Source organism: Psammomys obesus, unplaced genomic scaffold, assembly GCF_907164565.1.
Source record: "Psammomys obesus unplaced genomic scaffold, mPsaObe1.curated_primary_1811, whole genome shotgun sequence".
Classification (NCBI taxonomy): Eukaryota; Metazoa; Chordata; class Mammalia; order Rodentia; family Muridae; genus Psammomys; species Psammomys obesus.
Genome location: NW_026596287.1, coordinates 280544 through 341491, shown reverse-complemented (window position 1 = coordinate 341491; position 60948 = coordinate 280544). Strand labels below are relative to the sequence as shown.

The window sequence follows — 60948 nt, the reverse complement described above, 5'->3', positions numbered from 1 at the left end:
ATCTGTTTGTTCTGGGTTAATCTGCACACAAACCATCTTAATGCCGCGTTTGTACTGAGCTTACACCCCACTGGCCTAAGGTACTGCAGAACTCACTTTTGATACCACCGGATATTAATCAGACTAAGCGCTGTTGGCTGCAAACAAGGGGGAGGCACAGATAGGAGTCTTTGGAACTTCACGCCAGCTTTTAGCTAAAGTCCCACTTAGATTCAGTTCCTGCCCCTGTTGGTGTCTGTAGTTACAGGGCGAGCTTTGTAATTCTACTGATTGACATGACGGCCGTGTGTGAAAACAGTCAAATAAAAGGGTCTGTTTTATGTAAACAAAATGTTTCAGCTTAGACGCAGCCAACACACCACTGAGTGGAGTCGTGGTCCTCCCACCGTCCTAGAGTGGAGCCGGAAGCTACTGGGCTGGAACGCCGACATTGAGAGACACGTGACTGACCCTGCGGCCGGGGCGAGAGGACGTGGGGCGATCGTGTTCCAGCGGAGTAAGAACCGCAACCCTTGCACCTCTGAGCACCGTGTCCGGCAGGTATACAGACGCGTTCTACACCTCGGGGCTGGGAGGACCCGAAGCGGGTGCGGGGCTGCTGCTCTTGGGCACGGGAGAGGGACAAAGCGGAGGACGTAGTTGTTGAGGCACTTTTATGGTGTTGCGCAAGCTAATCCTGGACCGCACTGTGTGGCTCAGGCTGAGCTCAAACTCCTGACTGGCCTCCTGCTTTAGCATCCCGATGCTGAGACTGCGGACGTGGGCCTGCGTTCTGTTGGTTTTAATTTGTTGTGGATTTTTTTGGGGGGGGTGGGGGGGAGGGGCTCGTTTCATGAAGCCCGTATTGGCCTCACTCTTTTGGCGGAGGATACCACGGATTTGAAGTCCAGTTTCTCCTTCTTCCACCTCCAAGCTCTGAGCTCGTAGGCTGGCGCTACCACACACGGCTTCTGTTGCATGTTTAATCAGTTTCCACTGTAAGTAAATAGGAAATCCGAAGACGATGGGTAGACGAAGGGGGCTTTAAGAGGCATTCGTGAGAGAACAGCGAATACAGAGCTAAAGCTGGAGCTTGTCTGTCTTATTTAGGGAATAACGTCACCACGGTGTTTCGCGTCGTGCGCAGTGAGTGAGATTGCCAGAATAAGTGTGTGGACAAGGTGGGCATTTGTGTGTGTGTGAGGAACTTGGTCTTAGGTTGAAATACATAATCTGACGTTTTAAAGCACTTGCAATTGGAAATTCATAATGGGAGTATTATGAAATGGGCAGAATGAAATCAAGAATAATTCAAAGTTGGATGTAATTAAAAACCTGCATCTGAACGTGGTGGCTACTTTCTATAAATCTAGCTCTTGGGAAACCGAGGCAGGAGGATTGCCGTTAGTGGCTACAGAATGAGACCCTTGGGAGAAAGAAAAACTGGCAGGATTTCTGGCGGAAAGTGAAGACTGATTGTGATAGTTGTGGCTAGGTGGAGCCCACAGCGTTCGCTTCTGGCTCCGATGCACACAAGCAAAAGGGAAGGGGAAAACAAATTAAAAATTTGGGGTCTGTGGATTAAAATAATAATAATAACAAAAGATCTGGTTTGTCCGGTCGTGGTGGCGCATGCCTTTAATCCCAGCATTCAGGAGGAAGGTAGAGGCAGGCAGATCTACAGAGTGAGTTTCAGGACAGCCAGGTCTACACAGAGAAACCCTGTCTCGAACTGTCGCCCACCCACCCCCCCCAAAAAAAAAAAACTGAAGATCAGCTTTGAGAACTACGTAAATTCCCAAAACCTTCAACTCTCCACGTCAATACATACATACATACATACATATCCTTCGTATGTAGGATAAGGGTATAAATTCTTAATAGGTCTCTGCAGAGACTGAATTAGCAAGCGAAGCACAGGTGGGGCAACTCTTTTGGCTTGTGCTGAGACCTGAGCTATGACTGATCACTAAGAAGAATTAAAACTGCTGAGGGGTTTTCCACGTAAGGAACCAAGAGCAAAGTATTACAGGTTTGGTTGTTAAAGCATAAGAAAAATTTAGACCATATTAGATGTGTTAAGCTTGTCCCTAATAGTGATGGTGAGTCTTGCCCAACAGGCACAACAGAGATGTGCCTCATTTCCTTCTTAGGATGATCACAAGTGCAGTGTGGGAAATAGGTTGGTGTCGGGAAGACCAGTTAGAGCAGTGGTTTTCAACCTCCCTAATGCTGGGACCTGTAATACAGTTTCTTATATTGTGGTGGCCCCCAACCATAAAATTATTTCATGGCTTCTTCGTAACTGTAATTCTGCTACTGTTATGAATTGTAGCGTAAATACAATTTTTTTGGAGATACAGTTTTGCCAAAGGGGTCGCCTCTGAAAGATTGAGAACCACTGAGTTCAAGTATTCTGAGTAGGAGACCGTGTCATCAAGAAAATTCAAGAAGAGTGTATTGGAGGGATATGAAGCTGTAGAAACAAAGGAACTCGGGGCTGTTAGAGAGATAGCCCAGCAGTAAGAGCACTAGCCAGTCTTCTAGAAGACCCCATTCAAATGCCAACACCCACATGGCAGCTCCAACACTGGTAACTCCAGTTTCAAGAGACCTACATCCTCTTGTGTCACTCTTCAGGCATGCCATGCACAGACAGAGACAGACATGCAGGCAGAATACCCACACACATTATCATTCATTCATTCATTCATTTATTTGGTTTTACAAGACACTTTATGTAGTCATAGCTGTCCTGGAACTCTGTAAACTAGGCTGGCCTTGAACTCACAGAGATCCGCCTGCCCCTGCCTCACCTGTGCTGGGATTAAAGGCGTGCATCACCACCACCTGGCCACATATTTTTAAAAAGAACTTGATTAATTATATACATACAATGTCATGGTAGCTAGAGCTCCTCCCAAAGATATTAAGCTACTGTGTACTGGGTTGGCATCATAGACCTGAGTCACCACTAATTCCTTATGCCTGTATCAGAGTTCTTACTGCCTTTAAAAAGAGTTCTGTTCTGTTTTGTTTTTTAAATTCTCTCTGTAAATGCAGGTATTTGCGCTGAGTACAGTTATCCTTGCATGCCTGAAAGGTGTTCAGATCTCCTGGGGCTGTGGTGACTAGTATTGTGAGCCCAGAGCAAGGGTTGTATTCTCTGAAAGAGCAGGCTGTCCTCTTAACCACAAGTCATCTTCTCGGCCCCTTTATTAGACTTGTGTAGAGAAATAGGACAAATGTTTGTATTGATTTTGGTCAGTAGATGTCAAAAAAGATTTATTAAAATAAAAGCATGAGAGTTGAAAGGATTGTTTGGGAGGAGGCTCATTGGGAGTGGAGGTGGTAACTGATCAGAATATGTGTGTGTGACACGTCATAATGGATGTGCACAGTTAATAAGTGCTAATTTTCAAAAGAATAGGAAAAAAGTCAAAGAGTTATTCTAAGGATTGCCTCGTGATTGTGGCACCTAAGATCTTCAGGGCGGAACTAGCAAGCTAAAAACAAAACCGCAAATAATTTCATTCTAGTACAAGCCAAAGACCTATGAACCACAAAAGCTTATTATTTAGTTCAAGTCTGAAGGCAAGAGACTTAGAACCCAGAGTAACTGAATTCTCAGTTCAGAGCCGAAGGCAGAAGGAAAACAGTGATGTCTGACTTGAAAGCTGCTAGAGAGGAAGTCTTATTCTCTTACTTGGGGGAGGGTGTGTCCTTTTGTTCTCAGACCTTCAGCTGATCTGGCTAGGCCTACTACATTATGAAGGATAATCTGTTTTTTCTCAGTCTATAGTCTATTAATTTAAATATTAAATCTCATCCAAAAATACAGAAACATCCAAAATAATGTTTGATGAAATATCTTCATACCCTGTGCCCAGAAGTGGCATTTAAACTAACCACCACAATACCAACCTAATATTTTCTGCCCAATAATCATCACTTTCTTGGACTTTTTAAAGCCTCTATTAATATGTCATGCCACTTACATGCTAGCTACTTGAGAGGTTGGAATGCAAGGGTTGTTTCAGCTCAGGCATACAATGCTTCATTGAATAACAAAGCAAGACCACATACAAGAAAACACTAGCAGTGGCTTTTAAATATATTAGGATGGCCTCATAAAGTTATACCATGCCTGGCTTTAAATGTTTTGTTCTTAATGGAGTACCAGATTTCACACTGTAGACTTACTTGTGTCTCCTTAATCTAGAACAGTAACATCCCAGCATCTGCTTTTTGCTTTGGGAAAATTGGATCCATGCCTGTTGTAGATGGACTGAGTTTTGGGTTTCTCAGAAAATTTCTTTAGTAAATTCATGATAAATAATATTTATTAAAAGTGTCCCACAAGTAATAGGTTACTGGGCATTGGTGTCTTACTATTGATGAAATGTATTGCTGCTACATTTGATCATTTGGTTACATTTGCAACTGCCAGACACATTTATCTTCTCTTTATTACTACACAGGCGGTGGTTAGCATGGGGAAGATTCTGTCCTTCCCTCTTGGCACCCAGTGGTTTTAGCATTCATTTGTGGTTCTCAACTGAATCATTTGAGAGTTTTAAAATGGTAATTTTTCAGATCTATTACTATTTCTAGATTGGGTGGCAACATTTTCTCACTTTGTTTATATATATTTAGGAACAGCTGTTTTGGAGAAAACAAATGAATAGAAGGAAACAACCCTAAGGAAAGGTCATTTGTGGCTGTTCTCACTATTAGCAGTGCTGTTTCTGTGACTTACGCTTTTAGGAGTGTCCCTCAGGCTACAGTCAAAAGAAAGTTCTCCAAGACAACGTGCCTGAAGCAAGATATGGCACTGGCCTTGGTGAGTGTGTATTCATGGGTTTTTTATTTTTATTTTATTTTTTTAAAGTTCTTTGAGAGTTTCAACAACATGTTCTGATCATTTTCTGTTCCCACGCATACCTCTTCCCAGATCCACCCTCACAATCGTGCATACTCTTTCGCTCCCCTGAATCTGAAGGAGGAGCTTCAGGTAATGAGAAAATCACTACTGTTCATGGAATCGGAGGTCTGACCATGGGGGCCCTAGCAGATGAAATTTAGTGACTTGTCACTCAGTCCAATGAGAGAGATGAGTGGTGGTGAAATATGATAGGAATCCATGTTGGGAAGAAACAGGAAGACTGTCCTGAGCCCTGTCTTCAGGGCCCTGGCAAGGACTTCAGGATTAAACAGGGGAAGGTACAAAAGCTGTGAGGAAGAGGAGCACATAACAGTTCTTTTCAGTCAGTCAGTCAGTCAGTCTGTCTTGGACAAACTAGCCAGTCATTATTTAATGCTGGTGCCTGTTGATCACATCATGGTTGATCTGTCTACAGAGTTCTTGGTGTCTTGAGAATAACTTAGTTATTCTTTTCTTGGTGACATTAGTCTTAAAAGGGGCTAGAAGTTGTGTGTGGTGGTGTAGGACTTTAATCCCAGCACTCAGTGGCAGGTAGATCTCTGTGAGGCCAGCCTGGTCTATATTCCAAATTCCAGGCCAGCTAGAACTATGTAGTGAGGAGTGGGGCTACTACCAAGGCTAGGCAAACTGTCAAGCTTTGATTGCCAGTTTTCAGAGAGACATTTCTCAAATGCGTAGGGTATATGTGCAGAGTTGAGTAGAAAGGAGACTCAAGTTTAAGGTAGCAAAGGAGTTATAGTTAGAGATCCAAGACTGCTTTAAGCCACTGTTAAAACTACTGTACTTGGGAACAGGGATTCAAAGTTCAAGGAAAAAGAAATGGCCTTGTGCAGGAGCCATTGTGCAAACAGTTCAGGCAGCTGCGCTATGAGGAAAGCACTGGACCTCGAGAGGTTTTACGCCGACTCAGGGAGCTCTGCAGACAGTGGCTGCGGCCTGAGACCCACAGCAAGGAGCAGATCCTGGAGCTGCTGGTGCTGGAGCAGTTCCTGACCATCCTGCCAGGAGATCTGCTGGTCCAGGTGCTCGAGCACCACCCAGAGACTGGGGAGGAGCTGGTGGGAATACTGGAAGATTTGCAGCTGCACCGTGGAGAAGCAGGACAGCAGAAGGTAAGGGTACAGGTGCCCATTTGCAGGAAAGTAAGAAGTGAGCCCCGAGGTCGCCAAGGTGGACATCAGCAGTGGGAGGGGCTCACTGCTGGTCAGTTTCAGCCTCACCTCACCCTTGCCATCCCCTGCTGTGAGGAGGCTCTCCAGTCTTCTGCCTCTTTTCTTAGCCTCTTTAAAGTTTCTCTTCGTTCTCTTTTCTAACACTGAAGTGGTTTTTTTGTAAACCAGTTCCCTAATTATCTGTTCTTATCTCTAGGACTCAGCCCAAAGAACCAGACAGACTGTGCTGGTTGGAGAGATAGCTTCTCACAGAGAAGCACAGGAGCAGCTGGTCCTGTCTGAGCATGAGGTCCAGATGCCCGAGGAGACGGGTAAGAACTAATTAGCATCCTTTTGCATTTGAGTTATGGCACCCTTGGCATTTTCTTGGTTTTGTTAGGTCTGTTGCCACATAATTTATATATACAGCCTACACTGTAGCCTCACTAGTCAGTGCGGTTTTTTGCATATACAGTAGGCTTAGTCAGTAGCACAGTCAAGATCTGAAAGATCAACCACTCTCAACAACTTAAATGAACAGCACACCAAGTGGATCTAGACCTACCTGCTGCTCCTACCTAAGGAAAGAATCTCAGACGTGAGTCCCTTATTCATTCTCTGTCTCCTTCAAATCACCATAAGTGGCAGTGATGGGGGTGGGAGAGTTCAGATCAGTCTCTTTGGCTCTCCTATGTTACTGCCCTATTTCTTACATTTAGTGTCTTTTTCTTTTCTTGAAACAGAGTCTTCCTATGTAGCCCTTGCTGATTTCAACCACAACTGTGTAGACAAGCTTCTTGATACTTCCATTAAGTTACTTACCTTCTGTTATTTAAATACAAATGTACTAATGTTTCCTCTGACTTAAAACCCTGAGTTAACTGGTTAATACTATTCTATTTTTTCACATGTGAAACACTGTGGCCACTTTGGGAGGAAAGAAGAAAGAGAACCCCCTCTCCCTCCCAAGTTTAATAACAAGTTGTCCTGTGCTTCCCAAGTGTAGGCCCTTCTATCATGCCCCATTTCATTCCTCCTTCTGGTTTTCCTGCTTCCCCAGCTCCCCTACTCACCCCCTTTATCCTTCCTCTGAATCTGGGTCACTTTCCCCATCTGTGCTCTCATGTTTTGTTATCTTACAGTTTCTGGCTTCTTTTTCTCTTTCCATAGTTAAAGGGTCAGGTTTTGTTTTTTGCCCTGATCTGTTTCAGCTCTTGACCTTGAGTAAGCAAATCTGCTAATGACTGGGTGTTCTTTCCAAAACTGACCTCTGTAGAAGAATTTTTAATTCCAAACATGGCTGTTCTGGCAAGAGGTCACATGCATAGATCTTGTAGGTCTGTGATCCAGCTGGAATACAAACACACCTTTAATCCAGGAGACAGAACTAAGCAGATCTGAGTTCAAGACCAGCCTGGTATAGAGCCAGTTTCAAGTAAAGAAAAGCTTAGATCCAGGCATGGTGGTACAGGTCTTTAATCCCAAACATTGAAGGTAAAGATAGTTTGTAGAAGGAGCTACCCATGTTTGAAAGTGATGTCTACCTGAGCGGCAGAAAATGCGGCAAATCAGAGAAAGGTTTCACAGAATAGGATATGGCCAATTCACAAAAGAAGAGAGATGAAAGGAGAGCTACTTAAGAGGCAATGAGAGGGGCTGGAGAGATGGCTCAGAGGTTAAGACACTCGCTGTTCTGCCAAAGGTCTTGAGTTCAATTCACAGCAACCACATGATGGCTCATAACCATCTAGAGTGAGATATGGTGTGCAGGCACAATGCTGTATTAAAAAAAAAAAAAAGAAAGAAAAGAGGCAATGAGAGAGAAGAAGCAGTTTTACTAGGACAGTAATAGAGGGACAGCTTGCAGAGAGAGAACATAGATGAAGACTGAATGAGCAAGAGAATGAGGAACCAGTAGATTAGAGCAGATTCTTGAGTTAGCTTGAGCCCAAGCAGAGCAATTCGAGGCCAGGGGGAGGGGAGGTAACAGATTGAATAAGTCAGCTGGGAGAGGAGTTTAAGTCAGAACAGCTGGGTTGAACCAGCCAGCCCGGAGCTCAGTAAGAACAAGAAAGAGTGAGCTTATTAAGCCATAAGTTTCAGAGGCTGAAAACTTTCCAGGCCTAGATTAGTTTATGTGAAGACTAAAAGCTTCCAGGGCTAGGCCGAGGTTAGCTGAAGGGGACAGTAACTAGACAACAGCTGAAACAGGCCAATAACAGTTACTTTTGCATGCCTCTGCTGTCTCCTTCCTTGTACAGTATTAGAAAAACTTGCAGCGTTTGGATAGGTTAAGGAAACTGCTGTTCCTCTCTTGGAGGGGGACACTTCATATTTCAACATGATGTTTTGTGAATGCATTATTCTCAAGGCTTTATGGTCCTGGTGCAGTTGATTTATCAATAAGGACAAACTATTTTCTGAGATTACATATTACTCAGTGATACAATCAGCACTATGACAACACATCTTCATTTTTCAAAGTACCATCACCCCTCTTTAATCTGATGGGCCTCAGGTGACCCAGTTTTATAGTGATTTTTGCTCCCTATGTGACAAATCAATCAAGAATATACAGTCATGCATAGTAGCTTCTGTGTGTGTGACATATATCACATAATAAAATTGAGGACATTTAAAATAAATCATCACAACCCCTATCCTTCCCCAAAGCCAACATGTTTAACGATTTCTTGGATGTCAAGCTGGATATGCTGGCACACGACTGTAATCTTGGGACTTGAGGTGCTGAGGCAAGGGAACTGCTTCCAGGTTTAGGTCAGGCCAGGTTATTCTGCATATTAAAACCTTATCTCAAAAAAAAAGAAAAAAGAAAAAAGCTGAGCATTGTGGCGCATGCCTGTGATACCAGCACTTAGGAGGTGGAGGCAGGTAGATCTCTGTAAGTTTAAGGCCAGCCTGCTCTACAAAGAGAGTCCAGGACTCTGTTACACAAAGAAATCCTATCTCAAAAACAAAACAAAAAAAAACCCAAACCTTAATTTCTTGTAAATCACTTCATGTATATATATATATATATAATCATAACAAACTTTTTGGGTGTTTTGTTGTAATTTGTGAGGGCTGAAAAGATGTCTCAGCTGTTAAGAGCACTGGTTTTTGCAGGGGATCTGGTTTAAGTTCCCAGCAGCCATATTGCAGCTCACAGCATTCTGTAGCTCCAGTTCCAGGGAACTAGGTCCCCTCTGAGGTATCCGTGGACACTACTTGGATGGGGTGCATATGCGTACAGGCAGGTGAAACACTCATACATCTAAAAAGTTGTTCTCTTAATTCTTTTTAATTTGTACACATGGCTTAATTCAAAACTTTCCTCCTATTTGCAGATTCCTTTCCCTGAACACCAAAAATGAAATAATTAGTGATACATATGTATATATATTTAATGTTTCAGGTGAGGAGGCAAGGATTGAAAATGGAAAGTTTGTTGCAGGGACTGACTCTTATGGAAGAATGGAATCATCTTACACAACGTCTGAACCCATTGAGGCCCAGTGTGTGGACTTGCGCTTGGTAAAGCAGCCAGCCATACCCAAGGAAAAAACTAGCAGCCAATGCTTGGTAACTAAGGAGGGACTTGTCCAAAACTCAGACCTAACTGAACATGAAGGGGCACATGCAAGAGAAAAGCCTAGTGAATCTGTAGGGTGTCAGAGTTCTGTTCCTACTGAACCCCAGGAAATCCTCTCTAAAGAGAAAGGTCACCTCTGCCAGGAGTGTGGGAAAGTCTTTCAGAGGAGTTCACACCTCATCAGACATCAGAAAATCCATCTTGGTGAGAAGCCTTACCAGTGCAAAGAGTGTGGAAAAGTCTTTAGCCAGAATGCAGGTCTTTTGGAACATCTCCGAATCCATACTGGAGAAAGACCCTATCTGTGTATCCATTGTGGAAAGAATTTTAGGCGCAGCTCTCATCTTAATCGACACCAAAAAATTCACAGTCAGGAGGAGCCCCGTGAATGCAAGGAGTGTGGAAAAACCTTTAGCAAAGCTCTCCTCCTCACCCACCATCAGAGAGTCCATGGTCGATCCAAAAGACATCACTGTAACGAGTGTGGGAAAGCCTTCAGTTTGACTTCTGACCTTATTCGACATCACAGGATTCACACTGGAGAAAAACCATTCAAATGTACAGTATGTCAGAAAGCTTTCCGTCTAAACTCCCACCTGGATCAGCACGTGAGAATCCACAATGAAGAAAAACCGTATCAATGTAGTGAATGCAAAGAAGCCTTCAGGCAGAAGTCAGGGCTCTTTCAGCATCAGAGACATCACCACAAGAGCAAACTGGCTTGATGACGTCCTCTATTTGAGATAGTAGAATGTTACGTTGACAAGCAAACAAAGCTTTTTAAAAAGTCACAGTGGCATCATCATTCTTGGAAGCCAAATTGGAATCCATTTGCCTCCATTGTTTCCCTCTTTGTTTTACATAAAGCCATAATTAGACTATAAGAGTTTCACCCTAGATAGTGGGATCAGAGTGAAACAACTATTCATTACAGGACTTCTCAGAGCTTTTAATGTGATACGTACTTGATTATTTGTCTCTTAAGCCTCATATATGAATGAAAACTTTTAAATCAGCAAGCCAAGTGCCTATAGATTTATACAATGAGAATCAGCTGATATTTTTGCAAGTACTATAGCAACAGGCTCCTATAAAATAAAATTAATAAGGGTTGGGAAGATGGCTTAGTTGTTAAACCAGTTGCTATGCAAGTGTAAAGACAATGTTTGGGATCCCCAACACTCATGCAGAAGTCAAATAGATGTAGTAGCCTCCCTGTGGCCCCGCCCCTCAGGAGACAGACATGGGATCCTCGGAGCAAGCTGGCCAGCCAGAGCAGCCGTATCAGCAAACAGGATTCAGGTAGGAGAGTTTGGAAAGCGATCGGTGGAGTGATCAAGGAAGGCTCCTGATGTTACTACCAATACACCGGCACCCATGCACATGTGCACCCATACATGTAAGCACCATACACATGAAGAGCAGTCCCAAGGAGCTGGCATGGTCTGCTCTCGCAAAGGACGCCTCCCTTTTCTGTTCCTAGCACCTACATAGCAGCTCGCAACCACCCGCAACTCCAGTTCCAGGGCCTCGGATTCCCTCTTCTGGCTGCTCAGGCTTCTGTACACAAATGTTCCACATAAACTATTTTTAAAAAGATATAAGCCCAAAATAAATCTAATAATGCTTGAAATTATGTTCAGCTAACCTATGACTATATTCTCCGAGAATATATTCTGAGAGTGTAACATAGATTAACTGAACATTTTCCCTGTTGAATTCACATACTGGCTTCATGTGGCTTTACCCATGTATGATCAATGAATGCATTTTTGAAAGCAAAGTTAGTTTTTGCTGTCAGGATGAGCTCATGTCGTTTGATATTTCCTACCCCTTTTAACCACAGTGTTAGTATAGCTTCAAGTTATAAATCAAAGTTTTAAACTATGCAGGAGACTTTATGAGTGGTTTGGATGAACTGTGTTGAAGTATTCCAAGCAGTAGCAGTGGGCAGCTCCCGTGCCAGTACAGTGACTGCTGGAAAAACACTCTTTAATGAATGTCTCAGGGGGGGAAATGGCTTTTTCCCTTTGATACCAATGATGCAAATTTGAAATGATACTTATTTTGGAATAATTTTGACCATTAGAATCTGCTTGGAGAGGTGATTGTGGTCATCATGTCATGTTGACTGTCTTGCTAGTGATGAGAAGTCAGCGTGGAGGGCTGTTCCCAAGCCCGTCAGTAACTACTGCTTATGGTAGTGGTTCTCCAAGAAAGGGGTCTAACTTCCGCCTCTCTGGAAAGATGAGCGGAGACTCTTGTGATGATTACAACTTGGTTTCACTCCACTTGGCTTACAAGTAAATAGCAACTTATAAAAGTTTATTTTTTTCTTATCCACTAGAGAAGGCTGGAGTCCGTCCAAGACTGACCGAGGGCATCACTAAGTCTAACTCTGGTCAGCATGCTGCCAGTCAGATATAAGGAAGGAACAGGCCAACGACTACTAGGTGCAATTCTGATATTAATCTTACCTTTCATCCCTTTTAAGCCAGATTTTTAGTTCTGCACAAAACAAGACCCTCTCCTGCTTCCTTTGTCTAAGTTTTGGCCTAAGATATACTCACTAAGTAAATTTGGGGAAAGCTGCTCAAGGGGGCTGACTGGACCAGAAAGAACCTCTTTTTGACCTTTTGCCCATACTTTGCATGTTATAGTTGCAACTTCAGCAGTCGTGTGGCCTTAAGAACTGATGGCATGGGTGATGGTTAGGCCCCCAGCACCACCCAAATAACTGTAGCATAGGATCAATCTCCTTGATATGTCCATACAAAAACCCGCATGTAGGCAGTTATATCACTTGTAATTAATTCCTAAACCTCAGAAGAAAGCTAGCTGTCCTTCAGTAAATGGAGGCTGCTTTAGAACATGCTTTGTATTTCTACCGTTGAACATCCTCTTTGTGTTGATTAATCATCACTGGTTGTTTGAGAGTGATGTTTTTTTCCCGGCCTTTCTATTAACACCTTTTAATCCTAAACATTAGAGTGCATGGCCCTTAAACATTAGAGAACTATCTAAATTTTAAATGCACATTATTTTTTTTTGTCAATTTGTGTGTGTGGTATTTACCCAACAAATATATTTAAAGCAGCATAAAAATAATTATTGATGTGTAAAGAGAATACTTTCTTACGGAAATAGTTATGTTGACAGTATTGTAAACTGTAAGAGTTATAAAGTTTCGGAGTAATTTTTGAATAAAATTAAAACTTCAAAAAAGAACATCGTTCTTGAATGGTGTTTTCTATGGTATTGCTTATAAAGACTATAACCTAAGCCTGCATTGTTGATCTTAAGTAAATTATTGTAACCTATACAATGGGATACCATTGTTGGGGTGTTTATAAACCAAGGTTTATGGGGCTGGGACAGGCTCAAGTGAAATGCCAGTGACACAAGCAAGCGCACCCGGGTTCAGATTCCCATCACCCATGTAAAAAGGTAGAGATGGTAGGACAGAGATATGATCCCCATGGAGGGCTCATAAAGAGAGGGCTTGCTGGCCAGCCAGTGAGCTCCAGATTCAGTGGGAGACCGTGTCTAAAAAATAATATGGAGAGTAATAGTGCATCTGGGCATCGACTTCCGGCCTCTGCACCCACATGCTCGTGCGCATGCTCACAAACATGCAGAACTTTTTTTTTTTTGAAAGCTGCTGTGGAAAAAAAATCTACCCTGTCTTAGAAAAGAAGCGCAAAATTATATTGTGATTTCCATAAGTGCTTCAAAAGCTCACTGAACAAAACGCACCAGGGGATGTCCTGAGAATTTACAAAGCGTGTAGGGGGCCTGTGGGGATAGGCCCACAAGTAAGGGCCCTAGTTCAAACCCTCATAGCAAGAGAGAACCGGCTCCAGTTTGTTCTCTGGCCTACACACTAACGCGCATTCAAACACACACATAGGAAATAAATGTACATATAGCTAATTCACGCTAAGTGGGTTTCGCACGCATAGAAAATCTGTATCCTTAGTTGGCTTGTGGCCTTGTGCGTATTTACTCATCTGACTACACGCAAGGCCTGTAAAGGCCGACTTGGCTTTGTCTAGGGGACCGAACCCATAAAGTATGCCAAGCAAGAGCTCTCCGTCAGGTACATCTCACAGGTTTTCCTTGAAATTATTTATGTAAATGTGCGCGTGTTGGGGCTCTTCGGAACCATCACGGGAGGTGGTGCCAGGCGGGAAAACCACGACCTGGCCCCACCAGGGCAACCAGAGACCGGGACCGCGCTCCAAAGGCACCCTGTGGTAGCCGGAAGTAGCCCCTGGATCTCCAGCTCCGTCTACAGGAAGTGCCCCTCGGCGCTCGGCTCCGTCTGCAGGAAGTGGCCCTGTCCCTCACCCCTTCCCACCGAGCTCAGCGGGCTCGGGGACCGACAGCAAGCGCCTCTAGGCTGTGACACTGGCCTCCGGTAGCAGCCTTTCCTGAGCTTCCGCGCATCCTTGTTGCACACATTCCCTAAACTTTTAAGCAGCGAATAGACACGCTTAGCTACCGTGCGCCAGGCGCTGGCATACAGTCTTAGCTTGTATTCTGGGCACGCCTGAGCCCTGGTTAATGCACCTCAGGTACATCTATTACATCCGTCAGGAAGTCTACCGGTCTTTGTTGGGTACCAGGTACGTGCCGCGTTTCTAGAGGTTACTTAGCGGTCTGCCAGGGGCAGGGATGGCTGTGCTGTGGTCTGTCATAGAAGCTGAAGAACGGAGTGCATGCATCTAGCGGTGCACATCCCGCCGCCACCTGTGTGGCTCAGTTTCCCCGTCTGTATATAAGGTTTGAGGGTGGCCATGGAAGATTATGCACATACAGAGCAGGTCACCTGTCATGGGACTTTACATTGGAAGGATGAACTAGTACAAAGTGGGGAGGAAAAATGTCAGCGTGGTAAATGAGGAATTGGGAAGACCGTGTTTTCCTTGTAGGTGGGAACTTTTTTTTTATTCCAGGATTAACTTTACACGTAGAAAATAATTAGGTGTTTAATACACTTGGTGGTAAATTAAAGGTAAAACGCAAATGAGATTATATTCTGGAGTTTGAAGTTAGACCAGGGAGACGTTTTTGAAACTGAGGGGGGGATGGGGTGGTGTCATGGCAGTAATGGACTGCGATGCAGGCCACACTAGCTTCTGTTACTGCATCATGCTTGGATTTCAGCCATGCACCACCATGCCTGAGCTGTCATTCTTATTGTTTGCCTTTCTTCTCTCATGGTATATCCCCTACCTCTGGGATCAATTCCTTTAGTGTTCAGGATATGATTTGGATGCACAGGGTTAGCCTTTGAGCACAGCATAGTGGAGACACAAATAAAATTGTTTCATGAGATTTAAACTTTACTTTAAATTTCTGTTCAATATCTTTTTTACTTTTAATTTTCTGTTCAATTTTTGTACTGTAGATATTTATTTAGAAATACATTTCTGAAGCATAGACTTCAGCCAGACGAACCTCTCTGCAGCTTCTAAGTTCAACATGTATGAAGTTTTGCCGGGTTCCGCCCCTGAGAAGGAAGGCAGCCTTGTGACAGTGAAGGTGGAAGATCCTGCCTTGGAGCAGCCAGGCAACTCAGAGGAGGATAGGACTCACACTCAGGAATTTTACCGCCAGCAATTTCGGCAGTTCTGTTACCAGGAGGCTCCCAGTCCCTGCGAAGCTCTGGCCCAGCTTCGGGAACTTTGCCGTCAATGGCTGAGGCCAGAGACCCACAGCAAGGAGCAGATCCTGGAGCTGCTGGTGCTGGAGCAGTTCCTGACCATCCTGCCAGGGGAGCTGCAGGCCTGGGTGCAGATGTATCCTCTGCGGAGCGGTGATGAGGCAGCAGCACTGCTGGAGAATTTCGCCTCGGGACATGGAGACACGGGGCAGCAGGTGGGAACGGAAGGAATGCGCTAATGTGGGAGGAACAGTAGGGCGAGGAGTGTGTGTCTGCTAATGCTTAACCTGTTCTGAAATAATTAGTAATTTAGAGAAGGATCACAAAAACGGTAGAGAACACTTGTATTCTCTTCACCCAGATTTAGTTTTTGGTATCACTGGTTTCATGGTGCACCCACCTACCCCCATATTCCTGTGCAAGCCCAATTTATTTTTTTGTGCATAGGCAGGCACATTTATGTAGACCCACCCCTCCCCCCAACCAGATGACAGATAATAGCAAACATGTTCCTTTACCTCCAGGAACTTGGTATGTGTTTATGAGGAGCAAGGAAATGTCTTTTGTGGTCTGCACATGATCACTAGGTTATACGTTTTGCTAGACAGCTGCCACAGAAGGCACAGAAGGCAGTGTGTCCTCTTGTCAGTCCTTTCAGGGAGCACACTGGGGTGCTTCCGCCCTTTACACACTGGTCATGGCGGTGCTTGTCAGATTTCTTCTCTAGAGAATTATTGTTTTTCCCCTTTGTAGTTACTTTGTAAATTAGAGAGGACATTTTGAGATAGTGTACTGACTCCAGTCCTCACTACATTTTTACCAGTAGCTCAGGCATGTTGTTGTTGTGTGTTTCTGGGAACAGGTCCTTTGTCTGTCTTGCCTGCCTTGATTGCTGAGTCCCTAGGTACTGAGAAGAGCCTGTCTGAGTGAGTTTGCAGTGCTAATTTGATGGATGAATCTGGGTCGGTTCTTGCTCATTCTTTGGAGGGGTAAATGGAGCTTGTTCTATGATCCCTTGTGGGAGTCACTGGCTCCCACCAGGACACTTTGCCACGGTGAATCTGTTGTCTCCAGGCTACTTTCTATGTTCAGGAACAGGACATGCGCCTTGTGGTGACAGACTATCAAGGAGCCTCTTTGGCGTATCAGAGCCTCCAGTTTCTCCAGCCTGGGGTCACTCCCCTGACATGTGACCCTCCACAGCTCCCCCAGGAAGTGAGTGGTGAGTGCTAGAGGGTGAGGGACCCTGGGAGGAGGCCACTGTAGACACATGGTCTCCTTAGAGGAGATTGTCTCTGGCCTCGAAGCCTTCTTCCTTGTTTTTGTATATAAAGTAATTAAGTTATTCGTCCTGTGTGTGTGTGTGTGTTTGTGCGTGTGTGTGTGTGTGTTGTATTTAAAGTATAGAAGGGCTAGAAAGATGGTTCAGAGGGGTAAACATGCTTGCCTCTCAGCCTGACAACCTAAGGTAGATCTCCAGGACCCACATGGTGGAAGGAGAGATCCGACTCTTGCAAGTTGTCCTCTGACCTCTATGTGCATGTCTGTGTGGGTGCACACACACACACACACACACACACACACACACGCACACACGATAGATAGATAGATAGATAGATAGATAGATAGATAGATAGATAGATAGATAGACAGATAGATAGAACTGATTAAAAACTTAAAATACTTGAGATTTACTTAACAAATTTTGAGTGGAATTAGTCATAGTGACATATGCCTATAGTTCCAGCTATGCAGGAGGCAGAGGAGGCTGAAGAAAAAATTACTTGAGCTCAGGATTTTTTTTTTAAACTTTTTTAAAATCAAGTCACAGATACATTAAAACTTTTGTCTACATTTACTTGTTTTGTGTGTTGTTGCTCGTTTGTTGTTGTTTTGGTTGAGGGGATTTGGGGTTTTGTTTGTTTGCTTGCTTTGTATTTTGAGTCAGGGACTCACTTATGTAACCGTGGCTGCCTTGGAACTCACTAATGTAGACCAAGATGGACTTGAACTAGAGACTCACCTGCCTCTGCCTCCTGACTTCTGGGATTAAAGACATACACCGCCATGTACATGTGTATTTGTGTGCTCACAGGAGCCATGGCACGAGTCTGAAGATCAGAAGACAGCTTGCAGGATTCAGTTTTCTCCTTCCACTGTGTGAGTTCTGGGAATCAAGTTCAGGTCTGTGAGTTTGGCAGCAAGCATCTTTATTCACTGAGCCATCTCCCTGGTCCCTCCTTTTGTCTTCTTTTTTAATACTGTGCCAGGAATCAAAGCCAGGGTAGGCAAGCACTCTACTAACTGAGCTATGTCCCCACTCTTTTTTTGCCACAGTGCTGGGATTGCAGAGATTGAGAAAGGGTCTCATGTAGCCCATGTCAGCCTCAAGCTCACTATGTAGTCAAAAATGACCTTGAACTCTTCCTCCTCCAGCCTTCACTTCCTAAGTGCTGGGTTTATACCCATATACCACCAAGTCTAACTGGAGCCCAGGACATCAAGACCAGCCTGGGCAACATAGTGAGACATTGTCTCAATATATTAATAATAATATATGATACTCAAGCATGCACTTTATTATTCATGTTACTCACTGAGTATCCACTAAATTACTTACTCTTTTTATAGCTTATAAGTTTATGGCTTTGACCAACAGCCAGTTCTGTGGTTTTTGTCCATTCCCATAACTAAGCCAGTTTTCAAAATTATACAAAGTTACAATCTGTGGAATGATAATATTTATTTATCTTGTGTGTTTTGGTGGGGGGAAGTGTTTGTGCACATACAAGTATGCAAGTATGGGTAGCTCAAAGAACAAATTGTGGGGGTCAATTCTCACCTTCCACCATGTGGATTCTGGGGATCAGAATCAGGTCGTGAGACTTGGTGGCAGATGCCTTTAACCACTGAGCCATCTCGCCAGCCCAGAATTATAACATCTTCTTATGTAACACCTTCAGTTAATAGTTAGGAAAACTAAAAGGCCAACAGATTCAGAGCTACTTCTAAAATGTAAGGCTCCTAACCTTTGCCCTTTGTCTACCGCATGTCTATTTTATACCAGAAGAACAGGTTTGTGTGAGGATTGACCACAGTAGACTTGTTGCCCACATGCAGCATGCACCAGCAGCTTCCCTTATCTCTTATCTCTACTTTTAACTGGTATTTCTTATGTGTGTAAAGCACACTGCTAAGTCTATTCCTCCTGCTTAGCTTTGTGCGTGAGCAACAGTCAAGCTTCAGAAGCTTAGAAACACCTGCAGTGCTTTTATCTCAGTTCATAAAATCTGTGTCTTGGCTTAGATGTTTTAAAAACAGAAGATTTGGGAGACTGAATCTAAACAAAGGGAACTTCCCAAGGCAACAGTGTCTCATGCATGACTCTTGTCTTCTCTCTTTGTAGGATGTGCTCCTCTAGGAATAGCTTGTCTCCAGGAAGAAAGTTCCAAAGGCACTGCAGTACCACCCGAGCCTAACTCACCTGTACTCCAGGTGAGCAGCGTCAAGCTTATGGGAGCCAAATGGTGATCCTCCTTTCCCCTGACCTGTTTGTTGCCCTTCTCTTGGCCCACTCTCTCAGCCTGAAAGCCTTCAGGGAGGTGCAGTTTCTTCACGTTCACTTTGTCAGACCTTCACAGACCACGTGTTCACCATCCAGAGAGCCAATGCTAACGGCTTCAGCCTTATTTTGTACCATGTTTTGGAGGCACATTCAGATCTCAAGGTAGAGGAACAAAGAGGGTGGTGGCACACATCTATAATTCCTGCACTTGGGAAACAGAGGCAAGAGGGTCACAAGTTCTAGGCCAGCATGGGTTACATAGCTATACCCTGTCTCAGAGATACAGAGACAGGAAGAAGCGCAAACACATAGGATGGGATGGGTCTTTCCATGTCTTTTGCTCTAGTTGCTCCCTCCAGGAACTGTCTTTATGGTTTCATCTAATAACTCATGTTCTTATCAACTGCTTCACTTGTAAATGTAACCTACTTATACATCCTTTAAATATAAACCCAATTGCTATAAATATAACATGGATACAGAAAAACCAAAATAAAACCGTATTGAGCTGGGTATGGTGGCACATGCCTGCAATCCCAGTGCCTTCAAGGAGGCAGAGGCAAGTGAATCTCTGTGCGTTTGCAGTCAGCCTGGTCTATAAAGTGAGTCCAGGACAGCCAAGGCTACACAGATAAACCCTGTCTCAAAAACCAACACCAAAAAAAAAACCAGTATATAAAATTTATATATTTTAAAGTATATATTCCACACTGTGAAGTCTTCAAAATAATTATATGTGAGGAAATGACAAAGTAGACAGTTGCGCCAATGTGTAACCAATGATTGAATTAAGATGGAATTATATAAGGAATCCAAGAGAGTCAGAGGGTAAAAGTGTGCATGTGCACAGATGAAAACTAATACTGAATCAAATTGTGAAAGACCAAAAAGACAGAAATTTAACTCAAGCTGAGGTAACATTTTGTCCCCTCAAAAGATATGGGAAGTCCTAATTGTAGGTGCCAATGAAGATGGCCTGATTTGAAAATGATCTCTTTGAAGATGTAATGAAGTTAAAAGGAGGTCATTCTGTGTTGAATGGGCCTAAACCCAATGACTAATGTCTGTTTTTAAAGACAGAGGTACACAGGGAGAATACCTGGGATGACAGAGGCTGAGATAACTGTGTCACTCCCACAAGTAGAGAAATACCCAGGATTACTGATTACATCCAGAAGCCAAGAAAAGAGGCAAGAAAGGTCCTCTCCTAGGGCTTTTCAAGGGCACCTGCTGATACCTTGAGTTTGTGCCCTTTTATAAGGAACTAAGGAAACCAATACAGATTTCTAGACAAATATGTTGATAAAGGGGAACTGGTAAAAAGAGATTATACTATTTAAACAAGGAAAGCTTTCCAATACCAAATGGTCAGAGCTGAAAACAGACATACAAGTAACATTATATAGATGAGCAGGAGTGCACAAAAATTAATTAAAAATTAATTTAATTTTTGTAAATTAATGTAACAAAATTTAATTACATGTAACAAAAATTAATTAAAAATTAGGCCATGAATTTGAAAGAGAAAGGAGGAGTCTATGAGAGGGTTTAGAGGGAGGAAAGGGACAGGGGATACAGTGAGATTATATCATAACCTTCAAAGAAAACTTTTTTTAAAAGGAAAACTTTTTAATATTGAATTAAATCAGTGTGCCATATGGGATGGGGTAGTCATGAGGCAAACAGAAATTATATAATCTTGAAACTCACTGGACCCCGTTATCAGAGCCTACATCCAGTCTGGGAAAGACTGGAGAGTTTAACCTGTTCAGGCAATGGAAAAAGAGTATAAATAAGAATATGAAACAAAAAGTTAATTGATTAATAAAAAGCTACATGGTAGATTTTTGGGGACAGTATCAAATAAAGATGAACCATAGGCAACCACCAAAATAATTATTATAGCATATTTTTTTAATGTAGCTTTGAAATATTTTAGGTAATTTTATAAATGAAAACTTTGAAGATCTCTACATTTATAGAGACCCAAATCTATTAAAAAGAGCCTCACAACTCCTTGTTATATCTTTGATGTGCTCTTCAACTGCAGCAGGAAATGATACTGAACGGAACAGTTGAGTCAAGTCCATGTTTGTGACAGCATCTTTATTCTGTGCCAGCTTTCTTCTAGGAAACAGTCTTAAATTATTTTCTTTCTTTTTATCATTATTTCATAACAGGCTCAGACATCTTATACGCAGGCGCAGTAGACATGTATCGGGTAGGCTTCACCTAGCAGGGCACTCCAACGCCCTTCACCACGCGGGACAGCTTTGCTGCAGTGTGGGCCGTCCCACACATTATCAGATGTCCGTGTTCGTTCCGCCCTGAGTGGCAGTGGGATGTGCTGGCGCTGAGCATAAGCACCACACCTGTTCCCAAAGTGCCCTGCATGGCTGGCACTACAGGTTTACAACATTCAACAGCCTTAACACCATCTCTTAGTCAGGGCTCTGCCCTGTTGCTGTAAAGAGACACCACGACCATGGCAGTTCTTACAAAGGAAAGCATTTACTTGGGGGCGGCTTACAGTTTCAGAGGCTTAGTGCATTATCATGGTGAGGAGCATGGCAGTGTGCAGGCAGACGTGGTGCTGGAGGAGTAGCTGAGAGCTCTCTATCTGGGACCACAGATAGAGAACCACAGGCAGCAGGAAGAGAGACGCTGGGACTGACTTAGGCTTTTGAAATCATAAAGCCCATCCCCAGTGACACACTTCCTCTAACAAGACCACACCTGCTCCAACAAGGACATACTTCCTAATCCAGCAGTTCTCAACCTGTGGGTCTTGATCCTTTTGGCAAACCTGTATCTCCAAAGATATTTACATTTTGATTCATAACAGTAACAAAATTACCGTTATAAAATAATTTGATGGTTGGAGTCACCACAACATGAGGAACTGCATTATAGTGTCAAAGCATTAGACAGTTGAGAACCACTGTTTAATGCCTCTCAGGTAGTTCTACTTCCTGATGACCAAGCATTCAAACCTATGAATTTAAGGGCCATTCTTATCAAACCACCACACCATCTTTAGCTCTTCATCCAGTTTTTCTTTCCTTTTTCTTTTTTTCTTTGTTTTTAGCCACTGGTGAAAACTGGGGAAGAAACTGCCCAGGCCTTTGGCTCAGAGGAGTGCTCCCATCTGGCTCAGAAGAGGCCCAGTGGGAGCTCGGCTCAGCAGGAGGTCATGGGTGGAATAAGTAAGGACAGGTTCTGGCTGGCTCCATGTGTGTTTTTCTTTTCCCATCATCAATCCCAACTCTACTTGGCCATTGGGAGCCCACACATGCTACCGTTTATTGCCCTCCATCCTGGCTTCTGCTTGTAGACCTATCACAGCCCTTGCCATTTTGCACCCTTCCTGGTCATGTTGTGTTCTGTTGATGGCCCTGGTTGTTGGTCCTCCCTGTGACCCATAGTTACTGTCCCTATGCACTCGCTGCCTCAGTGCCTTCCGCGCATCTTCAATCCCAGCCTGGTTCCATATAGCTTAGTACTTTCAGAGATCCTCTCATACGCCAACGAGTCCCATGAGTGCCTCTGCCTGATCCCTTTCACCCCAAGGGAAGTTCTCCTTGTTGAGAACACTACTGCCCGTGTTTAACTTCCCTTAAATGTGTGCTGCCCTCTTGGGACCTCTTTCTAGCTGGTCTGATACCTTAGTTGGCCTTTCTTACTATCTTCCCATGCCATGCCACACTTTCTTTTTAGAAGGGGCAGGTGTGTTCTTTGGATTTGTTTGTTTTGAGACAGGGTCTCACTATATAGCCTTGGCCAGCCTGGCACTCACTTATGTAGACTCGACTGGCCTCAAACTCAGAGATCCACCTGCCACCTACCTCCCAAGTGCTGGCATTAGAGGCATGCACCACCACACCCAGCCCCTGTGCCACACTTTCTAGGATTGGGAATGTGTGCTCCTGAGACATATGTTGATGTTTTTTACTTGTTTTCTTTGGGAACATTTATTCAGTACTCCCAGAGATTGTTTTCTTTTATTTTTCTGAATTTATGGAATAATTGTTAATTTTAACTTGTGGGATAATAGTGTATTGTTTTAGCAGAGGAACTGCCACTCATGATGATTTTATTAACTTAGAGGTGGACACTTCGGAAGAAATGGTACAAGGTGGGAAGGCCTCAAGAATACCCAATAGGTAAGTGTCTGTGTCCTGAGTGGATCAGATCCTGCAGACATAAGATGGTGCATGGAAGCAGGAAAACCAGTGGTCAAAGCCTGCTTCCCTGAAACAATACAGACTAGGCAATGCTCTGCTGTCCCGTGAGTATGTAACAACTGCAAAAGCTTGAGGCCACACAGCTACCTCCAGCGTCTCTTCCTTATTCTGTCCTGCTTGATCACTCTTCCCTTGGATTTTCACAGAAGTGTAAGTAGAGAAACCAAAAGACAGACTTTTGGCAGGAGTGAAACTGTCATGACAGTTGAGAAGTTGCTGTCAGAGTGGTGAGGGGACTGAGGGTAGGCAGGTAGGGACGGATCAAAAGGAAATGTGATACAGAGAAATCAATTATGGTAGTAGGTACGTCTAAGTGTTTGGTGGGAGCATACATGAAAGAGGACTAATTCTGAGATAATATAGAAATCTCTCTCCTTTTCTTTCTTCCTCCTCCTCCTTGTAGTAACCCCAGGGCCTTGCTCTGTACTCCACCACTAAGCTATTCCACAATGCCTAACACAGAAGTATCTTGGAGCTAAAAGAAAGAAGAGTGAATATTTAATGACGCTAGTGAGGACTAAGCTAAGTTCCACTATAGGACAAGATGCAGTACCCACTGATTTAGCAGTTATAACTGCAGCATAGAATCTGCCCTTTGCTTGGTGGGCATATGCAACAATGGATGCCTGAAACCATGACTCAGTGGCGATTAGAATAAAAATACTTTATTGTTTCAAAACACTTTGAGGTAGTTACAGTCTGGGGTAGCAGACCTTCAATTTCAGAGCCCCAGCCTCTGGCAACCCCACATTTTTCTTCCGCTCCCACATCCACTCCTGTCCCTTACCTCACTCTTCCCCAGAGCCTGACTTCACCATATTGGTCTTAATGCACCATAGTTCTTGGAGTTTAGATTCAGCATTGAAAGGCATGTCATGACAGAACTCATATTATCACCTTAAGAGCCAAGAGCCAAGTGTGATGTCTCATACATATAATTCCAGGACTAACAAGGATGGAGCAAGAAGAAAGTACTGCCTTTATTTCAAGTTCAGCCTAGGCTACAGAGTAAGTTCCAGGCCAGCCTGGTCTATAGAGCGAGACTATGTCTCAAAAATAAAATAAAATAAAATAAAATTTTTTAAAAATTAAAACAAACAAAAAGCAACAGAGGGTTAGAGAGATGATTCAGTAGTTAAGAAGTTCTTGCTGCTCTTTCAGAAGATGCATGTCCTATTCCCAGCACCCACTTTGGGTGGCTCACAACTCCTTGTAACTCCAGCTTCAGGGGTTCTGATACATCTGGCCTCCTTTGGCACTTGAGCTCACATATGCATTCCACAAACACATACACATGTAATTTAAAAAAAAAAAAAATAAAAATAAAAATACTAACAACAGCGAGGCAGCAAGATGGCCCAGCAGTTAAGAAGAATACTTGCTATGCAGGTCTGACTATAGGTGCATTTTCTTCATCTATTTTATTTGGGTTCTTATATCTGCCATCCTACTCCACCCCAATCCCTTCCAATCCCCCAACACTAGGTAGAAGAGAAAGAAGGTTAGAGAGGAAAGGGGGTGTAGACTCTCTAAACTACTTCCTGCTAATCAAGATCCTTGGGGGCAGTTGATCTTTGGAAAAGTTGATCCCTGCCAACAGGATATCCGATTTCTTCTACTTCATCTCTTTGCTCACAACCACGTGACAAACTGAAACAGTAACCAGGAGCAGGGCAAGCAGCAGCCTCCTCCTTCGGAACACCCCCTCCTGGTTCTTTCTCAAGGCTCTGGGGTTTATACCCTAAGATTTATACCCTAAGAATTCCTGCCACGGACCGGCCCAGTCGGGCTCCTGTCGTCTGCGGGAGAACAAAGCTTTGGACAGGAAGACACGGTTTCAGCGATGAATTGACAGACAGAGACACCTTGATGGTTTTGACTCTGCTGCGACTTTACTGAAATCAAGCTAGTATTTTTATAATGATTTCACAAAAGGCACCTTAAAGTTGGCATACTTCCCAGAACATTCAGACTTTTACCAAGAATACAAAGTTTACATTTTAACTCAAAATGCAGTCAAACATAAAGCAGTGCCCACAAGAAATCTTGGCCTAAAAACTTTTTGATCAGAGCAAACAAAGAAAAAGAAACCTCAAATGTAGTTTCATTATTGCTAACCAGTGAAGAGGAAAGTCAGGAGCTAAGTCAGATGCCTGCCAAAATCTTTCTCTGTATCAAAATCTAACTACACCTTTGTTAACCATCCTCCCATATGTCCATATGTCCTGCTTAGATTTATAATCTTCCTTAGAAACAAGGCACTGAAGGGAGGGGAAACTTCCACCAGCTGCACCTCTCATGCTATTTTTTCTTAAGAAGGAGGCTATTATTTTTTCACTATTCCTAATGCCTATTAATACTAAATCTAATTCATTACTTTTCTTAAACTTATTCCTTTTTCATTTTATTTTTATTAAAGCCTTTAATAATCTACTAATAATAAATTTCTATAAAACTAGTTGTGCTGTTTCAGGAGTCACAGAGAAAGATCAAAAAATTCATTAATCCAGCCCCAGAGCCACAACTGAAAAAGCATAGAAATCTCAGAACACGTCTCTTTTCCAAGTGGGATGAGTGCCAGGGACCTTCCAGGGAGCAAATTTCCGAAGAAAGCGTGTTTCCCACCCTGTAGCACATGCTACTATGGCGACACTGGTGTGGGTGTTGGCAAATTCCAAACATGAACTATCCTCAGCTGGCAAAATCACACCCCTGCAAGTGCAGGAGGCAAATCATAATCACCTGCTGTGAAACAGCCTCTTATCCCACATCTGAGATTAAACAAAAACGTATTCACATAATAGAACTGGGTTGTTAAAGAAACCAAAACTCCCACTACAGTCTGACCAACTGAGTTTCATCCCAGGGTCCCATGATGGAAGGAGAGAACTAACTCCCAAAAGTTGTCTTCTGACTGCCACACGCTGCCCAGGTACTAATGTGTTTCCTCCCCCAAATCACAGAATAACAAGCGAAATGCTGAGCTGACTCAAGTAGTAGGTAAAGAGTATGCCACTCAAGCCTGATGCTCTGAGTTCAGCCTCCAGAACCCACAGAAAGTGGAAAGAAGTGGCTCTACTCAGCTGTCCTCTGACATCCACACAAGCACTGTGGTACACTCACACAATAATAATAATTTAATTGTATCATAATTGTACAAGCATAATGAAGTACTTCTCATCTTAGTGTTAGCTTGCTTTCTTGTAGATCACACACTAATTAGTTCAAGTACAATGAATTTGAGTTTCTTTTTTTATTTTCTCCTCAGAGAAATCTATCTGTCAGATGAATGTAAAGCTAAGGGGTGCTAAGTCCTCATTGCTCAGAAATCCTGAGAGCTGTGGGAAGACCTGGTAAACAGTGAATTGACACAAGATTGTGGTCATGTTAAGAGAGAACAGGGACACAAGAGTGGGACAGATCTGGAAATCTCAAGTAATGCTGCCAGAAGCTAACCTTGCTAAGGAGCTTAGAGGCAGAGCTAACTAGGCTCACAATGGAAGAGTGCCTCCCGTAGAGGCCAGCACAACACATGCCAAAAGGAGCATAGAAGGTCTGCATCCTGCTCCTACACTGTACTCCAAGTGCCAGCTTCTCAGATTCAGCAGCTAGTGTCAACGTGAGAATAAGTGCAAGGTGGGGAGAATTCAGAACACCAAGTGGAGCAAGTCTTCTCTAGGAAAACACCAAAAATAGAAGTAGATTTCCCCCAGAAAAGGATTCTACTTTGCATTTAGTATGTGGAAGAAAGATTTGGGGGTTCGTTTTGTTTTCTTTGTAGCATGTATTCTTTTTTCTTTCCCAGAGATTGTGCACCCCGCACTCCTGGTAGTACTACTTTCCCTACTGAACAGACAGTCTCAAATTTGAACACTCTCGGGAATTTCCACCCTCCCCGTGACTCCTGGGCCAGGATGCACATTACATCCTTGCAGTATGCAGCTGGAGACATTACCCGGAAGGGGCGGGAAAAAGACAAATCTCGAGTGAGTGAGCTGCTTCAAGGGCTTGCATTTTCTGATGACTCAGAGGCAGAAGAAGACAATGAGCCTGAGGTGCAGCCTGAGAGAAAGAAGTTAAAGGTGTCCAGTGGCCCTGAGACGAGCTGGACTAAAAGGGATATTAAGCCCAACTTTCCAAGCTGGTCAGCACTGGATTCTGGACTTCTGAATCTCAAGAGTGAGAAGTTGAACCCAGTAGAGCTCTTTGAATTATTTTTTGATGATGAAACATTCAACTTGATTGTCAATGAAACCAATAATTATGCTTCCCAGAAAAATGTCCGCTTGGAAGTCACAGTGCAGGAAATTCGGTGCGTGTTTGGTGTCCTGCTCTGGAGTGGATTTGTCAGGCGTCCCAGGAGGGGGATGTATTGGGAAGTCTCTGATTCTGATCAGTCCCTGGTTAGAAATGCAATTAAAAGGGACAGATTTGAATTGATTTTCTCATACCTGCATTTTGCAGATAATAGCCACCTAGATCAAAAAGATAAGTTTTCAAAATTGAGGCCTCTCATAAGGCAAATGAATAAAAATTTCCTCTTATATGCCCCCCTAGAAGAATACTATTGTTTTGACAAGTCAATGTGTGAATGCTTTGATGGTGACCAATTTCTGAATGGAAAGCCTCTTAGAATTGGCTATAAAATTTGGTGTGGTACAACTACACAAGGTTATCTGGTTTGGTTTGAGCCCTACCAAGAAGACTCAGCTGTGGAAACAGATAAGGAGCTGGACCTTGGGCTAGGTGGAAATCTAATCATGAGCTTTGCTAATGTCCTTTTGGAGAAAGGTCACTATCCCTATCATCTGTGTTTTGATAACTTCTTTACAAGTATTAAATTGATGTCAGCCTTGAAGAAGAAGGGAGTGAAGGCTACAGGATCAATTCGTGAAAACAGAATGGAAAAATGTCCACTTATGAATGTAGAACATATGAAAAAGATGAACAGAGGGTATTTTGATTTCAGGGTGGAAGAAAATGATGAGATAATGTTATGCCGTTGGCATGGTGATGGCTTTCTTAGTCTGTGTTCAAATGCTGTGGGCATAGAACCAGTCAGTGAAGTGAGCTGTGTAGCTGATGATGAAGAGTTCCTTCAGGTGAGCCAACCATCCATAGTGAAATTGTATGAGGACTGCAGGAAAGGTGTAGCTAAAATGGATCAAATTATTTCCACATACAGGGTGGGACTAAGGAGTAAGAAATGGTACTCGGTTTTGGTTAGTTACATGATCGATGTAGCCATGAATAATGCATGGCAGCTGCATAGAATCTGTAACCCAGGGTCTCCTTTAGATCTCTTGGGTTTCCGGAGGTGTGTAGCATGTTTTTACTTGGGACATGACATTAATCTGACTGATTAGGGCAGATAAAGTACACAGTAACAAGACACAAAAAAAATTGTTACTGTAATTAGATCTACCCTACCAAAGCCAATGAATGGAGATGGTGTAAGTAACTGGTATTTTTTTACAACAAGGATTGCTACAGCAAATAATGTTAAAAAACATTTTGTGAGTATTGAATTTGTATTACCGTTATGTCTAATTTTGTGTCAGATACGTGAAAACACTTGTTAAATTATTTTGTATATTAAAAGAGCAAAACTAAAACCCTGCCATTTCCCCATTGTCAGTTTGTTTTGTTTCCTGTTTTTGTTTTAGAAATTGGCATTTTGAAAATGCAGGCAATATTACACTCTATAGAATGTCACTGAACCCATAGTCCAAAATACAACTCATGAGGGAAGAATGTTCTCACAAGACATAAGTATAAGGGACTAAATATCTCAGGTGCATCACATTGTATGCAGTTGAGACAGGGCCGGCCATGAAATTGCTGTGTGTGTGTGAAGGCGTACCTTTGAATACTGAAGGAAATGGTATGTCATGACTATGATTTGGGAGAAGTCAAAAGACAGGGAGGTAATGAAGCAAGTTGAGTAACAATAGAGTTATCTTGAGAGAAAAGCAAATATAAGGTTATTGACATAAACCCCATGTTAAAATCTCCTAAGATGGATGAGTGTGGATTGAGGTCATCAGTGATTATTCATCCAGTGAGAGACATTTGGAATAAGTGAACTATGACCTCACAGTGCTGAAGTGTTGTAGGTGTGGATTAGACTAAAGACAAAGATTCTATATCATTTCTGTGTTTTAGAAACAGTTTTATTTCAATATTTGTTTTATTATGTATGTATCTGTGGTAGAAGGGTGTCTTAGTTACTTTTCAGTTGCTGAGACAACTTATAAAAGAATGTATTTATTAGGGGTTACAGTTTCAGAGGATTAGATTCATGACCATAATGGTAGGGATCATGGCAAGCAGGCATGGCACTGAGCGTAGCTGAGAGTTTAAAACTTGATCTATAAGCACAAGGCAAATTGTCAACTAGGAATGATATGAGCTTTGAAACTTCAAAGCCAGCCCTCAGTTAATCTACCTCTTCCAACAAAGCTACCCCTAATTCTTCCTAAACACTTCTACCAGCTGGGGACCAGATATTCAAGCATGTGAGCCTGTAGAGGTCATTATCATTCAAACCACCACAAAGAGATTTTTTTTGTAGTTTGTCATTATTATTTTATTTTACGTGTATGAGTCTTCTACTTGCCGTATGTCTGTGTACGAGAGCCATGGAGGCAAGAAGGCAATGGATCCTCTGGAACTGGAACTACAGATGGTTGTGAGCCACCATATGGGTGCTGAAAATTGAACCCAGATACTTTGAAAAAAGTGCTCTTAACCATGGAGCCATCTCTGCAGTACTCTTGAGGGGCAAGTCTAAGTCGTGTGTAATAATAGATTCATCCATTCCACAGAAGGTGCTGAGAATTGTATACTTCCTGTCACTGAAGTAGACTGAGTGCACTCTCTCTCTCTCTCTCTATTTCTCTCTCGTCCTTCACTTTTCTCCCCTCCTATCTCCTTTGTTCCTCCCTTTTTCAGACAGAGTCTTGAAAAGAAAACAAAACAAAAATGCCCAATCGGGCCTTGAAGTTGTGGCAATCCTTACCCTCCCAAAGGTTGGCCTTACAGGCGTGGGCCATCGAGCGTCATTTGACTTTTGCTTTAAAGTGATTCCACAGAAGTGGCATTGCAGGAAGAGGTCTACCTTCTGTAATTGAGAAGGACCATAGCCTTAGAAGAGGGCTACCAACAGTTCCTGCTGATCTGTACCAAAGGACGCTCATTGTTTACCTTCCTACGGCCTTGCACTAAAAACATAAGCTACGTCTGTCCATACCACGTTCACAGAACTGCCCAAACAGTGCCTTAAATAGTGGCTTTTTTTTTTCAGTGCTTGTCCATTAGTAGGAAATAAACTTCCAAAGAATGTCTTCTACAGCCATACTGGATCTTAAATTACTTGCAGGATACTTAAACTTAACTAAAAATTTTAGCTTATCCAAATAAATAGCTGCATCATTATTTTTTCAAATGCCAACTTAGTTTTTTTTTTTAATCACATTTATTTGTGTGTATGTATGTGGGTATACACATGTCTGTGTGGAGGTCAAGGCACAAAGGGGTCTATTCTCTCCATATGAGTTCTAAAAATCAAACTCAGGTCTTGAGGCCTGGCAGAAATCCTTCACCCACCACACCATCTTACTAGCCCTGTTGCTGCACTTGAGGACACTGGAGTAAGATAATAACTGATGAGAAAAACTTGCAGGGAAACCACGCAGTGGTGACGCATGCCTTCAGTCCCAGCACTTAGGAGGCAGAGACAGGCGGATCTTTGAGTTCAAGACAGCCAAGGCTACACAGAGAAACCCTGTCCCAAAAAAACAAAAACGAGCAAAAAACATACAGGGATCTAGTCAGGGACTTTGGAATCCTCTGATTATCAGTAAATAATTAAATGATTACAAAGCTTAGATTTCTGGTTTGCCTATCTGCTTACATACTCTGAAGTAAGGCCCAGACTTGGCCCTCATCTGGGACACTCTAAATATATCATATAATTAGTAGGAAGTAATTTCCTTCCATTCAAGGGAAATCACAAATGAACATGGGACCTCTTGCCCACAAGGACTGTCACAGAGGGCAGAAGTCTGGGTCTGGAAGAAAGAAAATGCCCAACTGAACTACATGATAAAATTGCTCTCTAGGATGTATTTACTAAAGTCCTCAGGTCAACTAAATCTGTGGTGGTGCTGAGTACATAACTTGAATTTGTCTTCCAAGTATCAAGTCAGTATCAAGGCAATCTCCAGGTCTGTTATTTATCATGTGACATTCAGCAGCAGTCTGACAGCAGGCTCTGTAACATCTGAGTGCTGCTGGCACAAGTGAGTTCTGATGAAAGACAATTTTTCAAAGCAATGGAAAAACTGTCCCTGTGGTGGGGAATTAGGCTCTTTCTTGTTTCACTGAACAACCTAACCTTACCCATGCTGTTCCTAACTGAGGTCCACAGTGCTACCAACTAGGAAGGGTTGTACTCTGAGAGCACTGCTGGATTCCTTACACACCGACAGGCCTCTGGCCCTGAGACCTCTCTGGCATAACGCATTGCGGGAACTCTGGTTGAAGGTTTGGCCTCTCTTCCGGAACTCAGATAGTCTCTCACCCATGTGCTGGTTAGTGTTGGATGGGTTTGAACCACCTTTTGAAGCCATCCCAATTTGCTCCTGAGTGTGGCCTGCTTTACCAGAACTGAGTGGAAGTAGCAGTGGCCAACTGCTGCGGCAACTGCGCCGTTTGTTGCTGTACCGCCGCCATGCTCTCGCCCTTCTCCATCAGGGCGGTCAGGTCTTCAGCTGATGGTATGTGCGAGAGACCAAGCCTCTCTGGCAGCTGCTGAGGTATCAGGAGGCCAGGCTTACCACCATCACCCAAGTGCTGGGTCCAGTCGAGTATGTGCCCACACAGCCTAGTGCCTCTTTCTCCTGCTAAGGATCTTAGTCTTCAGTAACCTTCACCTGTACTTGAAGATTTTCCCCTCACCCCTAGGATAATTAAGTACTGTGTTTTCCTTCTTGTGCTAGGACCGCGATACTGCCTGGAAAATGAGGCACAAAAATCAAGTATCCCTAACTCCAGGGAATCCAACACATTCACCCTCGAAATCCCTCCCACTGCCCAAAGGTTTATAAATCCCTGATTTCAAATAACTGTGCTGGGGTGCATGCTCCTGATTGGCTGTGTGATGCCATCAGCCTTCCACCACGACCACCTGAGATTTGTCATTCATTCCCCCACCAGCTGCAGCTCTGTCTCACCAGGCCTGCCATCTGGCCTGCTGGGCCCGGGGCCTCTCTGGGCCTGGGCCTCTGCTGCACCCTGACCAGGCATGGGCTTCTGCCAGCACCTCTGCTGTGCTTACCACAGCAGCTTAACCAAGAGCTGTAACACTTAGGGATCACCACAGGCTTTGGAAAGCTGAAGCTTCCATTGTTAAAAGAGCTAAACTGTAACACTGTTTTCCACACCCCTGCCTAGCACATGGGCGCTCTCAAGTTGCCCCTGAGAGAAACAGAAACCCCTTTCTCCCTCTGGGAAGCCACGCCCAAGCCAAAATCCAGACAGCCGGCAGAGCAGAGAATCACATCCCTCTGCAGAGTGACTGCGTTGGCCCCATTGAACCCACCCTGGAGTAGCCCCCAGTAAATATCCCTTTGTACTTTCATTTGGCTAGAACTGGCTCATTTCATTGGTGGTGATAACCTACTAGCCCAGGCCTGAAATTCAAATCACACAGGATGCTCAGGAAGATCTCAAATTCAAAGCAACCTGGAGAACTTAGTGTGAAGATACATAATATAACTGGGGTGAGGATATAGTGCAGTTGAAACACACTTGCTTAGCTCGTGAGAGGCCATGGGTTCAGTCGTCCCCACCACAAAGAACAGTAGGGGGTTGGGGAAATCTAATCTTCTCCTTGAATGCTCAGGGCTCATTTGTATTGAAATATGGCAGAGGTGATGGTATCAAACTTCTATAATGATAATTTTTAAAAGCTTTGTGACTTTTCCTTGTTGGTTTCTCTCCACTGGAGGAAACTGACATGCCATGATTACAAGCAATATACCTCATTACATATAATTTACCTTAGTAAATGCCAATGCTCTTTGAGCTCATTTGAAAGCTTGTTTTGAAGGAGGGCTTGGCTGCTCCACTTCAGGCCCAAGCATGTTTGTTTAGAAGTATCTTCAAGACCTCTTGTCTGGGGATGGATGGGCCGCCCCATCCCTGGCCCTGAGGCAAGAGGTAAAGACAACAGCAAAACAGCTCAAGACTAAAACTACCATGTTCTTGAGAGCCTGGTTTGGTTCCCAGCACACACATGATGGCTCATGACCACCCATAACTCCAGTGCCAGGGGATGCAACACCCTTTTCTGACCTCTGTGGACAACAGGCATACACATGGTACACATGAATGCAAGCAGACCACATAAAATTAGATAGATAGATAGATAGATAGATAGATAGATAGATAGATAGATAGATCTGAAATTTGAAAAACAAATATAAACATATGTGATTTTAAAAAAGAATGCAGCCAGGCATGGTGTCCCTTGCCTTTGATCCCAGCACCCAGGGAGGCAGAGAAAGGCAGATTGATATGAGTTTGAGGCTAGCCTGGTCTACAAAGCATGTCCAGGACAGTCAAGGCTACAGAGAAACCCTGTCTCGAAAAACGAAAGAATTAATACAACTGGGGGATGTGGGCAACTGATTCATATGAAGGGGACCCAAGACCACCCCCTTTCGTCCCCAGTGAGCAGCTTGATGAGAGTCTGGATAAAATATATGCAGTGACTTCCAGAGAACTGTGGCAGATTTTTTAAAGAGAATGGACTGTGAGCTTCAAGAGGGTTCAGTGGGTAATGGCACTTGACAAGCAAGCCTGATAACCTGGGTTCGATCCCCAGAACCCACAAAGTCAGATGCAGCGGCTCACATCTGCACTCCTGCTGTTATATATGGGGACTGGACATGGAATTGTACAGAAGTTTATAGATCAGCTAGCATGGAATACACAGAAAAGAAGAAACAACAAGAGAGACCATGCCTCAACAAGATGGGAGGAGAGGACCAATTCCCAAAACGTCCGCTCACTTACACACACATACCGTGGCAGGTGCATACCTTAATTCATTGATGCATTAAAGTCTGGAGAGATGGCTCGATGGTTCTTGCAGAGGACCCCGTTCTCAGCACGATTGTGGCCGCTTACAAAATGTCCGTAACTCTAGTTTCAGGGTACCATACACCTTTTGGCCTCCGTGGGCACGTTCAGGTGAAACACTCAAACACATAAGTAACAATAATTTGTTTTTAAAAAGACTAGGGGAATGACATGTCATGATACTTGTAGTTTATTTTGCGACAAAGAAAAGTGTATGAAACAGATGCTACCTCGTGTTCACGGTTATGGAATGAGAGTGACGGTACGCTAAAGGTCTAGCTCGCCGGTAGAATGAGCTCACCGGTAGAATGGTGCTCAGCACGCCCGCGGTCACAATACCCAACATCATGAAATAGACATAAGGTCTGGATATCCAACTCCGGGAGAGAGTTCTTGCCTACGAGAAGATGCCCGGGGTTCCACTCCCAGCACAATCAATTAATCATCCACTTCTCTACTCGTCTCAGGTACCTCCTCCAAACTGGGTTTGAGCCGGGAAGATCCAGCCTCTTCCGGATTTCACCCGGTCACTGAGCCCCCGAAGGCCGGCAGGATGGCGCCGGCGCAATCGTTCCCTCACCACTTTCCAAATAAGGGCCTTAAACCTCCTGGAAACCCCAGAGTCGGCAAAGCCGCCCAGTCTCAACTTTCCAGCTCCGGAGCCGCTGACCGCCACAAAGACGGGAAGTGCGTCATCGGTTTCGAGCCCAGGCGCCAAATTAAGCCTTCCTTCCCTCTTTCCAAAAGCAGCTTTTCCAGGGAATTACAAGATTATGGAGCCTCGATGACGCGTGGCTGGCAAGCTTGGACCCAATCCGCAGCCACACAGTTGGAGGCTGAGTTTGCAGGGTGGCGCTGTTGTGGATTCGGAAACCAGAGCAGGGGGACCGGAAGTGACTGCTAGCTCGCCGCTTGCGTTTCTGACTCATTAGTTCCGGGGTCAAATCCGGCCCCAGCCTTGACTCTTAGTCTACAGTGGGAAGAGAGAAGAGAGAGGCGGTGAAAACGTAAACCTGCTCGCCTTTATTTTTTTGTTTGTTTGTGTTGTTTTCTTCCTAAATCCTCCTGTATTTCTCTTCTGGAGTCGCACACGCTAGAACAGCGGCTCTGAACCTGTGGGTCGCGACCCTTTTGGAGGGTTGAAGGACCTTTTCATAGGGGTCCTGTATCAGATATCCTGCATATCAGGTATTTACACTACGATTCGTAACAGTAGAAAACTTACAGTTATGAAGTAGCAACGAAATAATTTTGTGGTTGGGGGTGACCACAACATGAGGAGCTGTATTAAAAAGTTGCAGCGTTAGGACGGTTAAGAACTGCTGCTCTGGAAGAAGACAAGTGTGGAAGCAAGTAATAGTAGAGGAACGGTTTGAATGTGAAATGAATTAAAACGAATATTTGTGAATCAGTTATATATGTCTGGCAGGTAATGTAGAAACTGATTTGCTGAAAAGTACACCCACAAGGTAGCTAAACCCACGGTAAAAGCCCGTCATTTCTTCATTTTTGTATGTCTCTACATCAGGTTCCTGCTCAACTCAGCATATAGGGGCGTTAATAATTTACTCAGTTTCTGTCTGAAACCTGATGATACCCTCCCCCATCCAAGTTACAGCCACCAAGAGTTGATTAACAGACGCACTCATGGCCAGCTTTTGCTACTTCCCATCCCAGATGGCACCAGGAAGTCCTGGGTCGTGGTCCTAAGTCTTAAGTCATATGGCAACAGGGGAAGAGGACCCTACAAACAGATAATCCCAGAGAGATGCATGAGTGGGCGTTTTCTGGCTGACTGGAAAAAGTAAGCTGAACAGCCTGCTTCATAGTTAGAATGATGCAATGCTGTTTGTACCAATCATAGCAGCTTTTGACGCAAGAACTGTTTGTGCCAATCACATTATAGTTCTTTCGTTGGATCACCAGAGACAGCACTTCCCCTCTGGCCTGAGTGAATTCACTGTGAAGGGCTGCTTGCTTGTCAAGCTGCTTTGTTATTGAGTATTCAGCGAAAAACAGGTTTTCACTCTGGCCTTCACCTTGAGACAGAGATAAGAGGACTTTCGACATTAAAACATGTTTGTGTGACCTTGGACCGTATCTGCTACAGGGAAGCAGTTTAAGAAAACAACTTTGGCAGTTCCATAAACTTTTTTCTTGTGTTGATGTGGCTTGGTTTTGCTTTGCCTTTAAAAAGGAATTGTGGAATAAACTCATGGCTACAGTCTTATTGGCAGCCCTCTCGAGCTGATTCTGTGTGTAGTGTGACTTGCTTTAATTATTTCAGTCCTCACTCCCCACTCTCGTACTGTTCGACTCAGCTGGCAGGCTCTTGCAGTTCACCAAAGCTTGTGATGTGTTAAAAAGTCCTGCATTGCCTGGAGCCAAAGCTATTTACTGAAGCCAAAGTCAAATAGTGACACAAAGCTATTTAGTGGAGACAAAGCTATTTACTGAAGCCAAAGCCAAATAGTGAGCAAAGGTCATTTAGTGGAGACCTAAAGCTATTTAGTAAAAGAGTTACCTAGGACCCTAAATCATGGGTGATAGATTTGTGAGGACATCCGTCTGTAAGTTTTAGAGCTCCATGAGATACCTTAAGGAAACATCCTTATGGTATCTTGCAGGTGCAATATTCAAACCATGAAAACACTCTTCCTATCTCCTGCAGCAGTAATTTAGTCTTCCCCCCTTTCCTGCCTTCTCCCTATATAAGTTGGGTAAAAATTTCTAATAAATGAGGCCTTGATCAGACAAACAGACTTGGCTTCATTACTTGCGTCTCTGTGTCCCCCGATTCTTTCCACCCCACTCTTTAGGAATCCATTGAACTCCCGCCAGTCAGGACACTGCATAACCGGAAACAGTTGCTGGGATAGTGCCATCTGAGGAGACAACTAAAGTTGACATGTAGATTCCTTAAGGTATCTTAGGGATGCTTAAAGCACATGAATTTGACATTAGACCAGTCTATCTGGTTGTGGCTAATAATCCTTCCTCAAGACAGCTAGGATCAAAGGGAATGATAAAACAACTACTAATTAGAGAGTCAAATAGCCCCGGTTTTCAATATGATTGAAAATATTAAAATAAGTGGTAATAACAAAGCCCTCTCATTAACTTTTAATGGTGCTTTTACAGTATTGAAAGTGCTTTAGCAGTATTTCAAATGCTTAAGCAAATACTGTTTGAGAAAGTTAAGTAATTTTTATTTGACAGGCTGTGTTGAGATACTTGATGCATTTAAAGAATTAAGCAGTTCTGCATGACTGGAAAGTAGAATGTGCAGCAAAGAGCACCAACACTTACTTTTCCTGTATCACTGAATGAGGAATCTGAGCAATGTGATTACATTTGCACCTAGAAATATTGTAGCAGCTTTTTGTAAGACTAAAAAGTAAGAATATGAGTAGGGAGATCAGTAAAAAGATGACAAAGTTGCTAATGAAAATAATGTGACTGGGAATCAAGGTAGTAACAATTAGAGAACAGATAACGAATGTCACAAGCTTAGAACAGTCGCATATAGCTCAATCTGACCTTAAACTCACTATTCAGCCTAGGGTGGCCTTGAACTCCTGATCCTTCAACCTGTGTTTTCCAAATGTGAGAATTACAAGTTTATGCCATTAGTTGATTTTTAAATTTTATTAATTATTCAAAGTCTGTTTAATAAATCTTGTGCTAAAGGTTTGCTCTTGGGTTATACATGATAATCATGAACACAAGTTCTGCATTCTCATGAATTTTTATAATAAATAAAATACTATTTGGGGGACCATATCTAAAAAAAAATCAAAATTATAAACCTAAGTCCCAAATGCAGACCTTGTCTTGGAAAATCATGTCATATGTTACAGATTTTAAAGCAAAACAGACATCACAAGCAAAAATCAGGAAAATAAAATTTAATTGTGTAAGTGTCTGACACATCTACAATATTTTCTCATTACTTCTTTGACGTTATGGCCTTGAAACACTTATTATTATTATTTTATTATTTTATATCCTAGGCTGGCCCCAAACTCAATATGTAGCGTTGAATTTCTGCCTCTATCTCCGAGGCCTATGTCACCATGCTCTGTTGGTGGCACTGGGGACTGAATCCAGAGCTCTGCACATGTTAAGGATGCACTCTACCAGCTGAGCTACATCTTCAGCCTCTGTACATTAATTTTATTAGTTGAAATTTTCCAGAAATAGAGGAGGGAGAAACGACTCAACAGTGAAGAGCATTTGCTACTCTTGCCAAAGCCTCGGGTTTGATTCTCAGTACCTACAGGGCTACTCACAGCCACCTGTAACTCCAATCTAGAAGATCTAGCGCCCTTTTCTGGCTTTCTGCAGTGCCAGGCATTCACGTGGTACACAGACACACATGCAGGCAAAATACTCATACATGTTTTAAAAAAAATAGTGAAATTAGAAAGTCTAATTTACACTGAGGCCTACCATTCAGATGGTCACCACTTTTTCACATAGAACTGTTTTCATCATTTTTCTTCAGCCTGAAGTGTGTGTAAGTCAATGCTGGATATCCATATGTCAGAGAATGAAAACATCCTTATTCTGATCTTGTAAAAACCAATCCTAAATGTATCAAAGACCTTATTAGAAGACCTGAAACACTGTAGAAGAAAAGCTTCATGGGCAAGGAATTTCTGAAGATTGACTCCAGTCTTCAAGGAAATAAGTTCCAACAATTAACAAATGGTGTCTGAAGAAATTAAAATGTGTTTGTACAGCAAGGGAAATAAAAGTGAAAAGAGTCTACTGAATGGGAGAAAATCCTTATTAGCTACATCACTGACAGGATTAATATCTAAAGTGTACAAAAAACTCAAGAAAGTAAATTAAAAACCAGATCAATAAATAGGCCTCTGAAAATCAACAGGCAGTTCTTAAAAATGATGTACAAATGTCCAATAAACAAATGAAAACTCAACCTCACTAAACATCAGAAATGTCAAATTAAAACTAGATTGAGATTCCATTTTATTCTAGTCAGGATGACATTTTAAAAATGCTAATGAGGATGCTAAATAAAACAGACTACTTAATTACTGCTGGTGGCAATAAAAACTAGTCCAGCCACTGTGGAAATCAGTATGGAGGCTCAAAAGGTATACATTGGGTACCATATGACCCAATTTTATCACTGCTGAATATTATCCAAATGACTCCGAGTAAATATAACACAGAGATAATTACATATCACATCACTATTTACAATAACTAAGTTCTGAAGATAACCTGGGCATCTATTCAACAGAGAAATGGGTTAAAATGTAAAATACATATATACACATACACACACACACACATAACAGAATTTTTTTCCATTGCAAAGAACAAAGTTATATCTTTTACAGAAAATGAGTACAATTGGTGATAATTATACTAAGCAAATTAGTTCAGTTTCAAAAAGACAAATACTACATACTTTTATTTATAGTTCCTAGATTTTATATAGATACATAAAATCATATATATGCTCATGACACAAAAGGAGAAACAAAACTGTCTAAAGCAGGGATTCTTAACATGTGGGTCATGACCCCTTTGGGAATCAAAAGATCCTCAGATATTTACATTACAGTTCATGACAGCAACAAAGTAACAGCTACGAAGTAACAATGAAAATAGTTTTATAATTAAGGGTCACCACAACACGACACATTGTTAAAGGAATATAACATTAGGAAGGTTGAGAATCACTGCTCTGCAGGTACAGTATTACACAGAGATGCAGAATGGGGAGAAAGGGAGTTGAGGAGGGATATGCTCAAAGTACATTTTATAGTTACCTGAGAAAGGTCCTTATACAATCTGGTGTCCTGTACAATGAATAGTCACCAATGGAAAATGTTAATTGGGGATGCAAAATTGTGCTCATCATCCCCCTCCTTTTTCTCAGCTGCCATTTCTCTGAAAAACCAGACGGATCCTAGGGAGTGACAGCTAAGTACTGCAGACTAAACAAGGTAGTCGTGCCAGTCAAAGCTGCAGTGCCAGATGTGGCGTATTTCCTAAAAGACAGACTAGTAGGACCTCTGGCGCCTAATACGCAGTTATTGAATTTGTAGGTGTATTCTTTCTCTTTTGGAAAGGAGAATATGAAACTCATAATTTGCAAAAGATGAACATTTTTTTTCTGGCATTTTCCAGAGACCCTCTGATGGTTTGAATAAGAATGGCCCCAGAGGCTAACAGATTTAAATGCTTGATCATAAGGGAGTGGAACTTCTTGAGAAGTATTAGGAGGTGGGGCCTTGTTGGAGTGGGTGTGGCCTTGTTGGAGAAACTGTCACTGGGGGTGGGCTTTGAGGTTTCAAAAACCTGGCAGTACCAGTGTCTCTCTCTTCCTGCTGCCATTGGATCCCGATGCAGTACTCTCAGCTACTTCTCCAACATCATATCTGCATGCAGGCTGCTAGGATCACCACAATGATGACAATGAACTAACCCTCTGAACTGTAAGCCATATCAGTTAAACACTCTCTTTTCTAAATGTTGCCATGATCATGCTTTCTCTTCACAGAAATAGGACAGTGTCTAAGCAATTCCTTTCCTAAGAATCATATTATAGTCAAAAGGACTATAGTTTTGACTATATTATAGTCAAAAGGAGTGGCAGTACAATTTATTTATTTATTTATTCTTGGTTTTTCGAGACAGAATTTCTCTGTCTCGGCTGTCCCAGACTTGCTCTGTATACCAGGCTGGTCCTACACTCACAGTGATCCGCCTTCCCTTGCCTCCCTGAGTGCTGGGATTAGAAGCATATGCTACCATGCCCAGTAATTGTGTTTGTTATCTCCACTGATGATAAATCATTCAGAAAACATGAACAAAATGTGATATACTGAAGGCCTTGGTAAAATACATTTGCTATAGGACAGAAATATTTCCTGTGAAGACACAGGTGCCACCCACGTAAGTCAAGACCTGAGTTATGCCGTCTGGGACATACCAGACCAAATTTTCCAGGGCAAAAATATCACTGTATCATATACTTTAATCTCTAAGGAGAAAGTACCAGACCTGGTTTAGCGATTCAGGTTCCAGAAGCAACAATATAGCCACTCAAAATCTGTCTTCTGTAAATAGCCTGGATATATCATTATCTACTTTTCCCATCTGGCTGTGATTTTTATATTTGTGTGCATTATATTCAGTGCGATGATCTTTTCTTGATGCTGCATGTCACAAATATGTTCTCGTAGTCTTTCGACTGTCTTTTCTACTAGCTTCTGGCCTTTCTATATCTACATGTCTAGTTTTAATTTTTAACGAGGTAAGGCTTTTTTTTTTTTCCTTCAGTTTGTATTTTGTTCAGTGTCTTAGTAACTTTCCTATTGCCATGGCAGACACGAAACAAAGGAAACCTATAGAAGGAAGGATTTCTTTGGGGCTTACAGTTCTACCGGGACAATATTCCATCACCGCCATGGGGAGCATGACACCAGGTGCCAGAGCAGCAGGTGATTGCCCACATCTCCATCCACAAACAGAAAGCAGAAAGAGTTAACGCAAAAGGGCAGAAGTCTCTTGAGCCTCAAAGCCCAGCTCAAGTGACATACTCCCTCTGTAAAGGCCGTGCCTTCTAATCCTTCTAATCCCAGACAGCCACTACGTCTTCAAATGCGGGTACTTATGGAGATCATCTCCTTCAAACCACCACCTTTAGTTCAGTAGAAATCCTGCCTAGAGTTCATAAAGAAACAATTCCATATTTTCTTTTTAAAATATGAAAGTGCTTTTTGACATTAGAATGGACTTGACCCTTGTATGACATGTTGAGTAAAAACCCAATTATATTTCATGTCTTCACTTAGCTACCTGAATTCCATAGTGCTATTTGTCAAGTAGTTCCTTCTTTCTCCTGCGATTCACAATGCTCTTTTTATCACATGGTTGAACATCTACACATACATGTTTCGTTTCCCATACTCAATTCTGTTTCACAGATCTACTTATCTTTAGTCGTGCCAGTTTACACTGTTGAAACTGCTTTGCATTTTAAACTAACCTTTACGCCAGGCAAGGGTAAGTTTTGCACTACTTTTGTTTGCTTAAAATTTTTCTTGCATATTCAGGATTCTCATTATCCCATAAGAATTCAAAATAGACCAGTTAGATTCCATCAGATACACACTATTGGGATTTTTGTTGACCCTGCGTTGATATTTTTTAAAGAATATGGAATGTTTCATGAATTTGCATGCCATCCTTGTGCAGCAGCCATGCTAATCTGTGCATCTGTCCAATGTCAGGATATGGTGCTGAAGGGAGCACTTTGGATTGAATTTCTGTGTTAACTTAGGACAGGATGACATCCTAATGATGTTGAATTCTCACATACACAGATATGATAAATGTCTCTATTATCCTTTGTTATGTTGTGGTGTTATTTTTTATTGAAATGAATTTTTATGGTTTAAAATTCTATGGACAATTTCCTACATGCATACTGAGCATTGATTTTCTTCACCTCTCATCTTCTGCTGTCTCCCACTAAAATCCTTCTTCCTAAGTCCTTTGTACTTTGATGTTTCTTTGTTTGTATGAACCATTGAGTTTAATGATGGTTGCTTGCATGATCACGAGTGGGGCTGTTTTGTTTTGTGAGGATGAATCTCACACTGTAATCCAGGACTCACAATGCAGACCATGCCCGCCTGGAACTTGAAGCTCGTTACTTGAATTGATTCTCTTCCTCAGCTTCCCATATACTGAGATTATAGGCATGAACCAACGAATCTGGCTCTCAACTATCTCTCCTTAATAAATAAAGCCTTATGTTTCTGTTGAAATCTCTTCTATATTTTCTTGCTATTTGCCATCTTTTTAAGGTGATGTTTTCTTATTTGTGTTTGTCATGAAAATCTAATTATCAGTATCAAGTTTTTAAATTTAGAGCTTTGCTAAATTTGTTAATTGTGATAAGTTAGTTGAAGATTAAGGTATCTTGAATTTTCTAAGTGATTCAGAATGGTCCTTATAACTGTTATGCATTATAATTAATATTTTAATTAGAAAATGCAACTAGAAAAAAAACCACATTCCACTCACTTTTATTTCCCCCTTTAATCCAGTTTCTAAACATTTGGATAAGTTTCTTATGCATTTTCCTAGGACTTCTTTGTGATGACACAAGCAAATATAATTTTCCTTTTACTTTTTTCTATTTACAGAGATGTCAGGCTATACAAGGATTCATTATTTTGCTATATTCCCTTTGTTGTCGTGTTTTGAAAGTCTCGGTGCTAGAGCCATCTTTCCTGGATAAATGTACCTACCACCCTGATCTAAGAAGCTTCTCTTACAACAAATGGAGACCATTACAGAAAACCCAACTGGACCCCAATGTCAACAGATCATGGGGATCCCAGTCCCAACAGATATATTGCTATGGCTCAGAGAACATGAAGGAAGAGAAAGGGGGGGGGGGGGAGGATTGTAAGAGCCAGAATTCACAACTGTGAAACAGTCTTTCCTAGAAATGGCAGTACACACAAGACTGGAACAATGGCAGTATCAATAGACATGTAACCTTGGAAAGTGGAAAATTTTCACAGGGCACCACTCCTAACCGAAGAACCACAGGCAAGTATTGACTGCAGAGAAATGGAGAATTGGTCTCTCCCTGGGATGAACCCTCTTATTAGCTGTCCAGTGCAGAGTGGTCCACCTTGAAACACAACAACAAACAGCAAAAACGGCTTAGCCGGTTAAGGATATAAATTTTTTGGTGCACATATATATATACATGGATATGAATGTAAAATTAATGGAGAAAAAGAATCAACTTGAGAATGGGAGGGTATGGGAGGGCTTCTTGAAAAGGACCGGCGGGAGGAAAGGGAAAAGGGAGAGTGATGTAATTCTACTTCAGTTATTTTTTATTTATTTATTTATTTTTATTTTATTTATTTTAGAAAAGTCTTTTTAAGAAGCAACCATGAAGAGGAGGGTGGAAGGGGGAAAACGAACCATAGAGTGTCGGTGCTGCCTAGAGAGGCCGGAAGTGCCCTGTGTCCCGCCCCCCGGGGGTCGGACTTTCGGACACTTTTGTGACTGCGGGGTGCTGCGCGGTGCTGCGTTCGCGGGTGGGTTCGGGTCTCCTCTTGCTACTGTCCTCCAGCCTGGCCGGCTGCTTGTGGGGGGGTGGGGGTGGGACCAAGCACCTTCCCCCGCGGCCTAGCGGCGCCGGGAAAATAAACTCGGTGGCCACTTGGGCCAAGCGCCGGACAGGGCCTCTGGCGCCTCGTCTCGGCCCGGTTCCGGGTGTCTGGTCAGTCTCTGGGCGTTTGGCGATGGGATTCTTGGGTCATGTACTTAAGCTTTGAAAATGGGAGACGTCACAGTTTTGCTTTTCCTGAAGACAAGGTCAGTTCCAAGGTCTTTATTCTGGGGTACTGGAAGAAAGCCAGAACTTTGGAGTCGGGTTTCCTGGCCTCTGCTACTTTGTGACTTTCTTCCAGTCCCTTAACCTTTCTGTGTTTTGCTATTTTAGGGGATAATGGTATCGCCTAACTTACAGGATTGTTATGCGGAGTAAATGGCTTCGTTTGTTCAAGGTGCTTAAAATAGTACCAGGCACGGTTTAATCTGCACAGTGTAAAGATTGCTGTTATTATTACTGTTACTATTTCTAACTAGGACAGCACTTATTCTTCAGTGACGAACCTTGGTACTGGCTGTTTTCATTTGAATTTTAGTGCTATTTACCAGTTCTCTTTGTAATGGACGATTTGTGTATTTTGGGAGGGAAAAATAAAACATTCTGAAGAAGAGCCTGTCTGAAAGCAAAGATTAAAAGTGGTTCGTGTAGTGTCTTGTGATGTTCAGACTCACGGAGTTTTAAAATCTTGGAGATGCCTTTTCTTCTAGAGGCAGGAGGAGCTTGAGAAACAGGAGGAGCAGCGAGAGGTATCTTAACAGTGAAGAAGGATAAGAGCCCTGGTGTAAACAGACATTGCTGTTTTGCTCGGTGCTGCGAACCTGCCAGCTTTCTGACCCTCACCGAGAATCCTCACCGGCTTGAGGATCACATGGATGGATGATAGATTTGATTGATAGATAGGTAAATCGGTAGTAAATTAAATAGAGATGGATCTGAAACTGAGTTCACACTAATACCTTTTGTTCTTTTTGCAGGTTTTTAAAGCTAATACTGACCATATAGAGTTTATCATTGTCATTGACTTGATGCTTCTTGCGATCCTTGAAAGTTCTTTCATCTGCCTCCTTTTCCTTAAAGAGTTTGGGCCTTTAACATTCTCAGGATCTACAGGGATCCCTGTAGCATTCTTTGCTCTATTTGTAACTTAACAAAAAAAAAACAAACAAAACAAAAACAAAAACTTTGTCTTTGGTTTACTTATTTGGCAAACACTTGTGTTGGTAAAGTCTTTTGATCCTGTACTTTTGTACTCTGCCCAGTTGGTGAGACTCCAGATAGGAGAAGTGATGAAACATGAGTGGTTGAATTGATTATTAAGAATGTATCAATGTTCATTTTTCTCTCTACAGCCTCTCACAACAATCCCACTCGCTTTCGGCCTCGGATATACTTTTACTTCCCTTGACTCCCAAAAAGTGCTTTGGACTGTATTAAGGAAAGAAAGAAGGTGTAATTTTAATATTTAAAATTACATTAGTAAAGGTTTAAATGTAGCTAGAGAAAAACTTAAACTTGACTGCAATAGTAAGCCAATCATTCAGCCATAATCTTTTAGTCATTTTCATTCATCTGCCTTTCCCCTTTCCTCGTCTCTCCATCTGTCCTTCTCTATCTCTTTCCTTTTTATCCCTCCTCTACTTCCCTTCTTCCTTTCATTCTTTTTCAGCAAACTAGAGGCCAAGATATCATATCTATTCATCTGCAGGCACGACAGTGCTAAAATAGGAACTTTAATTTAATCACACTATAACAATAAACAGAATTGACAGCAGTTCCCTAGTATTGCATTCATGTTTCCTGATTGACCCACAAATGTCTTTTTACAATTTGGTGATATTGTTTAAACCACATAGTTTATATTGAATTGCTGTCTCTTTTAATCTATGATAATCCACTTTCCCTTTGCTTCCTCTTTTGATATACCATTTATTTGTGGGAGAACTTGGGGTTTCAATATTCTCACATAAATTGCTTAGTTCTACTGTTACTTTTAAAAAAACTTATCTTTAGCTTCTCAGGTCTTGCACTTGGCTACACTTTGGAGCACACAGTAAGTTTTCAGACTGCGGTCTGTGGCCACCCCCTAAGGCTGGCTCCGTTGACCTTGGCTGCGCAACTGTCAGGAGGCTTTAAAAGCTTCCCAGTGATTCTCTTGTGTAGCATAACTTTAATACTTTTAATTTGCTCTCCTGTTTTTACCTGTACATGAGTTCTTGGGTCTAGAGGCTTGATTAAATTTAGGTTTACTTATTTAATAAAAATATTGTACCCTATATCTCTTGTGACAGCTAATTAGGAAACATTTTCTGATTCTTTATAACAGTTGATGTAATGTAAACCCAGCTATGATGGTTTACACCAGTAATCTCAGCTCTTGAAAGGCTGAAGTGAGAGGATTACCCTGAGTTAAATGACACCTTGGACTACATGATGAATTTAAGGGCACCCTGGACTAGAGTGAGACCCAGTCTGGTTTAAAAAAAAAAGAGAGAGAGAGAGAGAAAACCACAATTGGTGGATCATTTCCATCTATCACCTGTTATCCCTTGAACTGTAGAAAATTGGAGTGAGAAATAGAAATTCAAGGGGGCACAGACTTGGAAATATATTTCCCTTAGTAACTCTAGGCTTACATACTCTGATCTCATTCACTGAGCGAAGAGAAATGCACTGCCGTCTCATTGTACTCACAGAAAGTTGCAGTCAGTTCTTGCTTAAAATCTAGTTCTTTCTGATTCAAAGGAATCAGATCTTCCAACCCTTTTAGGAAGCTCAGGTCTCACAGCCTAAGCCGTGAAAAAACAAAGCAAAACAAACAAACAAACAAACAAACAAACAAAACTGAGGCACTGACTGGTTAATGTGTGACATTTCCAGGGTGATGCATCTGAGAGGAGTGGGAGAAGACATTCATAAATGTCTTGTTCAAGTGCACATGTTCTAACAACGATGGGATACTCAGCCTTTTCTGGCATGGGCTTTCACAACTTCAGCTCCCTTGTAAGGCACGTTGGGCAGCCACTGAACAGCCATTTAACTCTTACAGCTTTGAGATTACACAGTGAAGGAAAAGGAAGGGTGCTTCCCTTTGCTCACTCTGCATGGGTCAGAGAGCTCTAGCACATCTGCCCATCCATCTGGTGTCTGTTGTCTAACCGTGGGAAGTAAGCGTGCCTGCCTGTGTGCCATGGAGGCAGCTTTTGTCCTCACCTTTCTTAGCCTTTCTCTGGTGTCTGTTTTCTGTAAGCTTATAACACTGAGCCGTATCAGCTGTTTTTCCAGTTTCAAAGTTCAACATTTGTGCCAGTGTGTATGTGTTGTGTGTATGTTCCAGTGTTTGTGCACTTAGGTCTGCTAGCACATGCACACGTGTGCACATGGAGAGGTTAGTACTGAATGTCTTCCTCTGTTGCTCTCCATCTTTATTTATGTTTCTGAGGCAGGGTCTCTCCCTGAAAACAGAGCTCACCAGTTGGGCAAGAGTTGGCCATCAAACTCCAGGGATCCTCTAGTCTCTACATTCCCAGTGCTGGAATTCCAGGTGCTTGCCAGCATCTGGCGTTCTACATGGGTGCTGGGGATCTGAACGCAGGTCCTCAAGCCTGTGCAGCAGGTACTTTACTGACTCAGCCATATTCCCAGACCTTGTGCTTCCACTCTTCCAGCTGTAGTTTATAGTTTCCAAAGCGACAGTAACTCTGGAGTTTTTTGATGCTGCTATTGTCATCTAGTGAGTAGAGACTGGAGTGCTGCTAAACATTTTAAGAATTAAAGCCATAGAAGTAATCTCACTTAAAATGCCTGGGTTTGAGAAAAATGGCTTTAGAAAAATAACGATTTACCAAATACATTTGTGTTCATTTAGTCTTTCTCTTACACAGTAACATTTATTCTGTTTCTAATATATATTAGTACCTGGGAAGTAGAAAAATAAGATGAAGACAGTTGTTTTTAAGAAATTCACAATCCAGTGGTATAATGATTTATTTAGAGACAAAGTTTTACAATATAACCTAAATGAGTAGACTTGCCTTGAACATGCAGCTGTCCTCCTGTCTCTGAGGAGTGTTGGGATACAAGTTTACCCCATCATGCTGGCTGACAAGTTTTATTTAATAATTCCAAAGTTCATTTCCAGCAGGGGTCACGTACAGAAAGTGATGCTAGCTTGGATGAAAACACTCATGCCCTGGTTAGGAGTTTTAGGGTGCTGTCTCGTGGGCACTTGTGAGGATGGGGTAGACGGAGTGTGTATGCACGCACCTACTAGGTTGGAGACAGTAGTGCTGATAACTAGGAGAATAGAGACAGCAGATCTGAGAGACATTCCGTGGTAGAACAGATTGGATCCGTGTTGGAACTCAATGAGAAGAGGCAGGTACATGATTCTAAGGACGCCTGTGGGCAGAGCTGCTGCATGGAAAGAATGCTGCAGTGGGGAAACAGGAAGAAGCAAGAAAATTAGCTTTGTTCGAAGCTAATTGACTTAGATTTGTTTGTAAAATTTCCAGGTAGAACCATCTGGGAGGCAACTCAAAATAGGGATCAAGAGTTCTTATCTAAGAAATAGAAGCTAAAATCTTGCAAGGGATTCAAGAATGAAGTGTGTGCACGTTGAGCGGGTATCAACAGAATGCCAGAGCCTACTCTTAAAAGGAGGAAGGGCAGTAAACTGTTTTGATGTTACTGTATCGCTTTATTAGTTGACATTCATATATTCAGCACATGCTAACCGCTCTAGAAACAGTGCTAACAACATTCCTCTCTGCTGTCACTTAGCCATTTGCATATGAGGTCCAGAGATAAGTGGTTTACTAAGATTACCCATTTGGCTTGAGCGAAACCCGAATCGAGGAACCTTAACTTTGAACTCTACAGTGACTCCAGGAGAGTCTGGAAGAGAAAATGAGGTGACAACAGGAAAGAAAGGTTCTATAACCCAGGGAAAAGAGATTTTCTTGAAGCAGACAGCAACTTCCGCCTGGTTGCCTCAGAACCCGTGGCACATAGGAACTGAAAGGAGCTTTTCTGCCTACTAAGGCCTGTGGTCTGGATCTGTGTTGAAACCTTGGCAGAAAGACTAGAGCTGTGAGTCAGGAGGGCTTTCTTTCCAGAATTTTGGTCTTAAAGGGGTACAGAGTAGCAGACTGAGAAGGCATCATTGTATCCTTTAGGGCAAGGACTTGGAGACGTGTGTTGCCGATTAGTATTTCTGAAGAAAACAAAAGATCCTACAAACCCAGAGACCTTGCTTGACAGACTCCTTTGAACTGGTTAGTCTTCAACTTTTGGCCGTTTGTTTGGCTGTAGCTCACATCAGAGAAAATTTAAGTCTCATTAAAATAAGCATCTAGGGATTAAAAAATCGGTTGTATTTCTTCTGATAGAGTTCCTACGTTTTTCTTTTTCCTTTCCCTAAATGTATGTAGAGAAGAACTAATACTCATTTTCTATTGATGCCTAACAAGTTACCAGACACGGACACACAAATAAAACCTGTTATTCTTATTTGTAAGTCAGAAGGCCAGGCAGGCTCAGCTGAGTTCTCTGTTAGAGACTAACAAAAGCCAGGGCCAAAGCTGGGCTTAGACCTATAGGTTCTGCCTGAAAGCCACTTAAAAGCTCATTGCTCTTCCTAGTAGAAGTAAGCTCCTTGTGATCAGTCTGGTCATTCTGAAGTGTATCATTTTCAAAGTTGTGATGATTATTAAGACAGCAAGTCTTTGGGATTATCTAATAATTGGGCCAGCCATAGATGGGCGTTCTAATGGGATTACTTTGAAGTTACTAAGAAGGAAGGGTTCTAGAGTTCAGACAGTGTCCTAGGTCTTCACTGAAACTTGGCTGCCTCGGTCTCAATTTCTCTCTCCAGAGGTATGAGGTATTCAGGCTCATTTCCAGAATATCCTTTAGAGAACTTATGGTGGGGTTTGGATTTCCTAATTACTTCAGCAAAATACCTAACAAAAAGTAAATGAAAGATGGTTTATTTTCAGATATTGTCTCCCATAGTAGGGAAGTCAGAAGCAGAGGGTTGAGGTAGGTGGTCATTGTGTTTGTAATCAGGAAGCAGAGAGAGAGATGAATGCTGGTGCTCTACTTTGCTTTTTGTTAGATCGGGGACCTTAGCCCGTGGAATGGTGCTACCTGTTTTCACAGTGAGTGTTCTTACCTCAGTTAGAGCTCCCTAAAAATGCCCCCAGAGTCTTCTGAACAAATCCCTGTCAGGTTAACAAAATTAACTTGGGATAATTGAATCCATCACTTCAAAATCATAACCCTGGCTCCTAGACTCATATTCGTCTCATAATATAACATGTGTTTACTCTGTCTCCAAATCTCTTTAACAGTCCCAACACTGTTCAGAATGTATATGCAGAGTCTTTTGTGCAACTCAGCCAATTTCTTAACTTTGAACTCCATAAAATAATACAAGTAATATACTTCTAATGTACACTGGCACAAGTAAACATTTCTTTTCCAAACAAGAGGGATGGAAGCATAGCAAGGAAAGATGAGACAAAAACAAGACTGAAGCCCCGGAGGAACAACACCAAATCCTGCACTTCTGTATCTAGCATCTGGGGCTCATGGTGGAATCTCCTGGGCTTAACTTTAGGCAGCTCTACCTCTCCAGCTCATTGTCTGTCGCACATGTGACCACTTTCTTGTGCCAGCTCTACTCTGTGCCTCAGCTTCCCTCAGCAGATGTTCCATGATTCTGGCATATCCTACACTTTGGAGTCTCCATTGCAATTTAGGCTTTATGTTCCCGGCTTCATGTGGTGGCCTTCTCATAGGGAATCTGACCCTACCACACATTGCCTAGCCTCAGCATCTTTCTGTGTTCCCTTTACTTTTATGTTTTTCATGCTTGCAAAACCAGTATTCTATGGATGATGCTTTCAAGTACATCTTGCTTGATATATAGCTTGATTCCTTTATATTACTGTTTTAGTGGTCACTGTGTGCCTTTGACGCTGACCCTGGGGAAATACTTTCATAGCAGCGATTTTGAATCACTGAATTCTTGTGGTGCTTTCCTTTTAAATGAAATGTCACAAGATTTTCAATGAATGGCTTGGTCTTGCCCTCATAGAGCCTTTCTATTTTCCAGATGTACCAACGCAAGATTTATCTTTCATGATTCTAGTTCAGCAATTACAGAAGCTTTGTCTGCATACATCTCATTGTTACATTATATTAGTACAAACTGCTTTTCTAAACAAACCACATTTCTGTACTCTCTCCCTATTGATTTGAATAAGAGCAGTGAGCACTAGTCATGCCACAACCTAAATGCTATCCTGTTTGGAATTTCTGCCAAATAAATTACTTCGTGTTTTGTTTGTTTTGTTTTTTATTCACTCTCAAGTTGTCATGGTATGAACAGAATGCAGCCAGATTCTTTGCCAGGATGAAAATATAAATAGATTCTATTCCAGTTCCTGAAAGGGTCCATATTCTCTGAAACTGCATCAGCTAGGCCTCTTATTTCTGGCATTCTGGGATTCCAAACTCCCGCCAGAATGGCCTGTTAAGCTTTTCTTGTATCCATAGGGCTTTAGCCTCCACCTCCAAATTGTATTCTCTCCACAATCAGCCCATAAGAAACACACAGTCAGCTTTATCAGGGCAGTGGCCTCTTCTCTCTGGACTAGTGTTAGTCACTTGCTGCTGTGACAAAATGCCAACAAAAGCAACAGCTGACAGTTGGAGGGTCCAGTCCAACATGGAGCTAGCTACCACAGACTGTAGTGAGGAAGCGGAGATGAACACTGGTGCTCCACTTGCTAACTCCTGCTTGCGTGGGACCCAAGCCCATGGGATGATGGGCAGTTTTGTGAATCTTCTAACTGAAGTCTAACCTCTCCAGAACAACCTCACAGACATGCATACTTGATTGTAAATCCCCAAGATGATACAGAATGAGAAGTTACAGAGGCATTTGAACATGGTGATCTCCTCAGCTGTTCCTTGGCAGTTTCCTCAGGGTCCTGGGCCTAGGAGGAGGGGAACATTTGTAACTACGGTGCCTTATTAGTCATCTCCACCTCTCAGTAGTCTTTTTCAGAAACACAACTTACAGCTACAGTGAAACGAGAGAACTGCTTGTCTCGGGATGGCTAGAGAATCAAGGGAAAGCACAACCCTGGACTCGCACTCTGCAGAGGACCAGATGGAGCTACTGGTCATAAAGGTGGAACAGGAAGAGGCCTCCCCCTTGGCAGAGGAGACCAGTTGGCTGGGCAGCCCTGGGCCCGACCGCTCACGCCAGCGCTTCCGTGCTTTCCGATACCCCGAGGCGGCCGGACCCCGGCAGGCGCTGAGCCGGCTCCGTGAGCTCTGCAGACAGTGGCTGCGGCCTGACATGCACAGCAAGGAGCAGATCCTGGAGCTGCTGGTGCTGGAGCAGTTCCTGACCATCCTGCCAGGGGAGCTGCAGGCCTGGGTGCGGGAGCAGCACCCCGACAGCGGGGAGGAGGTGGTGGCGCTGCTGGAGTACTTGGAGAGGCAGCTGGATGAGACTCCTCCACAGGTAGGAGGAACAGGTTTAGGGTCTGAGAGCTATGCCTTGGGCATAACAAGATCAGTGTGTGAGGTGGGGGCCGTTGCCTAGAGTCCTCAAAGTCCTGGACCCGCTCAGAATAGTTCAGTGCGTAAAGGAAAATACAAGTGTTGCGGAAGAACTCAGTCCCAGTGAAGCTAGACTGTGCTGAGCAGGTGGTGAACGTTTATGTGTGTTAAGACAAGTACGTGTTTGAGCACAGTGGCATTGGCACAAACGACTTTGAAAGTGTTCCGGCTTACCACATGTGACATCTGGCATTACTGTGCTGCTTATGCTCCCTACCCTTTGTAGTTCCCACTGACGGTGGAGGGGAACTCTACAGTTTTCTTAGAATCTGGAAGGTTTTTGTTTTGTTTTCTTCCCTATCCAAATTTATGGATCTTCTGTTGGACCCTCTGGTTGAAAACAGGCCAGGTTTTACCTGCAGTTTCTTCTTTGTATTCCCTAGTGTTTTTTGTGTCAGAGGACTCATGGTCTTCTAACCAGTGACCAAGGTCAAGGTTCTAGACTTGGAGTTATTGCCTGAGTTCTGTAATAGTGAAAAGTCACCATAATTCTCTGTACTTCATTCTGTATAAAAGATGTGTAAATCAAAAGAGAAAGGAACTTGGAAACTGCATTTGATAGCACATGCCACACCCTATTGGGTGTTTTCATGTATCTTACTGCTTTCACCCACTCGGTAGACTAAACTAGAAATACTACCCTTAGTTTTCTGATAAATTCTCATGTGATGGATTTATATCATTTTCCTAAAGCAGTTTACATGTGTATAATGAAAACCATGGAATGAGCTGTGGAAACATCAACCGCATCTTAGCTTTGTCACTTAGTACACTGATTTTGGATAAGCTATCCCCTCACAAAGTAGTTGTTTGTATTAAATGAGTACATTTTTGTGGAATTTGGATACAGTGCCAAACTAAAAGAAAGTAATTTGGAGCTGGGTATGGTGGCACATGCCTGTAATCCCAACAGTCAGGGAAGCAGAGGCAGGAGGATCTCTCTGAGTTTGAGGCCAGCCTGGTCTACAAAGTGAGTCCAGGACAGCCAAGGCTACACAGAGAAACTCTGTCTCAAAAAAAAGGAAGAAAGAAAGAGAGAAAGAGAGAAAGAAAGAAAGAAAGAAAGAAAGAAAGAAAGAAAGAAAGAAAGAAGGAAGGAAGGAAGGAAGGAAGGAAGGAAGGAAGGAAGGAAAGAGTAAGAAAGAAAATGCTTTGGAAATGTCTAACAAATAGATGAAAAATAAAAATAAATGAATGACTTCTAGGTTCCAGATGATGATGATGGGCAGGAACTTCTTTGTTCCAAGGCAGTACTGTTGACATCAGCTCAGGGCTCAGAAAGTAGCCAGATGGAGCCCATGGAGCCTCTATTGAAGCAGGAGTCTTTGGGATCCCTGCCCTCAGAAGTCAGAGGTTAGTATTACGAGGCTGGTTGTTTGTTTGCTTGTTTGTTTCCTTTTGTGGTGGTGCATGTGATGAAATCCAGGACTACACATGCTAATCAAGTGCTTTCCCAGTGAGCCATACTCAGTTCCTTCAAGAGCTTTTGTGTCTTTAGAGAACATCTATGAATCTGATAGCAATCAGGTATTTGGAAAGGAAAACACTTTATAAACTTATATTTGCATAAATGTATTAGTCAAGTTTTTAAACCTGGTTTAAGGCTGTGTGCTAGTATGAGTCTCACCCAGAGTTTCTTTTTGTCATAGTCACCCAGGGGCCCCACTGTGGAGAAGATGGAGTGACAGCTCCCAGGCTCACTTCAGAGTTGCAGGTGAGCTGGGCTGTCTTGCCTCCTCAGCATCCTTTACTCTTAGTGTGCTTCTTCCCCACTCCATCTCTATCCCTATCCCTATCCTCCGTTCTCCGCCCTCTTCCTAGCTGGGGTGTGAATTTCCTCGCCCATGTCCAGCAGGGCTGACTGTTGACCTTCACATAGCATGCTTTTGAGGCTCCACCATTTGGGGTGGGACGGGAGAGGGGCTTCGAGCAAGCAACCAGATATTCCCTGCTCCATCTTCTTGGTGGACTTTCATTTTTTCAGGGGTTGCTGAAAATGGAAGATGTTGCCCCCGTCCTTTCCCCCAGATGGACGGAGCAGGATCCATCTCAGATGAACCTCTACAAGGAAGGACTACAGGAGAACCCTGGCAGCCTGGTTTCCCTGGGTAAGACTGATGGCTGCTAATTTTCTCTCGGGCTTCTTCCTGTCATTTAAATAAAGAACCTGCGTCTCCTGTTAGGCTATTAGAAGCTGTTGAGTCCATAATGTTGGAAATTATATACACTTTAAAAGCCTATTATTGACTAGCTCCTTAATGCTTGTAATCGTGTTCTTTGTCTTCTGTCCTAGTTAGGGTGTCTATTGCTGTGACAAAACACCATATCCAAAGCAGCTTAGGGAAGAAAGGGTTTATTTCAGCTTGCAGTTCCACATCACAGTCTGCCACCGAAGGAAATCAGGACAGGAACTCAAAGCAGGAACCTGGAGGTAGAAACAAAAGCTACAGAGGGTGCTGTTTGCTGGCTTGCTTCTCGTGGCTTATTAAGCCTGCTCTTTGTTGTTGTTTTGTTTTTTATATACTCCAGGAACACCTACTCAGGCCTGGCATTGCCATAATGAGCTAGGCCTTCACACATTAATAATTAATCAAGGAAGCACCCCCACAAACTTGCCTAGAGGAAAGTCGTATAGAGGAATCTTCTCAAGTAAGATCCCATCTTCCCAGATAATGTCTAGTTTGTGTCCCGTTGACAGAAACCAAGTAGCACACCCCTGAGTGTTCTGGTGAACACTCGAATGGAATAAAGGGAATGGGATAAACTAGATAAAATCCCTGTTATTGTTCTGGCTTAGGGGGGATGCTTGGGAAACAGTGAGTACATCTCAGGGCACAGCACAGCTGTTGAGCATGCTTGAGCACATGGCTTCAGTGAACTGCAAAAAAAAAATTTCTTCCCTTTCCTTTCCTGTTCCCATCCATGACAAGTGACTAGCCTCTCCACAAGAAATGGTTTGTGGAGTCACACCAGGTATAGGCCCTGACCCTAGAGGCAAGGACACAGAGGGTTATCAGACTTTTCAGATGTCACACAACTCATTGATGGCATGGTTAGGGCCTCCAGTTTTTGTCTCCAAGAACTGATGCTCTGTTTTGTGTGGCTGCCACTGTCAGGGCACAGTTCACCATAACTGCCTTTGCCTCTGTCCTAGTTAGGTTTCTATTGATGCAGTGAAACACCATGAACAAAAGCAAGTTGGGGAGAAAAGGGTTTATTCAGCTTACACTTCCACATTGCTTTTCATCACCAAAGGAAGTCAGGACAGGAACTCTGGTAAGGCAGCAACCTGGAGACAGGCCATGGAGGGTGCTGCTTTTCTGGCTTGTTTCCCCTAGCTCGCTCAACCTGCATTCTTATAGAACCTAGGGTTATCAACCCAGGGATGGACTCACACGCAATGGCTTGGGCCCTCCCCCATTGATCGCTAATTGAGAAAATGCATTTCAGCTGGATCTCATGGAGACATTTTCTCAATGGAGGCCTCTTCCTCTCTAATGACTTTAGCTTGTGTCAGGTTGTCACAAAACCAACCAGTACAACTGACCCCGTGTCAACTTGACACACAAACACATCACTATTAAGCTACAATCCTTCCTTTATTATTCATCCCCAAGCTTTCACATTAAAATCATGAATAACTTTAAAAGCCCTACAGTCTTTATAAATTCAGACCCATTAAATTAAGTCTGAAGTCTTTCAGCTGTGGGCTCCTGTAGAAACCAAAATTACATTAAATACTTTCTTCAGGAGGAAAAAAAAAAATCAAACACAGTCACAATCTGAACCGGGCAAAACCAAACTCCACCAGTATAAATAATTCAGCGTTCAAGTATCTGGGCTCCTCCAATGTGTTTGTGCCCCCTTCTCCACCTGCACCCTCTGCATCACACACAGCTTATCTGCTAGGCTTCAGCTGGCCCATTCCACTGCGCTGCTGTGGTGGCTAGCCCATGGTACTGCCGTCCCCAAAATGCTAGGGTCTTCTGTTACAGCTGGGCAGCACTTTCACCAAATAGCCTCGCATAGGCTCTCTCTCTTCATGATACCACGCTTCAAATTCTTTGCATGACTCCTTCAATTCCAGGCCTTCAATTGCTATTGAGGCTGCACTTTCACAAAAGACCTCTCCTGTCTTCTCACAGTACCAAGCCTCAGCTGTTCTCCATGACTGTTTCATGCCTTTAAAACCAGCACTGCCCTAGTGACTCTCACACATTCCCAAGTCCGGCTGCCAGCAGGAGGTACAACCTTGGCCACCTCTGGAACACAGCTTCTGAGTGCTGACTCTCTAACTTCCCCAAAGAGTTCACCTCAATCATGAGGTGATTAATCACCACTAATTTCCTAGCTCCAGGTACCTGGCAGCATCAATTGTCCCAGTAATACCAAAGTTTCACTTCAGGGGTGCTGGTCTCTTGTTAATCGTGGCTGACTCTTCAGTCCCAGCTGACTAGAATGACAGAATCTTAATTCAAAATAGAAAATGGCCCATCTCAGTGAGCTCTCAACACTCAGCTTTTCTAACCCAAAGTTCCAAAGTTCTTCCCCAATTCCCAAAAACATGGTCAGTACTGTCATAGCAATACCCCACAATCCAGTGAAACACCATGACCAAAAAGTAAGCGGGGAAGGAAAGGGTTTATTCAGGTTACACTTCTACATTTCTGTTCATCATCAAAGGAAGTCAGGGCAGGAACTCAAACAGGGCAGGAACCTGGAGGCAGAAGCTGATGCGGAAGCCATGGAGGAGTGCTGCTTACTGGCTTGCTTCCTATGGTTTGCTCAGCCTGCTAGACTGCTTTCTTATAGAACTCAAGACCACAAGCCCAGGATATCCCAACCCGAAATGGCCTGGGCCCTCCCCCATTCATCACTAATGGACAAAATGCCTTTCATCTGGATCTCATTGAGGCATTTCCTTAACTGAGTCTCCTTCCTCACTGATGACACAAGTTGACACAAAACCTAGTAGTCACAAACAGGTGTGAATACTATAGAAATCTTCTCACTTGCCCTGTTTTTTGTTCCTTCCTGTGCACAGTCTTCACATCTCTTCTAGTTTGTTTTCTGTTGCTGTAATAAATACTGTATGACCCAAATACTAAGACTCCTTGAGGGAGTAAAGGGTTTATCTTCATACCACAGTCTTTTTGTTGAGGGAAGTCAGAACAGGGACTCAAAAGGAACCTGAGGGCAGGGACTGAAGCAGAGACCATTCAGAAATGCTGCTTGTAGCTGAGCATAGTCACACACCTATAATCCTAGCACTTGGGAGGCAGAGGCAAGCAGATAGCTTTGAGTTCAAGGCCAGCCTGGGCCTGGACAGCCAAGGCTACACAGAGAAACTGTGTCTTGAAAAACCAAAAAAAAATAAATAAAAAGAAAGAAAGAAACAGAGAGAAATGCTGTTAACTGGCTGGCTTCTTTACTTTCTTCTACAATCAGGACTACCACTGACAATGTGCTAGGCTTCCCCACGTCAGTGATTAAACAAGAAAATGCCCCACAGATTTGGCACAGACCGTTCTGTAGTGGTTCCTCAATTGAGATACCCTTATGGTTTGTGTTTAGTTGACAAAAAGTAACCAGCACAAGTTCATTGACCCTTGTCAACTTGACACATAAATACGTCATTATTAAACATAACCATTTTTCTTCTTGAGCCCCAAGATCTTGTGTTAATATTCCACTATAAACAGTATAATTTTATGAATTCTCATAGTCTTTTTAAAAAATCTCAATATTTTAAAATTCAGTCATTTTAAAAATATCCAGTCTCTTTACCTGTTGGTTCCTGTAAAATTAAGAACAAGTTAAATTATTTACTCCAGAAGGAAGCACTGGGGCATAAAAACAATCCCACTTAAAACAAAGGAAAGTCCAGCAGTATAGCTTCAAATCTTGTAGCTCGGTGTCCAAGTCCCATGACTCACTAATGATATTCTGGCCTCTGAAGGGCTTGGTCAGCCACATTTCTCTCCAGCAGGGAAAGTGAAGTATTTAATCTTAGTTATGTGCTGCCTTTATATTATTACAGCTTCCAGGTTCCTATATCACTTACATTGTGTAGCCACAGGAGTCCTTAGTTCCCATCACTTTTCCTCCACGCCCGCTCTTCTTGGTTATGCCCATATTCCATCAGCCCCGTTCCTGTCTTCATGTCTCCCTAGCTTTTCTGTTATCCTCCTTTTTGTTCTACCCTAATTTCTGCATTTCAGTGCTTGACCTTGGTTTACGTATAGACCTTTGGAATTCTTGTCTCCATGCTGTTCATCACAGTGCTCCTATGCAAAGCATAATTAACAGTTGTTGGCATTTGTGTTTCAGATCAGGATATGCAGACTAAGATTAGGGACTTGCCTCCAGCTGAGGAATACACAGAACAAAAGCCTGAGCAGACAGTGTGCTTCCTGGGTGAAGACACTGTCCCCGTTCCTGCAGGTGCAGAAGCCAGTGAGCAGGAAGGCAAGTTACAGACAACGCAGAAGACTGCCACGGGAAATAGGCGGTTTTATTGCCGTGAATGTGGAAAGAGTTTTGCTCAGAGTTCAGGCCTAAGTAAACACAAAAGAATCCACACCGGATTGAAACCCTATGAGTGTGAGGAGTGTGGCAAAGCCTTCATTGGAAGCTCAGCTCTCATCATTCATCAGAGAGTTCACACTGGCGAGAAGCCATATGAGTGTGAAGAATGTGGCAAGGCCTTCAGCCACAGCTCAGATCTCATCAAGCACCAGAGAACCCACACTGGGGAGAAGCCCTACGAGTGTGATGACTGTGGGAAAACCTTCACTCAGAGCTGCAGCCTCCTTGAGCATCACAGAATTCACACTGGAGAGAAGCCATACCAATGCAACATGTGTCCTAAAGCCTTTAGGCGTAGCTCACATCTCCTGCGACATCAGAGGACCCATACCGGGGATAAAGATTATTTTGTCCCAGAACCTTACTGGGAAAGTCAGAGTAGGGTAGAAAGCCATTGGGAAAATATTGAGACTCCTGTGTCTTACCAATGCAATGATTGTGAGAGAAGTTTCAGTAGGATTACAAGCCTTATTGAACACCAAAAAGTACACACTGGTGAGAAACCCTTTGAGTGCCAAACTTGTGGAAAAGGCTTCACCCGACCTTCATACCTTATTCAACATCAGAGAAGACACACAGGAAAGAAAACTTCTGTCACAGTGACCCCTGCTGTACGTTCCGAAGTTGGTGTTCAACTGTCATTGAACTGAAGCTACCTTGGAGCTCTTACTGACTACAGAAGTCATAGGCTGGGGCTCTATTTAATAATATACATTCTCATATATTAGGGACCTGGCTGAGACTCATTATCTTCTACATTCTAGAAGATGACTAGGGAAAAAAAAAAAAACTGATTTCATGGGAGGTTTTGAGAAAGAGTTGTCTGCAAGAGTTCTCACTCATTGGAATCAAATGGGCTTCCTGACTGGCAAATTGCCTTCCCTTGGCCTGCATTCCATGTCTCCTGAGGGAATGGTTATGCTTTGGGGTTGTTACTCTGACACTTATTTAGGCTAATGAGCCCTTCACACATGGTCAGACTTGGAACTCTTATGTCCTGCTTTGTGCCTTGTATACAGGTGCTAATAAACATTTATTAAATATAGTGGTGAGATTTCCTACATAGCTCTGAAAATCCATTATTATCTGGAAATTCTCACCAAGGTAATTTGTATATCTTTTAAAAATGATGTTTTAGATTTAATCACTGTAGTACTGCTTTGGTTTTGGTTTTGGTTTTTGCCAAGTACCCAGACTTGGCAGGGCAGGGGTGAAGGTGAGGTTACTGTTCTAGAATCCTTT

General features: G+C 42.8%; 3 protein-coding genes and 1 pseudogene across 16 annotated transcripts in view; 3 read left to right on the top strand and 1 right to left on the bottom strand.

The window, feature by feature from the left end:
* Positions 1-445: 445 nt before the first annotated feature.
* Positions 446-12895, top strand: Zscan26 (zinc finger and SCAN domain containing 26). Of its 2 annotated transcripts, none has more exons than XM_055596948.1 (6): positions 446-540; positions 4747-4822; positions 4934-4993; positions 5719-6036; positions 6293-6407; positions 9491-12895. In XM_055596948.1, the coding sequence occupies exons 2-6, from the start codon at positions 4808-4810 to the stop codon at positions 10390-10392; spliced, it is 1410 nt and encodes a 469-aa protein (XP_055452923.1). In that variant the 5' UTR covers positions 446-540; positions 4747-4807; the 3' UTR covers positions 10393-12895. The 2 variants fall into 2 exon arrangements, with proteins under 2 accessions (XP_055452923.1, XP_055452924.1); XM_055596949.1 differs by having other exon boundaries at positions 4636-4822.
* Positions 12896-14030: 1135 nt separating this feature from the next.
* Positions 14031-28756, top strand: Pgbd1 (piggyBac transposable element derived 1). 2 transcript variants are annotated; one of them, XM_055596934.1, is made up of 7 exons: positions 14031-14295; positions 15081-15550; positions 16428-16557; positions 18742-18830; positions 21989-22106; positions 23006-23063; positions 26950-28756. In XM_055596934.1, exons 2-7 carry the CDS (start codon positions 15155-15157, stop codon positions 28508-28510), a joined length of 2352 nt encoding a protein of 783 aa, XP_055452909.1. In that variant the 5' UTR covers positions 14031-14295; positions 15081-15154; the 3' UTR covers positions 28511-28756. The 2 variants fall into 2 exon arrangements, with proteins under 2 accessions (XP_055452909.1, XP_055452908.1); XM_055596933.1 differs by having other exon boundaries at positions 16410-16557.
* Positions 28757-42488: 13732 nt separating this feature from the next.
* Positions 42489-42588, bottom strand: LOC129668894 (U6 spliceosomal RNA; annotated as a pseudogene).
* Positions 42589-44331: 1743 nt separating this feature from the next.
* LOC129668846 (zinc finger protein with KRAB and SCAN domains 3) overlaps positions 44332-60948 on the top strand; it is a 17780-nt gene continuing 1163 nt past the window's right edge. The window contains exons 1-7 of one of the 12 annotated variants that reach the window (XM_055596938.1): positions 44341-44404; positions 45189-45381; positions 45456-53020; positions 54324-54471; positions 54768-54832; positions 55103-55226; positions 59449-60948. The exon at positions 59449-60948 is cut by the window's right edge and continues 1163 nt beyond it. In XM_055596938.1, the coding sequence (XP_055452913.1) occupies positions 52604-53020; positions 54324-54471; positions 54768-54832; positions 55103-55226; positions 59449-60356 (1662 nt within the window). In that variant the 5' untranslated portion in view covers positions 44341-44404; positions 45189-45381; positions 45456-52603 and the 3' untranslated portion in view covers positions 60357-60948. The other 11 variants (XM_055596937.1, XM_055596943.1, XM_055596946.1 and 8 more) reach the window with 11 other exon arrangements.

Bases quoted from the DNA above. Each gene is read 5' to 3' on its own strand.
- Zscan26 (XM_055596948.1), top strand. The intron at 6,037-6,292 runs GTAAGGGTACAG...TCTTATCTCTAG, and splicing joins GAGAAGCAGGACAGCAGAAG to GACTCAGCCCAAAGAACCAG. The intron at 6,408-9,490 runs GTAAGAACTAAT...TTAATGTTTCAG, and splicing joins CCAGATGCCCGAGGAGACGG to GTGAGGAGGCAAGGATTGAA.
- Pgbd1 (XM_055596933.1), top strand. From the start codon at position 15,155: ATGTATGAAGTTTTGCCGGGTTCCGCCCCTGAGAAGGAAGGCAGCCTT. The intron at 16,558-18,741 runs GTGAGTGCTAGA...CTCTCTTTGTAG, and splicing joins GCTCCCCCAGGAAGTGAGTG to GATGTGCTCCTCTAGGAATA. The intron at 23,064-26,949 runs GTAAGTGTCTGT...TTTCTTTCCCAG, and splicing joins GCCTCAAGAATACCCAATAG to AGATTGTGCACCCCGCACTC.